Source organism: Chamaea fasciata, unplaced genomic scaffold, assembly GCF_029207755.1.
Source record: "Chamaea fasciata isolate MVZ Bird 193981 ecotype frontalis unplaced genomic scaffold, bChaFas1.0.hap1 SCAF_28, whole genome shotgun sequence".
Taxonomy (NCBI): Eukaryota; Metazoa; Chordata; class Aves; order Passeriformes; family Sylviidae; genus Chamaea; species Chamaea fasciata.
The window spans coordinates 1284062-1344367 of record NW_027094113.1 but is presented as its reverse complement, the minus strand read 5'-3'; the positions used below and the strand labels follow the sequence as shown (position 1 = coordinate 1344367).

The following is a 60306-nucleotide window of genomic DNA, read 5'->3' as shown; positions in this document are numbered from 1 at the left end:
GCCCGGCCCCCTGTGGCCTCTGCTCTCTGTCACCTCTGGCCCCTGCTCAGACCCTCATCCCCAAACGTGCTCGCTGTGCCCGGAGCTCTCCCCCGGGGCTGGGCGCCCCTCCGCAGCCCCTGAGCTTTATGTCAAACCTGGGTGGCCGTCACCAGCCCTGCGGGACAATGAACAACAGCTCGGCCCGTTGGCTCAGCACAGCACAAGCCCCCGGGGCAAAGCCTGGGAGAGGTTTCTCCTCTTTGGCGGGAGCTGAGGAGCGACCTCAGGGCGGGAATGTGCCCAAATCTGTCCCCGCGGCAGGGCAGACGCTGCCAGTGTCACCCGGAGTGGGAACGTGGGGACACACAGGGGAACATGGAGATGTGTACGGGGACATGGGGACGCATCTAGGGACATCGGGACATGTGTAGGGACATGGGGACACAGGGGTATGGGGACATGTATGGGAACAGGGGGATGTGAGGACATGTGTGGGGACACAGGCCCGTGAGGACACACATAGAGGGACAGGGGGGACACATGGCGATGTGGGGGTGTAGTGACATGTGTGGGGGCGTGGGTACACTAAGGAGAACACAAGGACACATATGTGGACATGGGAGCATGTATAGGGACATGGGGACACGTGTGGGGACACGTATGGGGACACGGGGACACAGCAGGCACCGTTCAGAGAGCTGGCAGGAGGCGCTCCCGGCTGTGCAGGAAATGCTTTATGGACTGTGCGGCTGGCGCTGGGTGATCGCCTCCGGGTCTCTGCGGTTAATTGCAGGCAGTAATTAACGTAATGACGGCGATCGCGGGACCACTGCGGGTGTGCAGGATGAGCGCGGGGTGGACACCAGGCTCTGGCCTCATTAGCTGCCGTCACTAACGAGGTGGCCTCTGTCCCCAGCTGGGCTGGCAGTCCCGGTGCTGGCACTGCCCGGAGCTGCTCGTTTGTGCCTTCGGCCTCCTCTTCCTCGCTGTCCCCTTTCCCGCCTTCCTCGGTCCCCAAGGCACGGCCCAACCCCCGCGAGCTGCTGCCACACCCCGGGGGGCTCGGGGGGGACCGGTGCTCCCCCGTGACCCCGGTCCAGCCCCGGGGCTGCCCCAACCCGCCCCGTGCCCACCCCGCCCCGGGATCCAGCCTGGGACCACCCGGCTCTCGGCCGGGATGGTGGCAGGGACACCCGGACCGTGTCCCCGTGTCCCGGAGCCCGCACAGGTCCCACGGGAACGGCTCCTGCAGCAGCAGCAGCAGCAGCTCGGCTGGGTTTGAACCGAGACAATAAACCCGGGCAGGGGCGGCGAGCGGGGCCGCCTGGCCGGGGGCCGGCACGGGCCGGAGGGGAGGCGGGCAGGTCCCCGCGGAGGTGTGGCATGGGCTGTCCCCGCGGCCCCGCGTGGGGCAGGGCGGGTGGCAGCAGTGCCCTCGCGGCGGAGGTGGCAGCAGCGCCGCGCTGCCCGGGGCTGTCGCCGGGCGTCGGTGCAGGTACGGGGACCCCGAGGGGAGCGAGGTGACAGCCACTCACCGCGGCTGGGACAGCGGGGGCGCGGGGGGGACACGGCTGGCAGGTCCTTGGGCGCTCCGGGGAGCTGCTTCTCTCCCCAGGAGGAGCGGGGCGCCAGGGCAGCCCCTCGGCCGGTGCTGCCCGGGGTGCCGGGCGCGGGGCGGAGTTTGGGGATGGCGGAGCCGCCTTGCACCTGAACCCACAGCCGAGCAGCTGGAAAATAGGGCGAGCAGAGGGAAACTCATGGCTCGGGCACGTCCCGGGAGCTGGGGGAATAACCTTCGAGAGGCTTTGATGATCCACCCGGCCGGAGCGCGGGGGTGTTTCCGGCGTGCCGGGGACGGGAGGTGACACCCATCCACCCGCTGAGCGCGTCCCGGGCCGCCGTCACTGTCGCCTGTCGTGATGGGTGACACGGGCTGGCCCGGGGGCGATGCCGGAGCGGGGTTGGCTCTGGCTGGGGTCCCACTGGGACCCACTGGGATCAGGGAAACAACAGCAGCAGCCACGGGACGGGTTACGGGACCGGGTGCCAGCCCCGGGAAGGGGACAAGGGTCCGGCCGGTCCTGTCCCTGCCGGTTTCTGCGTGGGAAGGAGCAGGCGGGCACAGAGGTGACCAGGAACCCCCAGCTGTGGGCACTGCCGGGCGCTCCCAGGGAGCCCAGCACGCTCACACCAATTCCGGCACGGAGGAGAGCTCGGCGCTGAGCCGGTGATTTCAGGAACAAAACCTCCACAGAATTCCCGTGGCAGCGGTCGGATCAGCCGGGACATAAATCAGGGACATAAATCTCTGCGTGTTTCACCACCCTGGGCCAAACCCTGGTGGCGCCGTGCCCGGCCCTCCTAAAACCTGACTTCTGTCCAGCCATGCAAACCTCCAACAACCCAGAACGGCATTTTTGGGGTGAGAAAGCTCTGCCTTGGGGCTGAGCATCCGGCAGCACCCGGGGACGCTTCACAGCTGTAGCCCTCCGGCACGGGACACTCCCTGGTGTTGATTTGGGGGGACATCCCGTGGGGTGAGAACTCTCTGCTGGGCTCGCTGAGGTGTGGGGCAGTGGTCGCAGGGTGTCCTGTGCCTTTGGCCGTCGCCAGCCCCCCCTGGCCTATGGGGAGCTCCGGGCTGGGGCCAGAGCAGGGTTTGGCTGTCCAGGCTGTCCCCCCGTGTGGTCGGGGCTGGCAGGGAGCCCTGGCACCAATTTCCAGCCTGTTCCCACCTCCCCCAAGTGCACTTTTTATCTCTAATTACTGAGGTGATGAGTGAGGTTTTGTCAAGAGCTTTCTTGGATCTGAGGTTTCTCGGATACCTCCTCGAAAATATTTTTCCAGTGCTTTGAATCACTTTTTTTTCCCCTTTCCCCCTGCTCCAGGCCTGGCAGGAGGCAGCATTCCCGGCTGCCTTTGCAGGGCACTCAGCCCCATGGAGTGTCCTGCCTGTGCCAGCTGCAGGTGCTCAGCCAGCCGTGCTTTTGTTTGGCACCCTTTGGGAACAGGGATGCTTTGGAGCTGCTGAGTGGGGCCTGGTTGGGGGTAATGGTGATCCTGACCGGGCACAATGGGGCTCAGAGATGCCAGGCACGGTGGGGACACGATGGATCAGCAGCTTCAGGCCTGATCCTGAGCACGAGGGGACCAGGACAAATAAAACCAGGAGTGTGTCTTGGTGAGACTCGGAAGGTCGCTGGTCTGGAAGCAGCAAGCCCAGGAAAACACCTTGGAATCTCTCACTGTCAGCCTCACCCCAAATATTGGTGTCCTGGAGCGAGGAGTGAGGGCAGAGGATGCTTTGGGCCACTGGTCAGAGCCCCGAGGGCACAGCCAGGGTCAGTGGCCCTGAGCAGCCCCCTGGGACCCCCACCCCTCGTCTCGGGAAGCTCAGCCAGGGCTCAGTTCTAGACCAAGCCCCCACGGTGGGTCTGGCTGCAGCTTGGCCACGCTCCTGGGCCTTGCTGTGGACCCTTGGAGCTGTCTTGTCCCAATGGATGGGCTGTGTCTCACCTTGCCCTTTGTCTCCTTCGCAGTCCTGACTCCAGACTTCCAAGCTCACATCTGGATTTCTTCATCAGGAGCTCGGCTGAGGCTCAGGGCTCATCCCCACTGCCACCCCTGGCCCTGCCCTGGTTGCCCGTGGTTAGGACCTTAGAATGGGCTGGGTTGGACCTTCGAGCTCATCCCATTCCACCCCTGCCACTATCCCAGGCTGCTCCAGGCCCTGTCCAGCCTGGTCTTGGACACTTGCAGGGATGGGATCAGGGTTTGTGAGCAGGTGACTCAGTTTTCTCTGTCCTGGATACCCTGAGGTTCATCTTGTCTCCTGCTGGATTTTCCCCGTGGAGCAGCTGCCTCCACTGGGCCTGTATCCCTTGGCCTGTTTCTGGTCTCTGAGGAGATCCCCCATATCCCTATCCCAGGGGAGCCCATCCCTCTGGTGGGAGGAAAGAGGGCAATGTGCTTGCCAGCAGCAGGAGATGGAGGGGTTTGGTGTCCCCCCTTTGTCCCTCTGCAATCAGAAAGGTGTCCCCAGCTGGCAGCACCCTGGGACAAGGACACACTGGGGTCACAGCAGGGAGGAAGGTGGGAAATTTGCATTTCTCTGTGTCAACACTGTTTTGCCTAAACTAAATGGTCACAGCCCGTCTGGGCACTTCTCTGGGTTTGCTGTGTGGGAGAGATCTCATCCCTCCAGGTCTCCACCTGCTCTTCCTGCTCCCCCTTCCCTGGGACAAATGGGAGCGGGAGCTTTGGGTTGTAGCAGGAGTGTCCCACCACCCCCAGCAGCTCCCTGAAACCCTTCCTTCCTCCTCAGCCACGCTGTGAAAACAAAGAAAGCAACATTTGGGGCCCCAATTTGCCCCCAGCAGCTGTGGCTGCCCCTGGATCCCTGCGAGTGTCCCAGGCTGGACGGGGCTTGGAGCAACCTGGGATAGTGGAAAGTGTCCCTGCCATGGCACGGGTAGAATGGGATGAGCTCTGAGGTTCCTCCCAGCCCAGACCATTCTGGGACTGTGTGTGCTGAGCTCAGGGGTGTCCTTCAGGATCCAAGGACAGGGGCAGCACCAAGTGCTGGGTGGTAAAGAGGGATTTTGTGGATCAAAGCTTTTTCTGGGCAAGCTCTTGGCTGCAGGGGCTGAGGTGCTGTTGGTGTTTGGGTCTCGGACCTGGAATGAGGAAGGATGCCCGGCCAGTGGCATCTGGGAGGTGTGTTGGGACAAACCAACACCCACGAGGAGTGGGAGAGAAGTTGGTACTTTGGGTTAAAGAATGGAAGAAGTGATCAAAGGAGCGAGATAAGAAATAACGGCAGGGACTGTCTTCTGGTGGGATTATTTAATAATAAGGTAATTAATGCTTTATCCCTCACTGCCTCCTTTCATGTGAGGATCACAAAGCGCTTCACAAATGTTAATTAATCTTCCCTACCATCCCTGCAGGAAGGTCACGGAGCCACCAGGCGTGAGGGAAATCTTGTCATTGATGGAGGTGGCTGCTGTCCCAGCACGATGGGAGCTTGGGTGGGGTGGCAGGACAGGGAGAGCTCCAATCCCTCACCAATGACTTCAAATGATTTCCAGTAACTTTCCCAGAGGGCAAAAACGTCTTTGAGTTGTCACAGGCAGCTGGGCTGAATGTCCCTCTCATAGGGTGTCCTGCCCTGGAGCCTTGGGAAGCTGGAGCATGCCAGTGGGATCAGGCTGTCGTTGCTCAGGGTTTCAGGTCTCTGTGGTTGTCCTTGTCCCCAGGTCCTGGCAGTGGTGGCAGCATGGCTGAGCAGGACCCAGCCCCAGGCTGCCCAGGTGGGAAGCGGCAGCTGCCAGGTCAGTGTGCAGTGGGTGTGCTTTGGGGATTTTCCCGGCTTTCAGACACTTTATGAGGAAGTAGGACACGGTTGTGAAATGGGGAGGGAGAAGATCTGGCGTGAGGAGGGACTGTCAGCTGGGGCAGGTGTTGGGAACAGGGCTGGGATGTTCCCTGCTTGGCAGGGTCTGCTCTGGGATGGCAAAAATGGAACTGGGAGAGGAATGACCCTGACTGGAACAGTAAAGACTGGGGGCTCCTCCTGCCCGTGGCCTGAGCACCAAACCTGAGCTGTCAACCAGACCCTGAGCCCACGAGGTGACCCTGAGGCTCGGGGCTCTTGCAGCTCTGGAATGTTCTGGTCTCCTGCTCTCTCCGTCCCCTGTCAGTGACCCTGAGACCCAGCCCCTCCCTCTGCCCGTGGGAAGCCACCCCAGCAGTGACCACCACTGCTCCTGGTGTCCTGGGGGCTGCAGGCTGGTGGCCTGGCTCCCACGGGGACTGCTGGATGTCCACGTGTCCACTTGCTTTTCCAGCTTTCACCTGGGAGGTGAGGGCCAACGACCGCAGCTACCACAGGCAATTCAAGAAGAAATCTGCCTTCTGCCTGAGCAAGAGGAAATACTCGGTGAGCCAGGATGGGCCTGGGCTTCCCCTCCCCAGCCCCTCATCCCTGAGCCGGTGGTGGCGGGGGGACAGGGCAGAGATGCTCCAGAGGGGAATCCAGCAGGGTGGAGGGTCACACACACAATCCCCAGGGAGATGAGGTGCTGCTCCCTCCCTGCCTGGTGCCCCCCCAGAGCTGTTGGAGAAGGGGCAGAGCTGTGTGAAGACTTTTCAGTCTGGTGGTCTAGTCAAGAGAAACATTTTTCAAAATCCGTTGAGTGAGCAAAACCAGATTTTTTATTTTATTTTTTAGCTAAAGAACATCGAGGTGAGTGAGCTGGGCTTTAGATCATGGTCAGGATCACAGAATGTTCTGAGTCGGAAGGGACCCACAAGAATCCAACTCCTGTTGAATGGCCCACGTGGGGAACAAACCCGCAAGCAAATGATTTTGTTCTCAATTTTACGCAGCCCTTGGATCTGAGAAATCCTTGTTTTCCCTTATGGCTTTGGTAATTTTTTTAAGGCATCTCTCGTGCTGCGAGAAATCCTAAGAACACCAGGATGTTTGGGCATTTGCAGAGCAGGTCCCTGATTTCCCAGGGCTGCCCTGGCAGTGGCTGTGACCCCCCTGTCCCCCACAGGGCAATGCCATCAGGACAGCCAAGTACAACCTGCTCACCTTCCTGCCCCTGAACCTCTACGAGCAGTTCCACCGCATGGCCAACGTCTACTTCGTCTTCGTCATCCTCCTCCAGGTGGGGTGAGCACTGCGGGAGCACCGAGTGTGTGCCAGGGCTCTGCCCAAGGAGGCTTCTCTGCAGTCCAGAGCAGGGAATCTGGGCTAAAAGGTTTCCCAGGATGAGGCTTTTCCGTGGTGTTCGGTGTCTTTTGGGAACTCTGAGGGGTTTCACCTGTGTCAAGTGTGGTTAATTTAAATGAAAGCCTCCCAACATCAGCAGGACGTGGAGCTGCTGGAGCCAGTGCAGAGGAGGCCACAGAGCTGCTCCAAGGGCTGGAGCCCCTCTGCTCTGGGGACAGCCTGGGACAGCTGGGGCTGTTCACCTGGAGAGGAGAAGGCTCCAGGGAGAGCTCAGAGCCCCTGGCAGGGCCTGAAGGGGCTCCAGGAGAGCTGGAGAGGGACAGGGGACAAGGGATGGAGGGACAGGACACAGGGAATGGTTTCCACTGCCAGAGGACAGGGATGGATGGGAGATTGGGAAGGAATTGTTGGCTGTGAGGGTGGGGAGGTCCTGGCACAGGGTGCCCAGAGCAGCTGTGGCTGCCCCTGGATCCCTGGCAGTGTCCCAGGCCTGGGGCTGGGAGCAGCCTGGGCTGGTGGAAGGTGTCCCTGCCCATGGCAGAGGGTGGAATGGGATGGGCTTTAAGGTCCTTTCCAACCCAAATCTTTCCTTGATTCTATAAAATGGGTTTGGTCCGCATGTAGGTGAAGCTCACACTGACCACACCAAAATAGAAATTCATCCCTCCAAAGTCAGAGACCCAGGAGCATTTCACGCCTCAAAAAGAGGTGGAAACCCACCAAAAGAGGTGTCTGTAACAGAGATATTGATTTGAGGGTGCTGACATGGGTTCCTGCCACCCTCGGGCGCTGTCTTGGGGGTGAGGGAGTCACTCAGCCACCCCAAGTGTCCCGAGGTGGGAGAGGAGTTGTGTCACTGGTGTAAAATTCTCCTTCTCCAGACTTTCCCTGAGATCTCCACGCTGCCCTGGTACACTCTGCTGTTCCCCCTGAGCTGCCTTCTCATCATCCGGGGGCTGCGGGACCTCATTGATGACATTGTGAGTGACGGGGGTGGCCCTGGGGACACGGGCAGGGAGGGGCCCTTTGCTGTGAGCTGAACTGAGGAGCTCAGGAGCTGCTGCCATCCATCACTCCTGAGGTGTCACCTACTCCACCACATCCACGTTTGTTTTCATTTTCCCTCGGGAAGGATGTGATGCCTTCGATGCTTTCCTTGGGGGTCAAGGTATTTAACACCTTGACCTCGGGCTGTAGTGCCAGGTTGGTCCCCAGAAATACCTGAGGGGAATTCAGCCTCTTTATTCATCAGAACACATCTCCCCGTGGCTCAGAACGCAGCTCTGCGGCTGAGGAGGGAGGTGGTGGCATCAAGGGGTTGTTTTTGTGGAGCAGGACAAGCTGGCATGGCTTTGGCCTCTGTGTCTCTCCTGTGTGCAGGGCCGTCACCGAAGTGACAGGAACATCAACAGCAGGCCGTGTGAAATCCTGGCTGGGAAGAGGTGAGGGGCTCTGGGAAGCTGTGCCTGTGTTTTCTACACCCTCGTGGAACAACAGAGCAGCTGAAGTGCTGACAGTCCTTGAGCAGCTGAGAAGGGGTTTGGTGGGACTGTCCCGGGCTCTGCAAGCTCCTTTCACCTCCCAAAATGTTCTACAGCTCCTTCTGTGGGATTGATCATGTTCCAGTCACGGGCAGCTGGTTTTAAAAAGCCCCAGTTTGCTGTGATGTGCTGGGGGAGGCTTTCCTTGGCCACAGAATTCCTCCAGGTCCTCAAATCCAACCCACAGACCCGTGTCCCTGCCCAGCACTGCTCCAGGGAAAGATGAGCTTTTCCCCCCTTGGTAAGGGTGCTGAAAGTCCCTGTCACCTGTAGGTACAGGGACATGGATGTGACACATGAGTCCTGTGCCACCCTCGGTGCTCAGCCCTCTGGAGGTGGCACAAGAGTCTGGAGGCCCAAATCCTCCAGGAATTTGGGACAAGCACAGGCTGAAACCCCCACAGCCCGCTGTCCCACTGCTCTGTAGGGCCAAAAAGTTGTCCCCTTGATGCCTTGGGAAGGCTGATCTGAAACGGAGGCTGGACAAGGCTAGAGAATAAAGCAGATGTTTATTGAAAGGCCTCCAGGATCCACCTTGGGCAGGACAAGAGTCTGGCCAGGGCTGCACCCAGGGTGGACCCAAAATGGTCACAAAATGGACGAGTGGTCACGAGGTCTCACACTTTTACAAGTTTTGGTTCATTTGCATGTTGGGGTTTAATTGTCCAATTCCAGCTCCAGGCTGTGAGGTCCCATCCTGCTTGTCCCTCCCTCCAGCCCACCCTTGTTTGTGCTTTTGGGGCTGAGAGTTGTCCTCGGTGTGCAGCAGGACAAGGATTTGTTTTGTGTCCCTGCTGTGTGCAGAGCTGAGTGACACCGACTGTGAGCTCAGAGCTGCACCCCTGGGCAGCACAGAACCTGAAATACACGAAAGATGAAACTTAAGGCACCACCCTGGATGCCCCCGCAGGTTCCGCTGGCAGAAGTGGTGTGACATCTGCGTCGGGGACATCGTGCGGCTGCGCAAGGACAGCGTCGTCCCGGTGAGGGGGGCCCGGAGCTGGCCGTCCCCTGGGGGGACTCGGTCACCAGGGGCTCATCCAGGTGCTCTCTCTCCTCCTTTTTTTGTTCCTCAAGGCTGACCTGCTCCTGCTGTGCAGCTCCGAGCCCAGCAGCCTGTGCTATGTGGAGACCGCTGACATTGATGGGTGAGGACAGGGATAGGGACCCCTCTGGCCATGGGGGGACAGGGACAGAGGCCGGAGACTCTGGTCTTGGGGACCCACCAGTGCTGGGAGGGTTCAGGGAAACCACAGGATGTTTTGGATCCTCCAAAACCCAAACCTGCAGACACCCCAGAAATGCGGATTTGACCCACAAATGTTGAAAATGGGAGTCCAGAGGCTCTGGTGAGGGTTCCACAGAGCACCTGGCAACCTCAGGCCAGTGTCCCCATCTCCCAGCTCCTTCCCAGCCCGTCCTGCCCCCTCCCTGCGCAGGATGATTTAACGGCAGGGTCCCTGGGCCAGGGCTCTCCCTGCACGAGTGCTCCGCGTGTGGCATCACAGGTCCCTCTCTGGCATTTCACTGCCACCACTTGTGTAATTACCTGGTAATTAATGGCTGTCTCTGTCCCGTGGGCCTGACAGGAGGCTGAACAGCTCTGTCACCCACAGGGTTGTTTTATTTTCCTTTCCCTGGCTCCTGCTCACAGGGAAACAAACCTGAAGTTCAGACAGGCCCTTCTGGTCACGCACCAGGAGCTGGGGAGCGAGGAGAGCATGGCTGCCTTTGATGGTGAGTCTGCTGGCTGGGATGGAGTCAGCCTTGGGATTTCTCTGATCCCCTGTCCCCCATCAGTCCGACAAGAGGCTGGCAGCCCAAGGCCTCGTGGGGAGGCTCTGCCCATCACTTCCGCGATGGATCCACCAGGGATGTGCACCCTCCCCCTGCCCTGGATCTTGATTTTCCCGCTGGTACCAAGCTCTTGGTTCCCAAACCTGAGCTCAGCCCCTGCTGCTCCTCCACAGGGTGCAGAGCTCCCCTCTGCAAGGCCTTGGGGACGAAGGGGGTTGTGTCGGTGCCTTCTCCAGTCCACAGCCCAGCAAGGTTCCTGCGCCAACCAACCTCCCAGCACCTCCATTGGCCTTAACCCGAGCCATCCAAATCCCCCCTAGAGACAAACCCCAAATCTCCCTGAGAGGCCCCGAGCCCCCCTCTTTGGGGGGGACACGTGGAGCTGCGAGGGGAGGGCGGTTCTCTGTGTCCCCCGACCTTCCCCGTGCAGGCCGAGTGACGTGCGAGGAGCCCAACAGCCGCATGCACACCTTCACGGGCACCCTGCGCTGGCGGGGCCGCGCCCACGCCCTGGACAGCGAGCGGATCCTGCTGCGGGGCTGCCGCGTTCGCAACACCGCGCTCTGCCATGGCTTGGTGCTCTACGCAGGCGAGTGTCCCTGCCCGCGCCGCGGAGGGCCGGAATCCTCCGGCATCGCGGGGATTTTAAGCTGCCCGAGCGCTTCCAGCAGCGGCGGGTGCCGTTCCCGGCCGGCACAAGGCGGAGGAGCTGCCACGGTGTGTGCCGGTGGTGTTGGGATCGCTGGTGGGAGGGGAGGTGGTACCAAACCTCTCCTCATCCCGGGTTATCTCCCAGCTGCACCTCATGCCGGATCCAGCCCACGCAGTGCAGCTCAGGGCCGGGCCGTGGGGAGCTGTGGGGAGCTGTGGGGTGAGAGCTGCTTGAGCATCACAGTTTGGAGCGTGCAGCCATGGCTCGATGGGCACTGACGGAGAGAGGGTCCCCTCTGGGCTCTGCAGGGGAGGGGAGGTGTCACTGTGGAGGGAAGCGGCCTCCCTGACCTGCGGGCGAACCTTCTGGGGACTCGCGTTTTTACTTGGGAAATGTTTCCTGCCCAGGGTTTGATTCCAAAATCATGAGGAACTGTGGGAAGATCAAGCGGAAGAAAACCAAGCTGGACCACCTGATGGATCGGCTGGTGATCGTGGTGGGTGTGGTGCAAACACCTCTGCCCTGCTCCTGGGGTGGCTCACAGGGCTCCTCGTGAGAGGCCTCTTGCTTGGCTGGTGCTGCTTTTCTTCATCTTGCAATATTTGGCCCAAAGTATCTTGGGTTAACATGTTCAGAGGATCAGAGAATCCGAGAGTGGTTTGGGTTGGAAGGGACCTCAAAGCCCATCCAGTGCCACCCCTGCCATGGGCAGGGACACCTCCCACTGTCCCAGGCTGCTCCAAGCCCCGTCCAGCCTGGCCTGGGACACTGCCAGGGATCCAGGGACAGCCACAGCTGCTCTGGGCACCCTGTGCCAGGGCTCCCCACCCTCACAGCCAACAATTCCTTCCCAATATCCCGTCCAGCCCTGCCCTCTGGCAGTGGGAAGCCATTCCCTGTGTCCAGTCCCTCCATCCCTTGTCCCCAGTCCCTCTCCATCTCTCCTGGAGCCCCTTTAGGCCCTGCCAGGGGCTCTGAGCTCTCCCTAGAACCTCCTAGAGAAGAGCCCGGTGGGCTCTGTGATCCTGGGACTTTCTCATCTTGGGACATTCTCATGCTGGCTTCCCACCCCAGATCTTCCTGGTGCTGTTGGTGACATCCCTGGGCCTCGCCGTCGCCTCTGGGTTCTGGGCCAGGACATTCCAGGAGAAGCACGGATACCTGGCTGCCCTCTACAGGCACACGAGCCCTGCCCAGCAGGCCTTCCTCAACTTCTGGGGTTTCACCATCCTGCTGAGCGTCATCATCCCCATGTCCATGTACATAACGTAAGGACCACGGAGCTTGGCAGGGTTCAGGGCTCAGCACCCACCCCCTGCCCTCGCCCCTCACCTGCAACTTGGGTCATGGCCCCAAAGTGAGGCTGCACTGAGGGCCGGCGTGTGGCCCAGGTCACTCCCGGGTGCTCCCTTAGCAGGGAGAGGGGAAGGGTGGATGGGGTGTGTATCCTACAAACACCGAGGATGTGCTTTGAGACCTTCCCAGGGGAAAAGCAGAACAGGGATCCAAGCCCTGGGCTGGTGTTGGGAATCGTGGGTGGGCTGAGGATGGCTCTGAGGAAGGTGCAGCTCCCTGGGAGCAGGATCTGAGATATTCCTGGAATTCCCATGGACAGCAGCAGGGTGGGGGAGGAGAAGGGCACAGCTGCTCTGTGCAGGCAACAATCAGAATTTACGTGGAAAAAGCTGTTTCCAAACTTTTGGGCCCTTCACTGGACCTCCAGATCTGTGAGTTTGACCACCAAGGGCCAGAATTCCAGAGGGGACTCGGTGGGTGATGAGCTTTTTGGAAGCCTGGCCACGAGCAATGAAAACCCTCTGGCGTCCCCCAAGCCCAGAGCAGGAGGATCGAGGTGGGGACCTCCCCCTGCCTTTCCTTCCTGTGTCAGGTCCCCAGCGCCCCTGGGTGGTGAGCAGCACCATCTCCTTCTCCCTGTTTTCTCCTCCTGGACTCCCTAGGTTGGAATTCATCTACCTGGTGAACAGCTGTTTTATTAACTGGGATCTGGAGATGTATTACGATGCCAAGGACATCCCAGCTGAGGCCAGGAGCACCAGCCTCAGTGACCAGCTGGGCCAGATCGAGTACATCTTCTCAGACAAGACGGGCACCCTGACACAGAACGTCATGAGCTTCAAGAAGTGCTGCGTCAACGGGACCATCTATGGTAACCCGGGCTGGGATGAGTTTGTAGGGGCTCAGATGAGCCTGGAGCTGGTTCTTTCCACCCCTCCTGAGGTGGGCTGGTGTTGGTGGTGCTGTAGGAACTCTCCTTGTCCTCGCCCCCCACGTTTCAGGGCCTTTTCAGGGCTGCCACGCCTGAGGTCCCACCGGTCTGGTGTTCCCAGCACACGGAGTCAGGGCACAGTCCTGGCCTCCAACACGGGAGAGGTTTCGTGGCCTAAACTCAGCTGAGATCAGCAAAGTTTTCCCTGATAAAAAAGGGAGCCTGGGGCAGCTACACCCAACACGGTGTGGGTGAGGTGGATCCTGCCTGGAATCGTGAGCTGATGCTGGCCCAGGCAGAGGAGAAACGGGAGAGGGCCCAGGAGAGCCCGTGGACTTTTGTTTTAAGGTCCTGTAGAGAAAAAGGAGCTGTGGCTTTTCCTCTTTTCATCATTTTCTAGGGAATCTCCAGCTTGGTTGCCAAATCTGGGCACTTTGAGGCTTTCAGGTGACCTATGGAGTAGGCGAGGAAATGATTATTGTCCTTGAGTTGTTTAATTAGAGTGAACATATGTAATTGCTCTCTCTCTTTTATTTTTCTTTTTGTCTTTTTGGGGGTTTGGGGTTTTTTAACCATTTTTACATTTAAAAATTTATTATTTTTAATGAGTCTGCTTGGTTTCCCCCATAAAACCTTGAAAATTGCTGAGTCCTTCCTCCTCTCATTGCTGTACTTACTCCAGCTCTTGGCTCACTTTGGGAGCCATCATGATGCTTAATTATTGAAATTTAATGAGCAGGGCAGACCCAAGCTTGAACGTGAGGCCATGTTTTCTTGAGATAAGTATCATGTGCTTGAGACAAATGTACAGCGATAAAAGCAAAAGGGAGGGCCAAAAAAAACCTAGCAAAGCTTTTAGGCAGGAATAAGCCAAATTTTCCCTGCCTGGTGTAGCACATTCCACCTCTGTGGAGCAGCATCTCCCTAATTCCAGTAGTCTTTGGCCAAACGCAGAATCTGCCAGGAAATTCAGCTGAAAGTAGGTCTGAATTTTTTCCCATTAAAATCATGGTGAAAATTTGAACAAAAAGCCAAAAAGGTGAGGCCTGGATGTCCCAGTGGAGTCTGACACTGAGCAGATGCTGAACTGGTGCCTTTTTGCTATTTTTTTGGCCAGCAGGAGCAGGAGTCACTCCAGAGAAGCTGCTCCAAGCCCCCTGCCAGCCCCCTATTGACTGGATTATTTCTATTTTGGCAGGTCCAGGCACAGGCCATGAGAACAAACAGCCACCGGTGCGTAAGTCCCCCCTCCCACGTGCCCTGGAGCCGTCACTGGTGACATTGGTGACAGCAGGCACAGCCAGCTCCCAACAGGGTCCAGGCTCTCAGAGTGGCCTGGCGAGTTTGCCCCTCCCTCAGCTGCCATTCGGGACAGGGGTTATAAAATTATTTCAGTTCGGATTTTTAGGGTTTTTTTCATCCCCAGACGTTTTACACTCACCCCCTTGACGTGGGCAGGGCAGGGCTGGGCTCAGCCTCTGTGCCAGCAGAGCGCCACTGCGTCACATCCCCGGTGTTCCTGGGGCCACGGAGCCCTGTGCTCAGCCCCTGCATCCTGCCTGTGCCTCCTGCAGGGCTCGCGGCTGACCCGGCAGCACCCCGGGGAGCAGAAGTCGGATGTTTGCGATGTGACGCTGCTGGAAGCCGCCCAGAGGGACAGTGACCCGGTGCTGAGGGAGTTCCTGAGGCTGCTGGCCCTCTGCCACACCGTCATGGTGGAGGACAGGGGCGGTGGGTCGAGCTGCCCCTCGGGGCTCTGGGGCCGTGCTGGGGTTCGGTGAGCCCAGCAAGGCTCAGCTGTGGGGAGCAGCGGGTGTGAGAGCCCGGGGACGGCTCGTGCCGCTGTCACTGTGTCATGGGTTGGTGTTTGGGGGTGTTTTAAGGCTCGTGGGTGGGAATTGAAGCGCAAGGGGGATAATCCTGCCCTGGGCAATGGAGCAGAAGGGATCACAGAATCCCAGAATGGCTGGGCTTGGGAGGGACCTCAAAACTCATCCAGTTCCATCCCCGCCATGGCAGGGACACTTCTGGGTTAAAGTGTCTTGACCAAGTGTCTTGGGTTGCTCCAAGCCCTGTCCAACCTGGCCTTGGACACTGCCAGGGATCCAGGGGCAGCCACAGCTCTCTGGGCACTCTGTGCCAGGGCCTGCCCACCCTCCCAGGGAACAATTCCTGCCCAATCTCCCATCCATCCCTGCCCTCTGGCAGTGGGAAGCCATTCCCTGTGTCCTGTCACCCCAGGCCCTTGCCCCAAGTCCCTCTCCAGATAAGACAAGGAGAACTGAGTTTCCCCAGCCTGGCAGCTCAGGCTGCAGGGTGTCACAGCTACTGCTGGGCAAGAACAGGGCATTGCAGCTGTCCCAGTGTGGTTTGGCTGGGAGTCTCCGTGTGTAATCCCTGCTCCTCTCCTGCAGACCAGCTGGTTTACCAGGCAGCCTCCCCGGATGAGGAAGCACTGGTGTTGGCAGCCAGGAACTTGGGCTACGTCTTCCTGGCCCGGACACAGGACAGCATCACCATCAGGGAGCTGGGCAGGACCAGGACGTACGAGGTGTTGGCCATGCTGGACTTCAACAGCGACCGCAAGAGGATGTCAGTCCTGGGTGAGTGGGCTGGGCTGCCCCTCCAGGGTCCCTTCTGTGCTCAGCCCTATGAGGGATGGCTCTGGAATGGCTGCAGGTGGCCACAGCTGGCACCAGGCTCCCAAGGGTCATCCTGGTCATCCCTGAGGGTTTGCTCACCTTGGTCAAGGCAGCCGAGAAGGGTTTGAGCAGCCAAGAGAGAGGAAGTAAATCCAGGGCTCGGAGGAGTTGTGTGAGGAACTGACAGACCCTGAGGCCTGATTCTGCCCCGTGGTGGTGCAGATCTGGGGACATCCCTGTGCTTCCCATGGCCACAGATGGAAAAGCACTGGCGAGCCCTGTGGTGCCTTCTGGGGGCCGGCACGGGCCAGCGTGGCCACTGTGCAGGGACAGCGATGGACAGGAGCCATCGCTGAGGGGACCTAAGGTGTCCTTCCCCTCCGTGCCAGTGCGAGACCCCCAGGGCACCATCCGGCTCTACACCAAGGGTGCCGACACCGTCATCCTGGAGCGGCTGCGGAGGCGAGGGCCCAAGGAGACCCTCACCGAGAGAGCGCTGGATGTGAGTCCCGCAGCAGCCAGGGGTGACAGGACCGCTCCCCCTCCCGCTGGCTTTGGGCTGGGTGTCCTGCAGTCTGTGCCCTGCTGCTCTTCCTCCCGTTGCCTTGGGGATTTTGGTTCTGCCTTCTCCTCTAGGAGCCTCACCTGCATGTGGGACAGGGGGTAAGAGGGCGTGGAATCCACCTTTGGTGTTCTGCACGGGCCAGCTGCGTCCAAGGGTGCTCGTGGGGATGCTGCAGGAGGGGGGAAGGGAGTCAGAGAGACGCCCGGGTCCTGGAGTGTCTGTGGCTCTGCCCGTGGCTGGCCTGGCGTGATGCCCTGGTGCTGTGACAGTGGTCCTGGGGAGGGAGGAGAGTCCTGATGTCTCCTCCCTGCAGCGCTTTGCAGAGGAGACGCTGAGGACGCTGTGCGTGGCCAGCAGGGAGGTGAGCGAGGCCGAGTTCCGCGCCTGGAGCCGGAGGCACCGCGAGGCCGCGGTGCTGCTGCAGGACCGTGCCCAGGAGCTGGACAGGCTCTACGAGGAGATGGAGCAGAACCTGCAGGTGGGCCGGGGCTGGGGTCAGGAAGAGCTGTCTGTGCCCCAGAGGGCAGACATGGGGCTTTGGCTCTCCGGAGTGAGAAGTGTCCAAGCCAAAACCCATTCCCGGGGTGGGAGGACAGGTGGGGTTTTCCCCGAGGGGTGACCTTGTGACATGCCAGTGGACACTGGGGTGTCCAGCTGTAGCTATCAGCTGTGTCTACCCCCATCAAGGGCTGCTGGTTGGATGCAGGGGTGATTCCCACCCCCGTGTCCTGCCCTGCCCCGTGCCATGACGCCCCATCACCCCCCACCAGCTGCTCGGGGCCACGGCCATCGAGGACAAGCTGCAAGAGGGAGTCCCCGAGACCATCCAGCTGCTGAAACTGGGCAACATCAAAGTGTGGGTGCTGACAGGAGACAAACAAGGTCAGTGGAGGCACCCCCAGACCCCCCAGCACATTTCAGCTTCTCCCCCAACCAGGACCAGAGGGGAGAAGGGCCAATGGCAGTGGGCAGGAACTGGTCCTGCTGCTCCCTTTCCTCTCCAACAGCAGCACATCCCACCTGCCAGGGGAAACTGAGGCAGGGGAAGGAGCTGCTGCCCACCAAGGGCTCTTGGAGCTGGGGGCTGGGGGCTGCCCTGGGCTGGGGGTCACTGACAGCTGGGTGTTGCAGAGACCGCAATGAACATCGGCTACGCCTGCAGGCTGCTGACGGATGACATGGAGATCCTGGAGGAGGAGGTGGTCAGGTGAGGAATCATCACCTCCTGGCTCAGGACATTGCTGTCCCTGCTGAGGACACTCTAGGGCAGAGGAACCGGGGTGGGGTGGGCAGAGCTCAGCTCAGAAGAAGTGCTTCTCCTTCCCTGTGCCAGCCTGGATGTCCATGGTCTTCACTGATGCTTTTCCAGGCCTCCCTGCCTGTTTCTTCTCCCACCCCACACTCTTCCTTGGCAGGCTTGGATCAGAAAGGGTTTAAGCTTCTCTCCAGCATCTAAACCAGGCTGATTTCTGATATCAGTGAATCTCTTCTTTGTTCCTACTGTTCCCACCAGGTCCCATCTCCCTAGCTTTGAGATGACCAAGGCCCACTGTGGGTCTCACCAGCATTCCCAGTGTCCCCAGCTCATGTCCAACCCCCCTTCCTCCCACAGTGAGATCCTCCAGGCTTACTGGGACAGCAACAACAACCTCAGTGGCAGTGGGGACGCCCCATGCAGCCGTCACCTCTCCCAGCAGCGCCCAGAGGCTCCGTGCCACAAGAGAGCCATCATCATCAGCGGGGACTTCCTGGTAAGGTGGCACCTGGGTGCTGTTCTCTGCTCCCTGCCTGATGGTTGTTCCCACCCTGGTGGTATCAGAGTGCTGGGTGGCACCAGCACGTGTAGGACATGGTGCTGCTCCTACCCAAAAGGTGGGAAAAGCCCATTTGGGGCTGGGGGATGAAGGGTGGACAGGAGAACAAGCTTGCACTGAGCATTTGGTGCTGGGGGGCTTTGACCAAAGCTGCCCGGCGTTCTGGGGTGACACAGGCTGGGTGGTGACCACCAGCTCTCGTGGTCATGCTGGGACATACTGGGCTCATGGTCACAGCACCTGCTCTGTGATGAGCTTGGAGAACACCAGAGTCACTCTTTTGGGGCATTTAAGAGCAATGCTGAGGAGCTGAGGGCTCTGAGGGCTACGGGTGAGGTCCCAGCCACCTGTGCTCTCCCCCCAAGGACAAAATCCTCCACACGGGAGAGGTGCTGAAGGAGAAGAAGGGGTGGCCGTGGCGGTGGCTGCGCTGTGATGGGGCCGAGGCCTCGCAGGACCAGGGAGGTCTGGTGGAGAAGGCCTTCGTGGACCTGGCCACCAGCTGCCAGGCCGTGATCTGCTGCAGGGTCACCCCCAAGCAGAAAGCCCTGATGGTGCAGCTGGTGAAGAAGCACAAGAAGGTCATCACCTTGGCCATTGGGGACGGGGCCAACGATGTCAACATGATCAAAAGTGAGGCTCAGGCACGGGGAGGTCACTGGTGTGTCCCACTGGTGATGGTGGTGCCCCATTTTTCATCTCCACCACCTCACCCGCCCCTTTGGGTTGAGGAACTGGGAGGGGAAGCCCCAAACCTGTTCCCCACATTGCTGTGCTGGGGGGGAGCGAGAGGCACAGGACAGGGAGCAGCCTGAGACAAGTGCAGGGTGAGCCACGTGCTTTTGGCATCTGGGATGAACCTCGATGAACCTTCCAACCCCAAGGTGGGCAGCCCCTGACACGGGGCTGTGCTCTGGAATATCCAGGACATGGGATAGAGGGGGCTTGTTCCCTTTGTCCGTCACTCCTGGATTCGCATTCCTGGGGACAACCCACGGGGAAGTCAAGCCCCCAGCTGCCCCCAACGCTCCCCGTGTGTGTTTGCCCCCCGCAGCCGCGGACATCGGGGTGGGCATCAGCGGGCTGGAGGGGCTGCAGGCTGTGCAGTGCAGTGACTACGCCCTGGCCCAGTTCTCCTTCCTGCAGCGCCTGCTGCTCGTCCACGGCCGCTGGAATTACCTGCGCATCTGCAAGTTCCTGCGGTACTTCTTCTACAAGACCTTCGCTGGCCTCCTGGCCCAGGTGTGGTTCGCTTTCCACAGCGGATTCACGGCCCAGGTGAGGGATGCTGGGGTCACATCCCTCCCTTGGAGGTCTCTACACCAGAGTTACAACTCACCCTGCTCAGGATCCCTCTGCTGGGATCGTGTCTGGAGGACATCATCTGGTGTCCACATCACCACCTTGGTCCCCTTTTCTCCCTCGCCCTGTCCAATTTCTTGTGTTTGCCTGACTGAGACGCAGCTGATTATCTGCACCAGTTATCTGCTTTTTACCTGGCTGGATTGGGAAAGCACCCTGGGGAAACTCGGGATCTCCCAGTGAGCTGCACTTCAGTCTTGGACAGATGCAGGACCCCGTGTGCATTAAGCTGGTTTCCTCCAAAATGGGAGTGTTGATCCCAAGGGCCATCATCAAGTGTGATTTGACTAGCAACGTGTGGACCTCCAGCCCCACCTCTATCTGCAGCATGACCCCACAGACGATGTGGGGCTGATGCAGGCGATGGGGCAAGTCCAGGGGGATTTCCATGTTTGGATCTGAGTGTCCTGGGGCCTGGACACCCTTTGTGAGTCTTAACAAAGCACCTCCAAGCTCACAGCTTCTCCCTGTTCCCTTTTAGCCTCTGTACGAGGGCTGGTTCATTGCACTCTACAATATTTTCTACACTGCCTACCCCGTGCTGTCCGTGGGCCTTTTGGAGCAGGTACGGCTTCCCTGGGCTCACCCAGCCCTGTGCCACCCTCGGCAGGCGGGAATCAGCCCAGCAGTCACTGCGCCCATCTCCACAGCCCCTGGTGCCAGGACATGGCATTGGCAGCTCGGTGGGCATTTGGAGCTCACCCTCAGTCCTGGGGTGCCTGTCCCCAGTCACCCCAGAGCCACTGGGCAGAGGGACCCACTGCAGCTCTGCCAGAGGGTGTGTGGGGTGGGGTGGCCCCATGCTGCTCCCCCCGTCCCTGCATTCCCTCTGGGATGCTCTCCCGGCAGGATGTGAGTGCCAAGAAGAGCCTGGAGTTCCCCGAGCTCTATGTGGTGGGGCAGCAGGACGAGCTCTTCAATTACCGTGTTTTTGGTGTCACCCTCCTGCACGGGGTGGGCACCTCTCTCATCAGCTTCTACATCGCGCTCTGGGCCTTTGAGGACCACGTTGGCACCAAGGCTGTGGGTGACTACGAGTCCTTCTCTGTCACAGTGGCCCTGTCAGCGCTGCTGTCGGTCCTCGTGGAGGTGAGCACTGATCTGCTCTTCCTCCTCCTGCCCCACAGCAGATCTTTAGGGTCCCTGGGCTTTAGCACTATCCCCAGTGGCTCTATGGCTGGGGGATGATCTCCCTGGGATGGAGGAGGAATTTGGCCAAAGCAGCTGAATGGAAGAGGGTCACCACGGCCCTCATGGGACTGTGTGCTCTGCCCACTCTGCCCTTGTCCCCACAGATTGTCCTGGACACTCAGTACTGGGCAGTGTTGTCCTTCCTGATGGTCACAGCCAGCCTGCTCCTCTTCTGCCTCTTCTCCTTCCTGACCCAAAGTGCTGGTGCCTTCAGGATAGCCCCTGCCATCTTCCGCTTCCCAGGTGAGGTGCCCTGGGGATCCCCATGGCCCTTCCCTGCCCTGGCCTCGGTGCTGGGAGCTGTTTCCTGCCCTGTAGATCATCTCCTCGTTGCCACTTCATGAACTGCTGTCTCGACTCTTAACTCCAGTTTAGATGCCATCTCCTCTTTAGAGCCCTCAGCACCTTCCTGGCTGGGGGCCTGTCCCCCAGCACTCGTTCCCTCTGCCCTCTGCACCTTCTCCACCAGAACATCACCTCTGTGTTGACAGATGCCAGCTGGAATGCCCTGACCGACCCCTACGTCCTGCTCGTGGTCCTGCTGTCCCTGGTGGTCAGCACGCTCCCCTCGCTCACGGTCCGTGCCTTCCGTGCCATCCTGGGCACAGCCACCACCCAGCAGGTGAGGGCTGGGGGGGCCTGGCAGGGGCAGGTCCTGCTTCCCACCAGTGTTGGTGTCTGGGATTGCTGACGGATGGCAAGGGGAGGCTCCCCAGGGAAGCCTGGACTGTAGTGCTGGGACATGTCACCTCTCCTTGGTGGTCCCGCTCATGGTGGTCCTTCATGACACTGGCACCAACTCTGGCTCCGGGGGCCTCTCCCAAAATTGTTCCGTGGGCCCGCAGGGGGGCCTGGGCCAACAGACCTGATCCAGCCCTTGGAGAGGGTCTGCTTTTGGTTGCAGGAAGGAATTGTCCTCCAGGACCCCCCAGGAGCATCTGGGCTCTGGTGCAGGTCCCGGTGCCACCACAGCCTTGGTGGAGCTCACCCCCACCTTCAAAAGAGTCCCAGGTGGAAACAAGGGTCGAGATTGTGCTCCAGAGCCCTGTGAGCTTTGCAGCCCCCGCGGGAGACTCCCCACATCCCTCATCCCATCATGGAAAAGGAGATCTTGGTGGAGCTGGGATCCAAACCCTGTCCTGGTGGAGGGTGTCCCTGTCTTACCGTGTGTCCCACCTTGGCCTGAGGGCTTGCCTGGGAGGTGTGCACAGCCCGTGGGGGAGCAGAGGTTGACGCTGTGCTCCAGAGCTCCATGAGCTTTGCAGATCGCCAGGAGAATCCCCACACTCCTCATCCCCATGGGAAATCAGGTCATCGTAGAGCCGGGAGCCAAACCGTGCCCTGGTGGAGGTGCCCCTACGCTCCCGTCATGTCCCTCCTTGGGGTGGGGGCTCTCCTGGGAGATGTCCCCAGCCCCGATCTCCGCATGTCCTTGCAGAAGATCCACCTGAAGGCCAAGCGGGACCCGGAGCCCCCGGTGGAGCTGCGATCCCACGTCCCCCGCGGCTCCTTCCGCCGCCGCTCCAGCTACGCCTTCTCCCACCAGGAGGGCTACGCCGGCCTCATCACCCGCGGGGCCAGTCTGCGTGCCAGGGCCACCCACGGCACCGCCCCGGGTCCCCTGCGCCCCCAGGGGCCCCCGGCCGCGTCCTGCCTGCGCTGCCCCTCGCTGTAGCTGTCCCGGCCGTCAGCCTCGCCCTGCGGGGACAGGGCGGGAGCAGCGGGGCGCACACCCGGCTGCTTCGCTCCTTTCCGGGGCCACCTTTCATCTCACCTGGTGCCTTTGCAGCCCCTGCGGTAGCAGAGGGGCTGGCCCGGCCCGGGGGGCTCCTGCTGTGGGTGCTGAGCCCCGGGCCGAGCCCTGCAGTGCTCCATGCCCCCCAGCTGGGGACACATGGCCTTTGCAGAGCTGTGGAGCTGTGACAGGCTCGGCCCCTCGCCTGTGACCCCCCGGCCGGCAGCACAGTCCCCTTCCCTCTGCCGAGCCCTCCGCGCCGGGGCTTCCTCGTGTGCGGGGCTCATCCCACCCAGGCACGACACACAAGAGCAGTGCTGCTGACCCAGACTCATTAACCCAGCTCTGGATTAATTCAAAGTCCCCATGGAGAGCAGCAGTGGGGCTGGGTGGGGGGTGAAGCACCTCACCCCTGCTCCTTCCCACCCACCGAGGACTGAGCTGCAGTGGCTGCACGAAGAGCCTTGTTTTGTGTTCTCCACCAAGGGCTGGTGTCAGTCCTGTGGCTTTTCTGTCACAGAGCAGCTCACAGAACCCTGCAGTGCTTTGGGTGGGACCTTAAAGCTCATCTCATCCCACCCTCTGCCATGGGCAGGGTCACCTCCAGCAGCCCAGGTGGCTCAGACTCGAGCAGTGCAGCTTCAAAATATCCCCTAATTTCTGGAGAGGCGGCCAGGTACAATTGATTGATTGGTTGATTGATTGATCACCTGCAGGTTTTTCTTCTCCAGCCAGACCAGCCTGGCTCCTGCAGGTCACTCCCCACCACTCCCAACTCCTGCCTTTGCTGTCCCTGCACAAGGGGCAGTGTCCTCTATGTGCCTTCCCCATCTCCACACCACTCCCCCAAGCCTGGTGTCCCCACCTTTGGGGACAACTTATGGCCACAGGCTCTGCAAAGTCCGGAAAAGCACTTCTGGGGGGGATGTGGGTAAGTTCTGCCTGGTGGGCACAGGGGACACGTCCCGCAGAGCCAGGGCCACCGGCAGTGGCTGCTGGAGAAGTTGTGTGTGAACAACTGACTGGTGACTGGGTCACCCTTTTTATGAGTTTTGGTTTTTAATTAAAAGGACTTTTTAGCTTCTCTCTCTTATCCTGGAAATCTCTGCAGTGCCATGAAGGGTGAAAGCAGCACTGAAAGATCCTGTGGTCCCTCAGTCTGTGCCAGCAGTGCTTGTGCCGTGGCAGAAGGCACAGTGGGAGGAGAAATTTGGGTAAAAAGATGGACAATTAAATCATCCACAGGGGCTTGGCCCTGCCTGCAGCACATGTGATTCGATGGGTTTGTTTTACAAGTGCTTTGGCCTTGTCTGCACTGGGTTAGTGAGAATTAAAGTGTTTCCCTTGGGCTGTGGCCAGAACGACCTGGATGGTGCCAAGAAATAAACGTCCTTCCTCTGGGAAAGCTCTCACTGCTGCAACTGCCAGGTGGAAAACGGGGAGAGAAACTTTCCCCAGTGTCCTGGGCACGATCCCTGAATGTCCCAGGCCAGGTTTGTGAGAGGAGTGAGGTGGTGAACGGGGGCATGGGGAGGAAAGGGGCCCCTTACCACCACAGGACACCACACACGCCGGGGTGAATGACTAGAAAATAATTTATTGAAGAAACAGAAAGCTGCAGAAATACAACACAGTCATGACGAGTAGAGGATGAACAAATAGAGATCAATTTTTTTCTCTCTTTTAAAACCTGTTGACAGGCTGGAGTTAAGTTTCCTGATAACTTCCCCTGCGTGAGTCATTGCAAAGAACAAGGAACAAACTCCAGAGCACACAGCACAGTTTGGATAAAGTGCCTGACACATAAGACTCTTTTTTTTTTTTTCTTTTTTAATGTTTGTAAATAGCTTAAACAAATATAGTTGCAAGACACAGAGGAGTAACAATTGCATTTCGCTGTAGAATAAAACTTATCCCATGAGAGTAACAGTGAAGCAGCAGCAGCAGAAAAAAAAAAAAAATAATTAGAAGGAAAAAGTAATTTAAAAACTCAGAGATGTGGCCCTCGGACTGCATGGGACAAGGACGAGTGTCACCTATTGCTATACAGAAAAATGAGCAATGTTTCCTGGAGGAGACTGGGCCGGCAGAGCCGAGGCTGTGGGTTCTCCCTGGCCAGGCTGGATTCTGTCTGGCTCCTTTGTTTCCCTTAGAAATCGAAGGGGAAAATTAAAAACAAACCAAAACAAATGCAAATGTTGTCCTTTGCATTTTTAATTTCCTCCCTTTAAAAACGCCAAACAAAGGTGTGAGAGGAAGTGGGTTCCTTGTGGCAGCTCCTGCAGGTCCAGCCCCATGGCTGGGTGTCCTCTGAGACAAGGGAAAGGAGCCAGCTCCATGCTGGGGACATGTGGTGGTAACAGGGACAGGCAGACAGGGCAGTGACAACCCAACAGTGCCCAGCGTGGCTTGGGGAGAGAGGTAAAGAGGAGTTGATCGTCTTCCCCACCCAGGCTTGGGATGTTCAGGGTGAATGGTGAAGTTTTGGCAAAGCCATTTCTCTCACTCTGTGCCAATGTCCTACCGGCACAGCTGGTGTTAGAGCAGGGAAAGCTCGGCTCTGGTTGTGCCAGAGTGGGGTAAAAATGTTTAAAACCCACCCCAAGAGGTTCCTGCTTTCCCGGTGGGATGGGGACAGCCTGCCCCTCTGCCAGTGGTGGGGTTTCAAAATATAAAAGCCATCGTTGGAGAACTTCCACTCCAGGAAGAACTGGGGTGGCTAGGGGCATATCAGGTCATGAAACGACCCAAATCCCTGAAAACTTCCACAAAAATTCAAGCAAGAGACAGTGGCCAGGATGAATCAGCAGGTTTTAGTGGGAGATCCCAGGTCTCTTCCTCTTCCTCACTGCCCTCCATCACCCTCAGAGGTGTTCCCAGGGCCCCTGGGAATTTTCACTCCTGCTCCCCACAGCACAAAAATGCCCTTTGGGTGCAACCCTGGTCAAGAGAATTGTCTTTAGGACAGAGCTCAGATTGTCATTACCTGCAGGGGAAAAAAAAAAATCTTTGGTATCATGGCAAGTTGCTCCTGAAGGCATTTTGGTTGGTGTGGGCAGCAGGCGCGGCCAGATCCAGAGTGGGCAGGGCTCAGCTGGGCCAAAGGACAGGGAAGAGCGCTCAGATCTTGGCTTCTCCAGGGTCTCCCAAGCCATCACTCCCCAGGATGGAATCCAGCTGGTCTTTGTAAGGTCCGGGGATTTGTGACTGGGGTTGTTTCCCAACCTTCTTGTAGCTGTAATTGCGGTCTTGGCCTTCAAGCTTCTCATGGTGGAAAAGGTCTTGGAGGAGGAAACGGGGCATGGTGGGGATGCTGAGCTCCCCAGAGGACAGAAGGGTTGGTCAGCAGATGAGTGGTGCTGCCGGAACCAACATCATCTCCTCCTAAAAGCCAGGTCCTTGATCAGTGGGTTTTCCACCACCACATGGTGCCGAGCATCCCAGTGCTGGCAGCAAAGGCTGCAGGGTCATGGCACCAGACAAAAGCTGCAGACTGAAAAACACCTTCCTTGGCTTTTGGGGGCCACTTTGGTGGGGCCTGAAGGAGCTGAGATCTTTTTCTTCATGGTTAGCTGGTCCACCTCGAGTGGTGAAGAGGTTGGGAAGGGCTGAGGAAACAGCAGTTTCAGGGAAATGCTCTGGGAATGGCACCACTGCCTCCTCCAGGTCCCCACCACCCTCCTGGCCTCCAGAGATGTGACTTCTCAACGCTCCTCTCCTCCTGTCTTTAAGCAGGGAGAGGAGGAGGAGCAGGGGGAGGAAGGAGCCACTCAGGGGGTGGACTCCGGGCATTTGCAGAAAGCTCCAAAGCCCTTCCAAGGTGCCCTGAGACCATCTGGTGGGTTGGGATCCTCCAGGGACTCTTCCCCTGCCTGGACTCTTCTTCTTCAGCCAGGGCAGGTGTCTTTGCACAGTGAGAGCCAGGCTGGCGGCACAGGAAAGTCTGACAGCTGCAGAGTGCTGGGTGTGCCTCTGACCCAAACCACATTCTTGAGGACAAGGACCCCAGAAATGGGTCACTCCAGCCCATCCCTGGGTCCAGCTGGGCCTTGATGCATCACCACCTTCAGCAGCTCTTTGTGTGCCGGGCAAGGACAGAGGCAAGCCGGACAGGTCATCCCAAGGACCGGGATTTGGGAGCATCAGCTGGAGAGGTCTCAGCCCTGAGGGGGGCTTTGGGGTGCCCAGGGCTGTTTCCCTTGTCTCAGAGCACACGAGGAGCCCCGTGGCTTTGCCAGCCCAGGTCGTGGTGGTGGCTGATTGTCTCTCCTCCTCTTGGCTGCACTTGGGATTTGACCCACAGAGCTGGATAAAGCAAAAAAAACAAACCCAAAAACCACGACCCACCCCCCCCCCAAAAAAAAAAAAAAACCACAAAACCCAGAAAACACAAAGCAGAGCGAGGAGCCAGACCTCCGGGGGAGGCAGGAGGGGTGGGCACTGCAGGGTCCCATGTCCCAGATTCCCTTACCCTGTTTGCTGGGCACGGGGCCAGGCTGTGCCCCCCACCCTGCCCGGGGCTTCCCCGAGCAGCCCCCGCCTCCCCCCGTGGCTGCCAAGGATTCTCAGGGTGAGGAAAGGAACAAAAGAGGTGAAGGAAGAAACTGAGGGGATAAATGATGACTTTCCCGTGGTTGTGAGTTGGAACAGAACCATGATCCATGCAGAGAAATCTTCATCAACCAAGAACTCGTGGACAAAAAAAGCACAGTTTGTCCCCTCCCGCTCCCACCCGACCACCCCTTCCCCAATAATTATTACATTACTTCAAGAAAGAGTATATTTTTTTCATGCATAAATCAAATTCTCATCTTGTCTTTTTTTTCTTTTTTTTTTTTTTTGTCTTCTTTAAATTACATTTGAACACAGAACACATATAATAAATACTCTTGTACGACATGACTCAGAGAAAAGTAACACATCTGAACGCAAAGGTATCGTCATCATTATTAGTTTTTCTTTTTTTTTTCTTTTTTTTTTTTAAAAGGACTTGTTTAAATATGAAATCTGTAAACTCCAAGGGTCCTTTTTTTTTTAATCTTTCTCTCTCTCTTTCTCTCTCTCTCTTTCTCTCTCTTTTTTTTTAAATCGTGAAACTATCCAGCTTTCATTTCCTTAACATTCAATATGTCTCCCATTGAACGCATCAAAGAAATAAGAACATGCCGTCTTCTGCAAAATTATAATTTAACAGTATAAAGCTTCAAGTCACAAATTCCAAAAACTAGCTAAGTAATTTTTTTTTTTTATCACATAAACTATACATTAAATATTTTGAGGTATTTCAGAGAACATTGTCAAAGGCTTGTAAGGTCTGTGCTGGGTGGCAATGAAGGCTTTCTCCTGCATAGAGAACGTCTTTGGTATCACAAGCCAGGTGGGGACTGGGGACAAGGGGGGTGGCGTGGCCAGGAGGGCGGGCAAGCCCTGGCCAAGGCAATAGTGTGGAGGGGGACGGGGAGGTGACAGGGAGGGGACAGGGAGGTGACAGGGTCTGACCGGCCCTCTCAGGCTGCCCAGCAGGATAGGGAACCCGGATGGGGTTGCTCTCGCCAGGGGCATTGGAATCCTGGAATCTCTTGGATTGGAAGAGACACCCCCCCCCCCCCCCCAAGGATCACCAAGTCCAGCTCCTGGTCCTGCACAGGACAACCCCAAGAAACACACCAGGGTTGGCCCTGGGCAAGTTTGGTCCAACTCAAGGGAGTCGCCTTAGCCGGAGCCTGAACCAGGCAGGTACAATGCAACCCAAGTTTTCCCTAAACTGGCTGCTCTGGAGATTGCTGGGGAAGAGCATCTCCGGCAGGTCCTCCTGCTGCCTTCTGCTGAAGCCGAGGGGCAGAATGGAGCAGACCTGGCTGCGCAGATCCTCCCCAGCGAGCCAAAAACGCCCCTCTGGGGACTTAGAAACAGCTCCTGCTGAAAGGATTCACAGCTCCAGCCCGTTCCCTGAAGGAAGAGTTCGGAGAAAGCTCAGAGTGAGGCTCCTGCCTTCGTCTGTCCAAACAGAAATGCCACAAACTGTGCTACCAAAAGTGGGAACCGAAGCTCAAATCTGAGCTGAGTGAAGCAAAAACAGCCTGCGAGGAAACTCACTTTGTCACCTTCTGCAGGGTCCAGCGCTGAGAGGCTGGAGAAGGATGTGGAGCAAAGCCTTTCCCCGGGAGCAGCATCCCTGGACACCAGGTCTGTGCTCCTGGGGTAAGAGGGGCTGCGTGAAGGGACCCTGGGGACCAGGTCAGGGGACACAGGGACATCTGAGAGGGGGGGACGTGCTGGGGAACCAGCACCTTCCCCTCAGCGAGGGGGATGTTTTCTCTTCAGTTAGGACAAGGGTTGGGTTTTCTTTCCTTCATCCCAGCACCCAGAGACTACGAGAGCCGTGGGAATCTGTCCCTGCGGAGAGCTGAGGTAACGCTGAGTCTTTAGGATCAAAGCAGAGGAGCAAAGAAATGGCCACACACCTTTGGTACAAGAAAAAGGCACTCATCTACCACGCTGCCATCCCGGAGTCGCTCGCTCGCCTCCTCCCTCGCTCTCTGGGGACTCGGCAGGGCTGGGGCTGGGGCTGGGGGTGGCCAGGAGCTCTGGGCTGGGGGCTCTGGGCCAGCCTGGCCATGGGGAGCAGGGAAAGTGGCGTTTCCAGCACAGACCAGACAAGGCAACAAAATCTTTGGTATCAGACGTGATTTTCAAATCACAAAAATTGAAAACTCAAGTGAGGTAGCCTTTAGTCTCGGGTTCTCACTAGAAATGTCTTTGCATCCTTGAGGGCCTGTGGCATTTACACATTTTTTTTTCTTTTCTTTTTTTTTTTTTTTTCCTTTTTCTTTCTTTTCCTTTTTTTCCCTTTTTTTTTTTTTTTTTTTAAATATTTTTCCTGTTGTGTTTTTCACTTCCCAAACCAAGGCCCCCTTCCTGGCTTTTCAGCCCTTGAATACTACTCGATGGGGTTCAGGAATCCACCACCATCGTCACCACGTCACGACAAGACAAAGAAACAACATCAGGGGAAAAAGTCAGTGGCGGGGAGCGGGGTCCTGGGGGGATGAGATTCCCATTAGGTTTTGGGTTCTGGTTGGCAAAACACGCTGCGGCACCTGCCCCTTCCCGCTCTTCCCTCTCTCCATCCCTCTCTCCCGCCCTCTCTCCAGCAATGCTTTGGTTCAGTTTGGTGTGACCGTGTCCAGTCTGACACCCCCCAGCCCCTCCACCGCCCACCTACCCCAGGAGCTCTTTGGTTCAAGACGTCCTCTGACCCTGCCCGGTCAGGGCTTCGTGTGCAGGGGTTTTTTTCTTTCTCTCTTCATTCTTTTGTCCTTTCTTTTCTCTTTATTTTGGGGTGCTTATTTTTTTTTTTTTTGGTTTTGGTTTTTTTTTTTGATCAACACATAACCTTTTATTCTCTTTTCTTTTCTTTTTTTTTTTCCTTCTTTTCAACAAGGTGCCTTCCTGTGACACAACTGATCACTCTCAAAGTAAAGTGAATCGAAGAAACCATAGCGCTAGAACACAGATGGTACTTTTTACCCGCATAAATTCAAGAGTGTCCCTTTTTTTTTTGGTTGATGGTTGGTTTTGGAGGATTTTTTTCCCCAAGTGGTGGGGGAAGAAGGGGACCTTGCCTCCCCTTTCATCCCCAAGCCTCTCCCAGCCTTTACCTGTCCCCAGCGGCACCTTCTGCTCCTCCTGAGGACACCCCGGGCTGGCAAGGAGCCCTTAGGGGGCTGGGAGAGGGCTGATTGTAAGGGTTTGGCCTCGTGATTGCTTTTTAATATGGCACAAGTCACCATCGAGAGCTCGGAGGAAACGATCCCTTTGAAGCTAAGTACCATTGCTCCAGAAATTCGCGTTTAAGGCAGGTTGTTAATTGGCACAAAAAAAAAAAAAAAATCTGGTGTCTTTTTGGTAAGTTGCCGGTCTTTGTTGAGCTTGTTTGGTTGTGGTTTCTGTTGTTATCCCTTTTTTTGGGGGGGGGAGGTTGGGGATTTTTTTTCCCTTTCAATCTCGTCGGGGAGTTTTCCCCCTTCTCGCACCCAGGGCTGGATTTCGCCACCAGATCCCTTGGATTTTTCTTTTCCCACCATGCACCGACGTTGCTTTCCAGGAGGGAATTCGTTTTGGTTGTTGTTGCGTTTTTGGTTTTGTAATTTCTTTGGTAACAGAGATGAAGAGGGGGGATGGGAGGGGGCAAGAGTGTGTGTCGAGGGGTGGATGGGGTGAGATGCAAAGCCAACAGATCTGCTTTGTCTGTGTCCATTCCTCAGCCGAAAAGTGAACCAGAAATCCAGAGGTGAAAGGTGGAGCCAGTCACCAGGAAAGATCAGATCCTTCGCTCCAAGTCTCTCCTCCCGTCTCCTTTCGAACAATTGTTATTTTTAAATACCCGATTTCTGTAGCTAAAATGTGCTTCTTTGACCTGCTGGGGCGCCGGGCGACGCGGAGCAGCTGGGGTCCCCTCGGGATGGGGGTGCTCGGGTCCGTGGAGGCAGGAGGGGACTCCTTTGCTGTGGAGCTTCTCTGGGAGGGATCTGGGGCCCGGGTGCTCTCGTGGGTCGGGGGCTGCGGGTGCATGAGGGGCCTGGCGGGTGGGTGCTCCTGGGAGCGCCCCGGGGGGGATCAGAGGAAGATGCCCATAGAGGAAATGGGGGGTACGGGAATGTTCTCAGCCGGGTTTCCAAACCCCTCAAGGGACAGAAATGCCGTGTGGTGCTGGCACGGAGGGTCTGGCCGCCTCGGGGAACCCACTGCACCTCAGCAGGGGAAAACCTCCAGCAACCAGAGACCTGGCAGGAGCCCGGGAGCCCTCCAGGCACACCAGGAGCTCTTTCCCTGCTCAGTCCCCTTTGAACCACGGCAGGTCTGGCCCTGGTCCAGTGGGGTTGTGCCAGAGTCCAGCCTGTGACACCACTTCTTGTGTCACCCCCACCTCTTCCCCTCCCCTGTGGGAGCTGTAAGGATGGCTGTGACAGAGGTCAAGGTTGGTGGAGAGGTCAGGATGGGCCCCTCTCCCCAAAAAACCTTCACGGACAGGGGAAGACAAGGCTCTGTAATCCCCAAGGACCTCCTTCCGAACAGAGCCTTGCTCCTCCCTCCATCCCAGGCCACCCCTTGCTCCCCACGGGTTTCCTCTGAGCCCTCCCGGGGACGGGGCTGACCTGGTCCCAAACCCTGTCCCTCCTCCACGAGCTGGCAGGACGCGGCAGCAGGAGGTGGCCCGAGGCCCATGTCCGTGGGTGACACCCAGCTGAGGGTTTGGGAGGCTAACGGACCCACCCCAAAAGCACCCATCCCCGCCAGGCCATGCGTGTGGGTCTGGGGTTGGCTTTGTCATGAGGGGGACATCCAGGAAGGGGCAGGGAGGGCTGGGGAACATCATGCTTTGGAGAAAGTGCTTGTAGACGTCGAGGGGACCCCGGGGTTGGCGCCCGGCTCCTCCTGCCAGCGGTTCATGCACCGCCGGCGGGCGTTCATGAAGAAGTTGCTGACGGTGTTGAGCTCCAGGCCCAGCTGCTGGGAGATGGTCATCTGCATCTCCTTGGACGGGCGCTTGTTCTCCTTGAAGATGGCGATCAGGGTGCGGCGCTGCAGGTCCGTGAAGACCAGGCGCTGCTTCTTGGGCTGCAGGCTCCGGTCCTTCTGCTGCTCCTGCTCCTTGCGTTTGCAAGCTGGAGACGTTCAAAAGAGAGAACAGGCCCGTTAATTGGGGCTCCCCAGCCTGGCCCGCTTGCAGGCTGCCCAGCTGCCTCCCGAAATCCAGGTCCTTCCCTCCAGGAAACTCGCTGGCTGGTGTCCCACCGCTCCCTCCTCTTCCTCCCTGAGCCTCCTGAGTGCCTGCTGAGAAGGGACAATGGCCTCTTGTGACACCAGTGTGACAAAAGCCTGGGGAAAGCCCAGGAAAAGTCTCAGCATCTCCAGCTGACCCTGGGACTAGAGACTTCACTGCTCTGCTCCCAGAGACTGGCTGTTGGGATTCATCCTGAAATTTCGGGGGTTATCCACTGGCCTCCCTCAGCATGGTCTCACTCATTTCCTCATCACCTCTGGGGACCTCCCTGGAGGACTCAGGGAAAGGGTGTCTCTTGGCCACCACATCCAGCTGCCAGCTCAGAAAGGCAGGGAAGAGCTGGGGACAGGGACATGATGGCAAGGTCACTCTGCAGCCTTAACCCCACAGCATCAGCTTGGAAGGACCGATCATGGATCCACCTGCTCTGGGAAGGGATTTTCCTGCCTGAGTCACTGGAGGCTCTGGGAAATTCTGTCTCCCCTGTGTGCCTTTGCTACCAGATCCTCTGGCACGTTTGTCAGCACTGAATGAAAAGCCTTCCCTACAGGTTTGGCTTGAGCCAAAGGTCAGCACAAGAGGGGCTGTCACGTGGGAAGCCAGGAAAGCCCCCCTGACCCCAGCACGCTGCATGAGGGCACAGGGGGAAGTGAGTATAATAAATAGATAGATGAATTTTAATTGTGGGGCTGTCAAGCACACTGTTGGTGGAAGAGGTGGGACAAGGGGACCTTTGCTGTGATATTTTCCTAAAGAACTATAAAATGGTGGAGGTGGCTGATGCAGTCCCTGCTCAAAGCAAGGCCAACCCTGATGCTGTCGAGGTTTGGTCTGGGTGCTCAGGGACTCAACCAGACACAGAACTGCAGGAACGGGAGATGCCATGGGCAAGGCAGGGCATGGATCTGACCCTACATGGCTGGGGACAAAGCATTTCCTCCTGGGAAGCTCAGGAAAGAGAGAGCAAACTGTGGGCTAAAGACTTCCCAAGGGAAGTCCAGCTCTTGCCTGGGGCAGCAGCAGTTTTCAGCCTTTGGGGTTTCTTGGTTCAGAACCTCTGAAGGATTTTGCAGGGAAGGCACAGGCCCGTGAGACATTTGCTGTCTGGGTGGCAGATTTCAACTTGCCTCTCTCAGGCACTTGCAGGAGCCTGTTTGGCCTGGAGGGATCAAAGCAAGTTCCAAGCTCCAAGCACAGAGCTCAGAGGGGCCAAAGGCCAAAATGCTGCAGGGATGGGGCAGCACAGGACAGGTATTCGTTCCCCTTGGGCTAAACCCCTTCCTGCTCTCCAAACACACCTCCACAGCCAAAGGGGAGGCAGTGCATAGCCCAGGATTAGTGGGAAGGCGTTTGGAGGAATTTCTTCCTCACTGGAAAACAAGAAATCTTCTCCTCCTGTAACTCCTCAGCTGCCTCTCCACTACAAGCCCTCTTCACATCACCTCGAGCTGAGAGAGAAGGATGAGATCCACCCCTTCCACCCAGAGCTGGGGAAATCTGGAGCTCACTGAAGCAGACAGTTTATCCAGCAGATTGAGCTCTGTGTCCCAGCTGCTGGGCTCGGTCCTGGCCCTGTCCCCACACAGTGCTGAGAGCCACCAGTTCTGGTTCCACTGGGCAGGGGATGGGAGGCACCGAGCTGGACACAACCAACCACTCTCAGTCCAGATCGGGCACCTCTGGTAAAGCCAGTGGAGAACCTTCCCCTCCCCTTCTCCCCCCCAGGCAGGTTTGGCTGCACACCACCATCCTTAGGGACAAAGGGACACTCGGAGTGATGCCAGGGGACCCTGTCCCAGGGGTACCTTACTCAAACAGCCAGCAGAGAATGTGGAAACCTACCCTATGACCATCAGATGCTTGCAAAAAGAACAAACAAAAAAAGCCTTTATAGAAAATTTGACTTTTTTCCCCAAACATGAACTTAAAAAAAGTTTCCCCCCCCCCAAAAACGTCCCCACAAGCCAAACAACAAACAGAAAAATTCCCCCCACACTTGCGCCCCTCGCCCACCCTCCCCACACCCTCCCAGCACCCCTGGCATGCTCAGCTCCTCCTGTGTCCAAGGTGGGCTCCTCACACTCCATCCACAGGGCTTTTGCCTGGCAGGATGGCACTTGGAAAGTCTCCTGTGTCCCCAGGGGACCTGTGGATGTGACCCAGCTGTCACCCTGGCAATCCAGCCTGTCCTCTTGCTCTCCTGCCTGCTGGCACCCATTCCCACCACAGTGCTGGACATCCAGCCCGAGACTCAGGTCTTCAGCTTTCCAAGCTGCCATTCCTTCATTAGGAGTGATTATTACAGCCCAGTCTCCCATTAATAACTCTGAGCTCTGAGGCAAACACAAACCATCAGGGCCTTGCAGGTACAACTGGGCTCCTGCAGCAAAGCCAGAGCCATTGCTCAGGCACAGGTGACATCCCACTCCTCACCCCTGAGCCCCCTGCTAATTTGGGTTATTTTTGGCCTGCGCTGCCACCGGCGGCCGCAGCCCACATTTCCTGTGCTCGTTTGTTTATTTATTAATTTCCCTTTCTGCTGACGCAGCCCAACACCCCTCTCCCCCAGCTCAATCTAATTACAGCTCCGCGCAGCAGCGATCGATGGGGACGCTGCTCAGATCTATTTACGGCAGCCATCAACCCCTCAACGGAGGATCTTTTTCCCATTCCCCATCCCCTGGGCGCTGCTTTCCCAGGCAGGCTGGCGGTGGCCCGTCCCCATGTCCCCACAGGCAGCCAGGGACAAGGGGCAGCCAGGGGCACGGCTCTGACTCCCACCCATACCAGCTGGGGGTCAGGTATTTCCTTTGTGCTTCAAAAATCCCTTTTTTCCCCCCAGTTTTAAGATCCAAACAACCCAACCTTGGTCTAATGTTGTTTCTCCATCATGTCCTTCCCGGCTCTCTGGGTCCGTGGGGATGGGGACATTTCCACCCCTGCCTCTGCATCGTGTCCCCAAGGGACAGGATTTATTCCTGGGCTTGTCCTGCTCCCCCTGGGGCACAGAGGACCCTGGCAGCACCAGGACCAACCGTGGGAGACACGGATTGAGATCTCCCATGAGTGGAGGACGCTCCGTTGGCTGATAAGGGGGTGGGCTCACCCACCGTGGGGGTTTTCTCCTCCCTCAACCCCTCCCCAGCTCATTTCACGCCCCCCAAACCCAACCGAGGAGCCCAGAAGCGACAAGGAGGGGACGCCAGACGCGGTGGGACGGGGTGACGGCACAGTCCCTCCACACAGCGGGCACACAATCCAAACAATCCCATCCCTAAGGCAGCTCTGACCCGGCTGCAGGAAAAAAAAAAACAAAACAAACCCACGAGGAGCAAAGACAAGGAGGAGCCTCGGGCAGGGAAAGCAGGAGGAAAGAGCTCCAAAAGCAGAGACATCCCACCCTCCTCCCCGGAGGATTCTGCCGAGGGTTTCTGCCTCCCGGGAGCCCCGTGTCAGAGGGAGCGCGTTTTCCTTGACTTAACCTTGACAGCTCCGAGCGAAACATCTCCCAAATCACTTCAGAGGGGACATAATAGAGACAATCAAATGGCTGCTGCTCAGGAACTGCGATTATGCCTCGCAGCGTGAACCCCACGAAGCGTTTAACTAATACCTGATGGCTTTGCAGGCTTCCGAAGCCTGCAAGTCCCTGCTTTCTCTATAATACGCGCAAACCTCTGTTTTTCGGGCCCAGCGTGCTCTCCCTCTCCATTCACTTGCAATACAACCTGTAATTTTCTGCCCACTTTGCTTAAGTGCTGGTGATTTGTTGAAATCACAAAAGACAGCCAGGGGCTTTCAGAGCCAGCACGCTGGCTGTAAGCAAGGTTGGGGGGGGGGGGGGGGGGAGAAATCTGCACAAAACCCACCAGTTTCTCTCTTTCTCCTGGTCAAATCATCTCCCAGGGGTGGAAGGGGACCGAGGAGCATTTATGGGCTCAGAGGGAGGTGGAGGAAGGGACGGAGAGGGGGAACCTGGATGTGGCTGGCCAGGTGGGGACAGGTTTCCCTGGTGCAAAGGTGGGATGGGCTGATCCCACTGGTGGGCACTGGGTGGGAAATGGCCCCGAGCAAAGCCGGCTTCTCTCCGTGCCTTCAAGATGGGCCCAGCCCCTGGACTGCCTCAGTTTCCCCCTCTCATTGAAGGGGCAGAGGGATCTGAAAGGAGGTTTTAGCCAGGTGGGGGTCAGTCTCTTCTCCCAAGTAAAAAATGACAGAAGGAAATGACCTCAAGTTGCACCAGGAGAGGTTTAGATTGGACATTAGGGGAAATTTCTTCATGGGAAAGGTTGCTCGGCCCTGGCACAGGGTGCCCAGGGAAATTGTGGAGTCACCATCCTTGGAAGTGTTCAAAAAGCGTGCGGATGTGGCTCCTGGGGACATGTTTTGGCGGGGAGCATGGGAGTGATGCTGTGTTGATCTAAGAGGTCTTTTCCAGCCTTAACAATTCCACGGCTCTGTGATCTCACTCCCTGTCCCAGAGAAGGGCGCTGGGTGTTACTGGTTCAGCCCCCACCCTACTGTTCTAGAAGGTTTGGGGAGCTTCAGCTCTGAGCTAGCAGGGATGAGCCCAGAGCCTCACATAGGGTCTGAACGAACCTCAGGGCATCTGCTCCCCCAGAGCTGGAGCAGAGTCTGGAGCAGAGATCAGGGAGCTTTATCTCCAAACCAGAAATCCTTTGGGGCGCAGTGGGGCTGGCCGGGTGCTGGGGCAACTGTGAGAGCTTGGTTTGACTTCTCTTTGCACTGCAGGAAAAGAGGCCAAAGAGATTTGCTCACAAATAGGGGTCTCCAGCAGAAATTCACATCTTCTCCAGCAGGAAGAACACAATGCTGACGGGACAGGCAGCAGTATAGAGCAAAGGAAAACTGCTCGAAAAACAAACCTCAACATCCTTTTTGCCTTTTTTCCCCCCCTGAAACCCCATTTGGTTCCAAACACAATGAGATGGGCACAGGGGATGTGGTGTCAACCATGGAATGACCGGAGCAGAGCCTGCCCTGCAGTGCCCATTCCTGGGATCCCCCAGACTTCAGCAGCACATGATTGAAAAAGCACCTTCTGAGCCCCAAAACTTGTGGGGGAATTTTGGGTGCCGTGGTCCCACAGCACCTGAGCCACTCTGTAGTGTAAAAAAAGACATCGGAGGCCATTCAGAGTCTGAGAGATGTGGTCAGGAGGTGCCATGTGTCTGCAGAGCCTCCCAGCCCTGCTGGGCAGGACAGACACGGCCCAGCCGGAGCTGCCAGCCCCACACGTGTCCCCGTGCCACGTGTCCCCGCCTCGGTGGGGCCAGGCTTCCCCGCTGGTGTCCCTGGCAGCTCAGGAGGACGAGGAGAGCCCCTGGTCATTGGTATGCAGCCAGCGCTGCAGGGGGAGCTGCTTCCCCGAGCCCAGCAAATTAAATCTTCCTGTGAACGCTGCAAATGAGGAGATGAGATGAGATGAGATGAGATGAGATGAGATGAGATGAGATGAGATGAGACAAAGCTCTGCCGCCTGCACTTCCCTTCCCAAGGCGAGGTTTCAGTGGCTCATCCCAGGAAGCAGCTCTGACCCAGCTGGATGGAGCTGCGAGGCTCCGTCACCCCAGACATCCCTCACGGCCCAGGGGCTCCCAGGGGTTGGCATCTGGAGGGAAGGGACTAGGAAAGGAAGCACAAGCCCTCCATCCTCTGCTCAGGTGACAAGGGTCCTTCCTGAGATCAGGGTCTCATCTCTTCCCGATTTGGGATCACCAGAGCTGCCCCAAGACGCAGAAGAGCCCCCAGGACACCTCATTTCCTCTCTTGCAGTTCTTAAGCTTGGCCTGTTCTTCCATGGGTGGCATTTTCAGCTTTCCCAGCACTGGAGCAGATGAGTTTGGTTGGAGGAAGGCTGAAGTGATACAAAGGAGCTGTGGCTGCTGCAGCTGTGCTTGGCTCCATCCCTCCACATTTACCCTGGTTTTATTCTTGTCCTTTCCAGGTGAGCTGTTCTGGCCCTGGTAGCAACCACCAAACCCCTCTCAGGGACACCAGAACAGCTTCTCATGCCTTAAAAAGGTGAGTTTGTTGTTAAAAGCTGTTCCTTTCCGCAGAGGTTTCGTTTTGCACTTGCTTTTCCAGACACCTTTGTGAAGGCAGACCCGGTGCCCTGCTCTGCTCTCCCCACCACCCAGGGGATCCGGGATCAGCTCACGGCTCTGCTGGGAAGTTGCTTCCCCCATTTGTCCTATTTCCTCCCTTTCTAGGCCTATTTTTGGACCAGGATCAGCTGCTTTTATTGTTCCGGTGGAGACCACGGCCACGGGGAGCTGCTGCCGGGGACTGGACCAGCTGCTGCTGTGAGGCAGGGCCGGGCAGGAGCCCTGGGAGCGCTGGCGGCTGCTCGGTTCTCCTCACTCTTCTCCCGAGTCAGCACCACTTAGCGTGACGAGAGCAAATTGGTGCTAATGAAGTGCCGGAGTCAGGCAGCAGCGGCAGCGCCCGGAGGGATGGCAGCGGGGAGGGGATGAGGTGGGGGTGCGGCTGGAAAACCTCCATCCCCTGAAATAAGTTTTCCTTGGAGTCAGCGGGATTGTTCGTGCTCAGCGTTGGTGCAAGAGCCCCAGCTACGGAATCTGGGGGGAAAAAGGGAGTTTGGGGTTTGATTCGTGTCACAGCTGCAAGGGGGGGCTGGTGTTGGGTCAGACATTAGGAAAGGTTCCTCCCCCCGAGGCTGCTGGGGCACTGCCCAGGCTCCCCAGGGAATGGTCCCAGCCCCGAGGCTGCCAGAGCTCCAGGAGCGTTTGGACAACGCTCTCAGGGATGCTCAGGGTGGGATTGTTGGGCTGTCTGTGCAGGGACAGGGGTTGGATCAATGATCGCTGAGGGTCCCTTCCAGCTCAGGATATTCCAGGATCCTGCCATTCTGTGAGAATGAGGTAATGCTGGACAAGGAGCCTGTGATGGGAATCCGGGGTGGCACCCCTGTGACGCTCATGGCTCAGGGTCCTGTGCATTCCACTCTGTCCTTGCCCCTTCATACAGGAGAGATGTAGCAGCAAGGATCTCCCTTTGGCATCGGGGATTCCCACCAGCCTGTTCCTGCCTCCAGCTGCTCCTGCCTGGAACTCTGAGCAGGGACAATGAGCAAGTTCAGTGTCCATGACACATCTTTCATCAGAGTGTGTGTTGGCCCTGAGCTGGTCTCAGCAGAGACAGTGTCCAGAGAGAGCCCAGAGTCATCATCAGCCACAGAACATGTGCTGGAGAAAGGGGAAAAGCAGTGAAAGGCAAAAAACCCTGAGAGTTTCCTGCATTTCCTGATAAAATCTGGTCCCGAGTGCTTTATCGGGTGTGAGATGGGAAGGTCCCTTGGGGCTTGGCCGAGTCAGTTCTCAGTGGGCTGCTGGATTTCTTCCTCTGTGGTGCAGGGAATACCAGGACAGTCTGTAATCCTCAGGGTTTGTGTCTCCAGGACCCTCTGAAGGTGGGCAGGATGATCTGCACAGGGACAACGGCTGCTCCGGGTTATCCCTGAGCTCCAGCAGCGCACGGCAGGAGGCAGATCCAGGCTGGGGCCCTTCCAAGGTGTGAGGCCCCACTCACTCCAGGAGGCCTCTGGGCTCTCCAGGGAGTTCACAGACCATGTCACAGCCCAGCTTCAATGTGACCCCAAATCCCAGGTGGTCTCACCCAGCACAGAGCCAGCACGGGTGGCAGGAGCCCAGCAGGGTCTGAGCAATCTCAACCATAGCACAGACTGGGAGATGAACTCACGGAGATCAGCCCTGGGGAGAAGGACTTGGGGGTGCTGGTGGGTGAGAGGCTCAGCCTGCCCCGGCCAGGGGCACTGACCCCAGAACCCCCCTGCGCTGGGCTGAGCCCCCAGCGTGGGCAGCAGGGCAGGGGGGATTCTGCCCCTCTGCCCCACTCAGGTGAGACCCCACCTGCAGAGCTGCCCCAGCCCTGGGGAACAACATCAGCAGGACGTGGAGCTGCTGGAGCCAGTGCAGAGGAGGCCACAGAGCTGCTCCAAGGGCTGGAGCCCCTCTGCTCTGGGGACAGCCTGGGACAGCTGGGGCTGTTCACCTGGAGAGGAGAAGGCTCCAGGGAGAGCTCAGAGCCCCTGGCAGGGCCTGAAGGGGCTCCAGGAGAGCTGGAGAGGGACTGGGGACAAGGGATGGAGGGACAGGACACAGGGAATGGCTTCCACTGAAAAAGTGAAATTTCGATGGGATATTGGGAAGGAATTGTTGGCTGTGAGGGCAGTCAGGCCCCGGCACAGGGTGCCCAGAGCAGCTGTGGCTGCCCCTGGATCCCTGGCAGTGTCCCAGGCCAGGCTGGACGGGGCTTGGAGCAGCCTGGGACAGTGGCAGGTGTCCCTGCCATGGCAGGGGTGGCACTGGATGGGCTTTGAGGTCCATTCCAACACAAACCGCTGTGGAATTCTGTGGCAGCGGCAGGGACAAAACCCCATTCTGCTGCTCGGCACGGCCCTCAGGCGCGTTGCCCTCACCCCTCTGGCCCAGGGCGACACCGGCCCCGCCCTGGCTGAGGGTGAGGAGGGGTCCCAGCCCCGAGGGGTCCAAGCCCCGCCCGCCGTCCCCCCCCCCGCCATTCCGGAGCGCTGGTCCCGCCCGGTCCCCCCGCAGCCGGGAATGGTTTGTTCCGCCCCGCCCCCCGCAGCTCCTCTGGGCCGTCCCCGCCGCGCTGGCGCCCCCCTGCGGATGGCCGGGCGCACTCCCCCCCGGGGCGGACGCGGTGGTACAGCCCGGCACGGCCCCCGCTGCACGATGGACCGGCCCTTGTCCCCCCTCTCGCTCGGCGCCATGGGCCGGTCCGGCCGCTCCGCGCGCACGGGATGGAGCGGTCCACCCGCCCCCCCGGGGGGGGACGGAACGGGCAGCCTCGGGAGCCGCGGGAATGGCGCTACCCTGCGCAGGTGTGGGGCGGCGAAGCTCCGTGTGCCCCATCATTGCTCCACCGCTGCCCCATCGCTGCCCCATCCTTGCCCCATCGCTGCCCCATCCTTGCCCCATCGCTGCCCCATCGCTGCCCATCGCTGCTCCATCGCTGCCCCATCCCTGCCCCATCGCCGCCCATCCCTGCCCCATCCCTGCCCATCGCTGCCCCATCCCTGCTCCATCCCTGCCCATCCTTGCCCCATCGCTGCCCCATCCCTGCCCCATCGCTGCCCCATCGCTGCCCCATCCCTGCCCCATCGCTGCCCATCCCTGCCCCATCGCTGCCGATCCCTGCTCCATCGCCGCCCATCCCTGCCGCATCCCTGCCCCATCCCTGCCCCACTACTCCTGCACACATATGGGGCAGAGGGCAGGAAAACTACCCCAAGCCCCCACCCAGCCGCACAGCCACCCCCCGGCCCCACCGGGCCCCCGCTGCCCCCCGGGTGTCCCCGGCCGTCCCCCCACGCGCGTGGGGCCGCCGTGGCACGGCCGGCGCTAAGCCAGTGACTCTTAATACACCGGGCCGGCGTTATTAGTTCTGCTCCCAAGGCATTTCCCGCAGTAATTGCACTGATCTGCCAGGGATTATGCGCTGCCACTGTAACGATGGATGATGTTTTAATTTGAGCTGGGCATCTCCGGGGAGGGCAGGGCAGGACCGAGACCCCCTGGGCGCTGGGGAGGAAGCTGAGCCCTTTCAAAGTCCCAGTGTGGGGTGAAGGTGTTGCTCAGGGATGTTTTAGTGTGAGGGGCAACCGGAACCTGGACCCCGGTGGTCCATCAAGCGATGCCCTGGCTGGGAGCTGACCCAGCTTTACAACAGGGTCCCAGCGCTGGAGCAGCAGCGATCCCAGCTGGATGGGGTTCAGCTTCCCCTGAAGCTGGGGAGGGCTCTTCCCAGCTCCCAAATCGTTGCTGGGAGAGGTGAACGATCACTGTCCCTGCCCACCGGCCGCTGCTCCTAGCCCCATCCTGCTGGGAGGGAAACCCACGGGAAAAGGGCTCCTGCCTCTTCCCCTCCAAAGACAGCAGAGAAACTCCCTCCTCAACGTTACCTTTAAAAATGACCCCCGCTCCGCGCTGTTCCTTCTGGTAAAGCAGCAATTAATCACGGCAAGGATGGGATAGATTTGTAATCAGCTCCCCCCTCCCACCGCCCCCATTTCGCAGCCCTGGGTGTTTTTCCTGCCCCCCCGCCCCCCCCCGAGCTCCCCCGCCTCATTCCGTGTGGGGATGGGGCCAGCGCAGCCCATTGATCCTGCCCGGTCGATTTTATTGAAACTCCCACGAGTGGCTTTAACTGCGTGTTGGATATTGCTGGCACATCACTTTGATGGCGACGTGACCGGCGGGAGCTCGCGGGCAGGTTTGCGGGGAGGGCTGCGGGAAGGGGGGATTCATCCCGAAAAAGCTGCCCCATTCCCTGCCCCATTCCCTGCCCCATTCCCTGCCTCATTCCCTGCCTCGTTCCCTGGGCGGGTGCTGCCCGTCTCCAGGGCTCCCCCCCGAAGATGGGACGGTGGAATGTGACAGCACAGCTCGGGGAAGGGGCTTGGGAGTGGTTACAGGGAATGGTTTCTTTTGGAAAGTGGCTGGGAAAAGGGTTGGGGGGTAAAATGTGTTGAGAAGGAAAGGAGAGAGTGAATGGGGGGAAAGGGGAAAAGAAAGCAGAGAGAAATGAGTCAGGAGGAGAGGGGAACAAAGCGATGGAAGAGAAAGAAAAGGAAGGAGAGGAAAAGGAGAAGGAGAGGCAGAAGAAGAAGGGAAAAGGGAATGAAAAATAAATAAGAAAAAAAAAAGGTGAAAGAAAATGAGAAGTATAAGGAAAAGAAAAAGAGAAATGAAGGAAAAGTGGAAAGAAAAGGGGAAAGAAAAAGGAAGAAGAAAAAGGGAAACAAATGAAAAGAGAAAAGGAAAGAAAGAGGGGGAGAAAGGGAGAAAAATAAAAGGTAAAGAAGAAAGAAAAAAGGGAAAAGAAAACGAGGAGGAGGAAGAGCAAAGGGAGGAGAGGAGGGAGCGAGGCGACCCGCCGGGTGTCACAGCCCTGTCCCAGCCCAGGCCCAGCAGCCCCTTTGTTTCCCACCTTCCATCCCCCTTTCTATCCCTGCCTCTGTTTCCCCGTTCTTGCACAACAGGAGACACTGCCAGGGGGCTCTGCCGGGCGACAGTGCCACTGCCAGGGGGCTCTGCCGGGCGACAGTGCCACTGCCAGGGGGCTCTGCCGGGTGACAGTGCCACTGCCAGGGGGCTCTGCCGGGTGACAGTGCCACTGCCAGGGGGCTCTGCCGGGTGACAGTGCCCCTGCCAGGGGGCTCTGCCGGGTGACAGTGACACTGCCAGGGGGCTGCCCCCTCCCACCAGCGGCACCCCGGGGGTACCTGGGCTGGGTGCGGCAGCCGGCTCCGGGAACACCGGAATGAATCCCTCATCCAGAGGAAGCACAAACCCTCCACAAACACCCCGAAAAAGTGCTGGGGTACGAGGCTGAGCCCCTCAACGCTCTAAATGTCCCCCCAGGGTCCCTCTTCCCAAGGATGAAGAACCTGGCTCACCCCCAGGTACCTACAGCGGGGCGACCACCTCGCCACAGTGACAAAAAACAGCAAATAAATAATCTTGGGTTTTTCTTGGAGGCATTGAAGGCAGAGGAATCACCAGTTTGGGATGGAAGAGGCTGTTACGGTTTTGGGGAGATGCTTTCAAAATTTTTCCAGGAAATGCGAGCTGGTTTGGAATCACCTTTCCTCGAATAAATGCCCTGATTTTGATGATTTGTTTTTCAATTTCTGTTTTCTGGCTGCCCGTGTGTGGGGAAGTTGGGCAGTCCAGCAGAAGTCCAGTAGAGGAGCTCCCCTGGAAATACTTCCCTGGATTCACTGCCTTCCACTTGAGAAACGTCACCAAAATCCCGCAGTTTGGCCCCAAAAAAGGAGGCTTAACGTCAGGCATTGATCCAGGCACCCATTTCCAGAGGCCTTGGGGTGATTCTGAAGCCTGGCAGGGCTGTGTCACCATCCCACCCTCCCCCTGCGGGTTGGGGGGCGGATGGGGAAGGGACCCCCCCCCCCCCATTCTGGGGAGGCTCTGGAAGCACAAACCCCCTCGGCATCGAGCATCACCTTCCAGCCAAACTGCGCCAGGTGCCGCTCCATCCACGCAGGAAAATGCCGTGCAGATCCATCCCGGGCTGGAATTTATCCGGGGGGTGCCAAGTCAGGGCAGACAAGGGACCCTTGGAAAATGGGGAAAAATACGGAGTAGGGCCAGGCCTATGGAAAACCTGCGGTGGTGGACTTCTGTCACTGCGTTCCCCGGCCCCGTGCCGGGGTCTGCGCTGCTCCGCACTGGGAGCAGCTCCCCCGGAGCCGCTGAGATCTCTGTCAGCCCCTGATGCTATCGCCCGTCAGCAGCTCCCGGTGCATTTGCAATTTTATCCCTAATGGAGAGACTTCGCTCATTACCTGCTCTTTATCGGCCGGGAGGAGCGTGACTCGCACAAAGGGACCTCATCTCTCGCCCGAAGGGCTCCGTGGCACGGCGGAGTTCCTCGGATTTAATAACGCGGCGCTGCCAGAGCCCTGCCCCGTGCTGCCAAAGCAGCCTCATGCCCACTGCTGCCCTGGGAAACTGAGGCCCGAGCGGGGCTGTGGATGCTCAGACACTCACTCCACGGCCACGTCACGGCTCCTGTCGCTTTCACGTGGTGGCACTTGGCGTGGGGAGGCTTTGGGACATTTCCCAGGGGCCAAAGCCAACCCTGCCATGGCCCTCGGCTTCCCCAGACGGTGGGGCACCCCTGTGGGGGCTCCTTGGGGACACCATCACCCTTGGAGATCACTGCGGCCCGAGGTGTTTCCCCTGCTGTTGGTCCATTTGGGGGTTTTATAGAGTCCCTGACAGCCAAACCTGACCGTTTGGGTTCCCAGCAGTGCCCTCAGAGCTCAGTGCCACACACCGAGACCCCTCAGCACACACAACCCTGCCGGCTCGAATATTTAGGGCTCCCTGGGTTCATTCCTACATCAGGAGAGCTCTGCTCCCCTCCAGCCTGCACGGGAGACCAGCAGCTCCCCTTGCTGCCTTGTCCTGCTGAGCCCCGAGCCCAGCAGAGTGGGATTGGTACCCCTGGCCACGGCAGCAGCAGCAGCAAATGCTGCAATTTGCTTTTTTTTTTTTTTTTTTTTTTTTTTGTCTTTTTTTTTTGTCTTTTTTTTTTGTCTAGATGTTGGGATTTTCCTCCCTCCTCTGCAAGCAAGGAGAACAAAGCCAGTCCCAGCTTTCCTGCAGCACCCCTGCTTTCCCCTCGTGCTCCATACGGAGATTTTCCATTTCCTCCTCCCAGGCTGGGCAGAGCTGAGCCACCCTCCGTCTGCCACGGGTGACGAGGTTTCCCAAATCCCAGAGTGAATCCGAGCAATACAAGGAACACGAGCAACCTGCAGCCCTGCCCATGTGAGCCCGGCATCCCTGCATCCCACCCATGTGGGCAAGGCATCGACTTCCCCACCTGTGAAACGTCTTGAACCCAACTTCTCCAGACACAAAACACCTCGAACCCCATGGAATGGCTTTTAAATCACTTCTGAACCTCCTCTCCTTGCACTGCAGAAACCACCAGTGCTTAGAGCATTCATGCAGATCCCTAATGGAATATACATATATGTGTATAAAAATCTGCTAAGTTATTAGGGTCATTCTTGAAATCTTACCCATGTCCATATAAACATCTCTCAATTTTAATATTAGGCCTTTTTTTTTTTTAAGTACCCTGATCCCTCCTTCCAGCATCAGAGAATCCACGTTGCCTTTTGGCTTTGCTATTTTTTAACACCACCAAATGTTTTAAAAATCCATTTCTCCTGTCCAAGCCCAACTTGGTTTTACATCTTGCTGGATACAGAGATCTCCCTGTATCATTCGAGGTATTAACGAGATTTTTGAATTTCCATTAAATCAGCAAATTTTGCCGCTCAGCGGCCTCAGTCCTGCACGGAGCCAGGATTAAACACACTCGGCTGCCAAAAGCTGCTGCTCGCCAGCACATTCCTGCATCACTCCCACCCGGCATCGCCTCTGCATGAGGATGGATGGGCTGGAGGGGAAAGTTTTGGACTCCAACTTCCCATTTGGGCCAGTTTTCAAAACCAGGGGCTGGCCCCAACCTCTCTGCGCTGCCCTTGGTGCTGTGCAGGAGTAGGGCCGTGGCCAAGTGCACATCCCAGGTGGATCAGACCATATCTGATGATGGGACACATCCTGGGTTAATGGGACTCATCCTGGGCCCCTTTGAGCCTCAGCTTCATGCTAAACTACAGGAATTTGGACATCTCAGCTCAAATGCAAAAAAGAAGCTGGGCCAGAGTCACTCACTGAACGTGGATATGGGGTGAGGGCAGATCAAAGCTGCCCAATGCCTCCATTCCTGCTCAGGGTGCTGGCCTCCCTCTGCCTGAGCCTTTCCAAAAACCTCAGGGGACCTCAGGAGACTCATCCTCTCCAGCCAGCGAGATGCTGGGGCAGGCAGGTGACTGCTCCTGTTCTGGCCGAGCCAGGGAGGCAGCAATTCCCTCCGGGAACACGGCCTATCCTAAGGCAGCAGCAGCATCCCAAATTGCACCCTAAGGTCTGGAGCAGTTGGATTTCCTCTCCCCCACCGAGCTGCCAAGCCTCAGTTCTTTCAAACCAGGCTCTGATGGAGTTTATTTAATTTTAAATATTGTTTTGTGTTCGTGTTTCAAGTCAGCCATTGCCACCCTGCTCCAAGTCCGCGACGGCCTCACACCAGGAGCTCCCTGTGCCAGGAGGTTTGTGCAGGGACTTCTGTTTCCTTTACACCCAGGGGATGCCCAGGGCAAGGTAGGACATTCCTAAGGCAGGAAAACAGGAGTCTGGGGCCTGCCTCTGGTCCTCTCCAGCCTTCACCATCCTTCTGCTTCCTCTGCTTTTTCAGGAAGCTGAGCAGAAAACACAGCAATGGGAGAACAGAGCTTCTTCCTCAGCTCTGAAGTGGGGCACAGCTGCCCGCACAGAGCCACAGGCTCCCCGGCCCTGCAGCTGCCTCTGAGCAGAATGAGAAAATATTGGATTTGTTTTGTGAAGGGGAAAAAAAAAAATTAAATAAATAAATAAATAAAAATCCAATATTCTGTCTGCGATCCCAGACTCCGTGCCTGGTTATGGCAGGAAAATGCTGTAAATCTCCCCTTTCCCCACCAGCTGGGAGAGAAAAACCCATTTTCTTTTAATATTCTTATTTTTCTCCTGGTCTAAGCCCCATCATTTTGCAGTCAGCTCTGCAATCTCTTTGTTGACCAGGGCTTAAACCTGCTCTCCCGGCTCCCCCGACCCCGGGAAGTCGCCTCGCACACCCTTCCCAGCAGCTCCCAGGCAGCGGCAATGAGATTTTAATAGATGTATTTTCAAATTAGTTCTGGGCCTTTCAAGACTTATCAGTTAAATGAGGTTTTTCAAATTGATTCAAAGGTCACTCCGAGAGTTTTCTCTTCTCTGTTATCTCTCCCTTATGGTTTCAGTGGCGATTGACAGGACAAGGAAAAAAATTATCGCCCCCGTGTTGTACACCCAGAAAAAGATAAACCCAACAAAACGCACCCAAAAATGAGAACCCAAAACAAAAGGAGGCAGCGAGAAAAGCCCCAGGTGTGGCCCCCGGGGCGGGGGCGATGTGCAGAGCCCGTGAGGGAATTGGGGAGCAGCGTTCGAGGGACCAGAACCCCACGGAGGCGGGTGGGTGGCAGCCGGCACCCCGAGGGAGAGGGGAGCATGTTTCCTGCGGGGTGGGGGGAAGGAACCCCATTTAATGTTTAACCTGCGGGAGGTTTATTGGCCCCTTCTGACGCGCAGATTAGGAGCAAACAGAAAAACAGCCGCGGGCGGAGCGAGGCGGCCCCGCCGCGCTGATAAGGCGGCGGCGCGGTGCGGGGCGCGGTGCGGGCGCGGAGCACGGAGGGTGCGGGGAGGTGCGGGACGCGGGGCTCAGGCAATGGGGGACGCGAGGAGCTGCGGGACACGGCGCAGGGAAGGGAACGGAGCGCGCAGCCGGGGACGCCGGCGGCGGCTGCTCCGTGCGGGCGGCTCGGCACAGGCGGAGAAAGTCGCCTTTAATTCACGGAATCCCAGAACGGGTTGGATCGGAAAGGACCTTAAAGCTCATCTCGTTCCAACTCTATTAACGAGCTAAAAAAAAAAAAAAAAAAAAAGGAAAATAAAGTAGCAAAATAAAATTGTAATTTAAGGGAAAAATTAAGTAATTCAAGTATTAAAAAAACCCCAAAACATAAAACAAAACAACAACAACAACAAAAAACCCCAAACAACCAAAACAAAAAAACCCCATACTTTTGGGGGGTTGGTGGTTTTTTTGGGGTTTTTTTTTTCCCCTCAACGGGGACAAAGCTTTTCTTCCTTTCCCGAATCTTTCCCCGACTCCGTGCGTGGGCAGCTCTCCCGGGCCGGGAGCAGCCGCTGGGAGCCGGGACCCCCAAACTCTCGTTTTCACCCATTTTACGGCTACAAAACCCATTCTATCCTGGGTCTTCCAAAGCTCCCCGCGGCTGCGGCGCCTCTTTCCCGTCGCCTGCGGCCACGCGCGGATCGAAAGCAGCGAGCCCTGCGTTTCGGTTTTCCGCGATTTTCCGCCGCTCTCCCGGGCCGGGGTTCGGGCCGGGGCCGGGATCGTCCGGAGCCGCCCCGGGGCCCGGTGGCCGCCGGCCGGGAGGAGCTGTCGTTGGGCCAAAGTCGTTTGAAAGAGGCTGAAATTAAAACAAAACTCGTGAAAAAAAATATATGTATGTATTTTCCGAGGTTTTATTCAGCGCCATCTTGTCCCTTTTTCTATCACGTCTGTGTATTAATTCGCGGTATTAATTAGTGACATTAATTATTAGTGTTGTCAAAGCTCTCGGACATTTGCCTCGGCCCAGCCCCGCGGTCGTGCTCGCAGTTTCAGGGTGGTTTTGGGGTTTCTGTTGAATAACGTCCCTTTGTGCTGCGGTGGAGACATGTTCGGGGAACGGATTCATAGGAAGAGAGGAAGAATTTAAAAAGAAAGGAAAAGAAAGGAAAAGAAAGGAAGAGATAGAAAAAAAAAGGAAGAAAAAGAAAGAGAGAGAAAGAGAGAGAGAGAGAGAAAGAGAGAAAGAGAGAGAGAGAGAGAGAGAGAGAGAGAAAGAAAGAAAGAAAGAAAGAAAGAAAGAAAGAAAGAAAACAAAACGAACAAAAGCAAGTTAAAACAAAAAATTATAATGGAGAACGAAAAAACGGGGGTAGGGTGTGAGGGGTGGAAGTGCGAATGGAAAAATAAAACGAAAGGTTGGAGAAGGAAAAGGGGAAGCGAGTGTAAACCAGGAGGAACTTCCCGGCTCCGAGGGCTGCCCAGGCCCCGGCCCCTCCGGGGCAGCCGCACCCCACCCGCGGGGCTGAATTCCATGCACAGCCCGGAAAACCCGGGAGGAGGGATCCCCCGAGACCCCCTTCGAGTGAGGGATGAAGGAAGACGGCGAGCGGGGAGCGCCGTGTAGCGAAAGGGACACGATGGTGGTGTCGCCCTCCCGAGAAATAATCACGAGCGAATTTCCTGGTGCTGAGTGTCGGAATAAATCCATGACGGGGAGGGGGTTCCCACTGGCGGCGGCGCTGGGACGGGAGCGCGCCCACAGCCACGCGAGGGACACGCAGGGTGGGACGGCACCCACTGCCCTCCGCGGACACGCGGGGATGGGAGCGCAGGAACGCACCCACCTCCCACATCATCCCTCGGGGAAGAAGCCGATTCCGCCCCCAGGGGCCGGGGATTAGCGGGTGGGGGTCAGACCCGTGCAGGGGACCCCAAAAAGTGCCACCGTGGGAGCTCTCCGTCACCCACGGGCCCCCGCAGGCCTCGTGGGGCGGTCGCGAAGTTTGTGAAGATGAATCTGGAGCGGGTCCGGGGGTCTGCGGCCGCGACTTGGGGTCGCAGAAATGAATGGCCCGAGGGGACGGGCTGGGCACCGCCAGCTGCTGCCCAGATGTTTCTCGGTGGGACCCCTCCTCTTTTCGGAGCCCCTTGGGGCGAGCGGGGCCGGAGGGAGCCCGGGGCGGCCGGAGCTGCAGCCCCCTCATCTCCCAGCTGAATAATTAATGGTTCATCTGCGGAGGGGGCGGCGGGACGGGAGGAACTGGGGTGGAAAGAGGAGAAAAGCGGCGGGTGCCATTTCTAGGGGCCCGGCGTGGTCATCGATCCGCGGCTCACTGACTCGGACTAATCCATCAGATGGACTCCTGCGGCCGGGCGGCCCCGGACCGGGACCAGGACCAGGACTAGGATCAAAAATAGGAACAAAAATAAAATAATGGGAATAAGAATAGGACCAGGACCGGAACCAGGACCAAGCCCAGGAACAGGACCAGAAACAGGAATAGGAATAGGAGTAGAACCAGGAGCAGAAAGAGGAATAGGGCCAGAAAGAGAAATAGGAATAGAACCAGGAGAGAAGCAGGAATAGGATCAGAACCTGTACCAGTCCTTGCCTCGGCCGTGCCACACGTCCAACACTTCTTTTTTTCTTTCTTTTTTTTTTTTTTTTTTTTTTTTCTTTTTTTTTTTTTTTCCCCTTTAATCGGGAAGGAAAAATTCCGCTCGCTGCCCAGGTCCCTTCCCCGCTTGCCGGGGGTGAAGGTTGCGAACACCCGGACCCCGCCAGGCCCCCAGCCCGGGGCAGCCGGAAAGAATGAGCGGACTCAGCCTGAGACCTCGAGCTGGGCCGGGCTGGGGATTCAGCGGCATCGATCGGGGAGCTCGGGCCCGGCCCCCCCCAGCGCGACCCCTTCCCCAGATGCCGCCGCTCGGGGCGGCCGGGCCGGGGCTGAGCCCGAGCGGCTGGGGCGGACCCCAGGGCCGGGCCCGGGAGGGCGAGAGGGTGTCAGGAGCAAAACGAAAGCGGGACCCAGCGGGGCTCGGGGCCGGAACAAAGCGGCAGGACCGGGGGGGGCAGCTCGGCCGAGCCCCTCCACGAGCCGCGTGGGGCGGCCCGGGCCCGCGTGGGGAGCGAGGAGCAACACGGGCGGATCCATGACGGGAGGTTGGGCTGGGGGCTGGTGGTTTATTTTCCTGTTTTCCCAGACAGCAAATGAACAAACCCCGTTCCCCGGAAATCTGGGGGGTTAATTCCTGTAAATAATGGGGACATGGCGGCCCTGGCGCCGGGGGAAGCGGCGCCGGGGAAGAAAAATCATTTTGGGGAGAATAAAGCCCCCACGGCGGCGCGAGGAGCAAAGAGGTGACAGCAGGGACAGGGACCCTCCGAGCCGGATCGGGGACGGGGATCCCTGACCCGGGCCGGGGACAAGGACCTCTCGAGGCGGGCCGAGAAGAGGGTTCCCCCTGAGCTTCCCCCTGCTGCGGCCACCTTTTTGTCATCACCATCACGGTTATTTTTAATTATTATTACTATTATTATTTTTGAATTATTCATTATTATTTCCAATTCTGGCGAGGCAGAAGCCCAAGCCCGCTGCTCAATTAGCCCCAACAACGGGGGCATTAAACGGCCGATCGCGGCAGTGTTTAAATCTTTATTTACCAGAACCTTGTAAAGCCAGGAACAATTTGCATTCTATTAACTGCTTTTCAATAGGGCATCGACTGGAACTAAAAGATGCCACTACCCTGCCCTAATTAAAGAGCAACTGAATTACACTAAATACATATGAACGCTGCTCTTCCCCATAAATAACGGCGGGTCCTCGTCGCTGGCTTTGCCCGTCCCCACGGGGAGCTCGGATTTCTTAAAAAATAAATTAAAAATCACTAACGTGTGTTTTGTCCGCCACGGCTCGGCCCCGCGTAGCCAAGAGCGCCGGTCGTTTCCGGGGGAGCGGCTCTGTGCCGGGGCTGGCGGGGAGCACCGGGCACGGCCCCGCTCGCCGCTGTCCCCTCTGTCCCACCCTCCGGCCCTTTCCACCGCGACCCCCGCCCGCCCTCGGCGCAGAAACCCCGCGTTTCTCCAGCAAAGCCTGGGCCCAGCGCCGGCCCGAGACCGCGGGGAAAGGCGCTGCGGGACCTCAACCCAACCGGGAACCGGAGACCCGGGGCAGGCGGGGCTCGTTCCTCCTGCCGAGGGCAGCCCGGAGGGAGCGGAGCGCGGCCCCGCCGGGGTGGCCCGGAGATTCCCCCGAGCACGGCCCCGGTACCGAGAGGCGGCGGCCGAACCGACCGCGGAGGAGTTCCAGGATACTGCCGGTGCCACGGGGCCGGCAAGGCAGCACCGAGAGGGAAATCCCCCGGGCAGGCGGACGGGCGGCGGCGAACGGGCACCTCTCGGCTCCCTCCACCCGCGGCCCCGAATCTCTCGCGGGCAGCAGCAGGCCCGGGGAGGCGGGAGGTCGCCTTGGGTATAACTCACCTTAAATATAAATCCCTTCCCTTTGAACTCAAGGTTACAAACCGGGTCGGTCACGCCGCCCGAGCCCGGCCGCTGTTCGCGATGACAACCCCGGAAACCCCACGGGTTCCCACGCGTGTTCGCAGCACCCCCTGACCCACCCGCGGGGCGGGCGGCCCGAGCCGTGCCGCTCCGTGTCCTACCTGCCAGTCTGAGCGCCGACATCCTCTGAAATTCCGGCTCCTGCAACCATTTCCACATCCTGCGGAAAGTCTCCCGGCCGGACTTGAGCTTACTCCAGGGCTTGGGGTTCCGCAGCAGGTCCGAGAGGGTCCCCTGGGAGCGGCACAAGATCCTCTGCGCGAAGATGGCCTGCGGGATGCTGTACCGCTTCAGCTCGGCCGTGATCCTCTGAGCCACCTCCTTGGTGTTGATCTCCTCCACCTGCCCGGAGCCGCCGGGCTGGGAGCCGGGGCCGGGCGCCGGGCGCTCCCGCTCGCCCAGCAGCGAGGCTCCGGGCTGGCCGTGCGGGTGGCCGTGCGGGTGCATCCCGTTGAGCGGCGGCATCATGGCCGAGCTGGGCGCCGCCAGCCCCCGCGCCAGGTGCTCCTCGCCCCGGGACAGCATCGCGGCGTGCGAGTCGAAGCCGTTGGGCGAGAGCATCTTCTCGTTGGGCAAGTGGCCGGCGGGGCCGTAGGGGGCCAGCGGCTGCTGGGCGTTGTGGAGGCTGCCCAGCCCGTTGGGCAGCGGCGATAGGGGCTGCCCCATGGCCGGCATGTCCTTGGGGTAGTGGCTGTAGAGGTTGCCCATGGAGGCCAAGCTCCGTTCGTCGCGCATGAGGGTGAAGCTACCGCTGACGTTGCCGGCCAGGCGCTGGTGCGGGTGGTGGTGGTGGTGGTGGTGGTGCGGGTGGTGGAACTTCTCCGAGACGGTGGAGATGGGTGGCAGGTGCTGCAGGGGAGTCAGCGTGGTGTAGGTGCTGCTCAGGCTCATGCCGGAGGGCGACTCGCAGGACATGCTCATGGCGGGGTGCAGCGGGGCTCCCAGGCTGTGCTCTCCGCGGTAGTCGCCCCCCTCCAGGATGGAGGCCATGCCCGAGACCATGGCGGGCCGGCCGTGCGGCACCAGGTTGCGGTGCGAGCTCTGCCGCCCGTGCGCGGGGCTCAGCAGCTCGGCGGGTTGCGAGTGCGGGACGCCGTGCAGGCTGCCCAGGTTCTCCATCGCCAGCTCCATGGTGGCCGCCGGGCTCTGCCGCTGCCTCGCCCGCTCGCTCGCTGCCTTCCTCCCCCACCCCCCCGCCGCCGCCGCCGCCGCCGCCGCCGCCTCCTCCTCCTCCTCCACCGTCGCCCCCCCTCCCCGCGCCGGCTGCCCGGATTAATTCAGACTCCGCGCCCGGGGATCGATGTCCGCGCCCCGCGGTCAGGCCGGCATGATGCGCCCGCCGCCCGCCCTGCTCGGCGCGGGGCTGGGGGCGCGGGGCTCGGGGCGCGGGGCTGTGCGCGGGGCGCGGGGCTCGGGGCGCGGGGCTGTGCGCGGGGCGCGGGGCTCGGTGCGGGGCGGCTGCGGAGCCTCGGCCGCCGGCTCCCGGCTCCCGGCAGCCTCGCTCTGGCCCGCGGCGTGACGTCAGCGCCGCCCCGCCCCGCCCCCCCGCCGGACCGAGCCGCCCCCCCCCCCGCACCTCTCCCGGTGCCGCCGGGGCCGGGGGCGGGACGGGCGCGGGGAGCGCGGGGCTGAGCCGCGCCCTCACCCGGACCCCCGCCGGGGTCACCTTCCCCCCGCGCCGGGGTGACGCCGCCGCCCCGGGGTGACCCCGGCCACCGGCGTGACCCTCCCCGTACCGGGTGTCACGCCCTCCCCGCCGCACCCGGTACCCAGCGCGCGTCCGGCGGCGCTGCAGGTGGCGAGCGCCCACCTGCGCCCCCGCACATCTGGCTGACCCCGGGCCACTCCCTGTGCACACATCTGGCTGTGCCAGCCGCCCCTGGATGTGCCTGTCCCCGGCGTCCCCCACAGCCCGCTGCCCCGCGCTGCCTGCCCCGTTCTCCACCCCGTGCCCCTCCCGAGGGCCTGGTTGTCCCTGTCTACCCCAAATATCCTGTCCCCGCGTTTCCCCACGCGTGTCCCCCCATCACCACCTTTCCCCTGCCCCTCGGCGGGCGCTGCCTCGGGAATGGGGAGGTCGCCTTGGCACGGGGAGGGGAGGTGACAGGGACACGCTTGGGGCGACACACGGTGCTGCAGGGCCCTGGCCAGCAGTGGTGGAGGAAGAAAAGAAAAAAAAAAAAAAAAAGAAGGAAAGAAGGAAAGGGAAAGAATCAATTCAAACGGAAAATGGAAAACGCAAAGGGAAAATGGAAAATGAAGGGGGAAATGGAGAATAGAAAGAGAAAATTGAAAGGGAAAAGGGAAATGAAAAGGTAAAGGAAAGGAGGGTGAGGGAGGACTGGATGAAGAGCCAGAGCGAGACGGTTTAAGGCTACTGGAGGGGCGGGTGCTCGGTGTCCTTCCAGACAATTTTTCAGCTGCCCCCTACCCCGTTATCCCGAGCTGGGCTCCCCGCGCAATTCTGGCCTTTCCCGGCCGTGTCCGCTCATCCAGGTCGGCACGTGCCGGTTTCCCAAGCTTTATTGGACAGATCGAAAAAATAAAAATAAAATCCATAGCTTCCCGCGCGTGGGTCCCGCCAGCCCCGCTTGGGCTGCTCAGTTCCCGGCCACTGCCGGGCTCCAGGCGGCTTCCACAGCCGAGGGACGTCCGGGAGGACCCGGGAGCTCCGGCGCGGGGTAGCAGCGGCGGGACAGCAGGGCCCGGCCCTTCCGGGGGTGTTCGTGGTGACCCACCCGGCACTCGCCTGCTCAGAGTGTAATTCTGCCAAATTTCACATCCCGTCCAAATTCAGTGCTTTTAACACAAGCCATCTCAAGCCACCCCACCTCACTCCATCCCCACCCATCCGTTACATCCATCGCAGCCCATCCATCCCATCCCATCCATCCCACAGTTTTCTATCCCATCTGACACCCTCTCCGGGAAGTCAATTAAGTGCCCAGTTCATTAAAATAAAGCCCCGCAAATTCCCGGGATGTGAGAGCAAGGGCAGATGACGAACGGAGAGGGGGCCTGCCCTCAGCCCCTTTTCTGCCCCTTACACCGAGATCCAGCGCCTGGAGCCGGGGCGGGCCCCGCCGAGCCGGGATGTGGAAGCACTCCGGCCCCTCCCTTGGCCTCCCCCTCGGTCTGTGCCTGCCGGGAGGGCCCGCGGGCCGTGAGCAGGACCCCCGAAACGGAAAGAAGGAAGGGCGTCCCGGGGGTCCGCCGGGGATGCGAAGTGCCCGATATCCAGCTGGGCAGGGGAGGCGTTGAGGCAGGTAACGGGACCGGAACCGGGCAGGGATGGGACAGGACGGTCTGGAGTCCAGCAGAGATGAGAGGGCGGCCGAAGCCGAGGTGCCAGGGGTGGGCAGGGAGCCCCAGAGCCGGGCAGGGATGGGCAGGGGAAGGCTCGGAGCTGGGCAGAGACGGGCAGGGGGCCTGGAGCAGGGCAGAGCCAGAGCGTGCTGAGGGGGGGGTGTCGAGGTGAGCGGCGAGGAGGAGGTGGGGAACAAACCAGGGATGAAGCAGCCGCGTCTGGAAGGGTTTCATTGAGTGTAATAATGGCGATAGCGCATCGACCGCCCATCGATAGATCTATCCCTGCAGCTGCCGGCCCGCACCGCGGCCCCGTGCCGGGCTCCCCACGCCCCCCCCCCGCGCCATCCCCAGCAGCGCCGGGTCCGCAGCACCGGGAGCCCCCCGGGACGGGTGCTGGACTCTGCCCTCCGCCGAGCTTCACACCGAGCAAACAGCAAAAAAGAGAGAGACTTTTTAGTAATTAGTGCGACATAATTGAGTAATGCGGTAGCCCCTCGCCCCCCTCCTGCCCCCCCCCCACCCGCCCCAGCCCTTCCCCGATCGATGCAATATCATTAGGGCGAGAGGCACCGAGACACGCGGGGCCGGGGCGCGGGGAGGCGGCGGGAGCTCCCCGGGCCGCCGTGCGGGGTCCGGCCCCGGGCCGAGCCGCTGCGGGCCGTGAGAGCCGCGGGGTTCGCCGCCTGCGCGGCGGCTCCGGCCCGGGGAAAGCCCCACGGAGCGCCCAGAGGCTCTGGCGATGGGCCGGGACGCAGCGCGGGGGAGAGGCCCCGGCTCCATTCGCCAGCTGGATGCTATTGATCCCTTCCCTCGCCACCTCTTTCTTCCTGAGCTCCCTCTTCCTATTTAATTCCCTTCCCTCTGCTCCTCCGCAGCCGCCCGGGCAGCGCTCCGAGCGGAGCCGGGCAGTGCGGGCACCCGGGGGCTCGGAGCGGTAAGTGCGGAGGGGGAGCGGGGCCCGGGGCAGCCCCCGCCCGGCCCCCACCCCCCACATCCGCGGAGCGGAGCGAGGAGCAGAGAGGCGCGGACCCAGTAGCCCCCCTCCCCAGTCTCCCCAGCTTCCCAGAGCTGCGCTCGGCATCCCCGCCCGTGCCCCGCTGCCCCCGGGCCGTGCGGGGCTCTGGGGCCGGCCCGCACCGGAGGGGCAGCGGAGGAGGTATCGAGCACTGCTGCCGGTACCGTGCCGGTACCCTGCCCGCCGGTGCTGCTGCGCGGCTCGAGGGCTGTTTTGAGCTCAAATCTGTTTGTTTTGTTTTGCTTTTTCCACCCCCCGCACTGCACTTAGGAACAGCGCGAAGGCACAAACGCCCCGGTCAGGACCAGCCTCACCGGAGGGGCCGCAGCGCGGGCGGTGCTGCCGCCGAGCAGGCACCGGGCACCGGCCAAACAAACCGCCGGGCTTTACCGGGCAATGGAAGAAAAGGAGCCGGAACGCGGCTCCACGCACCCCGCCGGGAGCCAAAAAGTTCCTTAAAGTTCTTTAAGGCTTCAAAATAACAGCACCATCGCCTGGCAGGTGAATTATTTAGTGCCTATAGATCCCTCGGAAGCCCTTTCATTTAGGTTCCAAACCTTCCCCAGCCCAGCCTTTGCCTATGGATGTCTCGATTTTCCAACAATCAAGCGGGAGGCAAAGAGCGTGGCAATTCCTGCTAATCGATTTTCCATACAATGGGCCCCAGATGATGTTTTAAAATGTGAGAAACTAAAATGTGTTGGTTTAAATAAGACTTTTGCAATCAATAGCTTTTTAAAAAAGAGTCTTTGATACCGGTTCTTGAAGGGGATTCAAACGCTTTCGCTTCCAAAACAAAACAAAGCAGGGGAAAAAAAAAACCAGCCACGCCGGAAAAGTTCCGCCTGGATTTGGGGTCATTAAAGCGGGATATGGAGAAAGCCGCTCGGGGGGCGCAGCGCCGGGACCGCGACCCCCCGGCCCCGCCGTCCCCACCGCGCCCTCTCCGCGGGGCTCCGCTGCCCCCGGGCCGGCCGCGGGCTGGGGCAGCCCCGCGCTTCTGCCCCTTTCCCTCCCTATCCCGCCGGCTCGGGTGCGGTTTTCCCTTCCCCACTCTCCCGGCGGCGCCCAGTCGCGTTGCACTGTGGTTTGTTGCGCCCCGGGAAGGAATCCAGCCGGGAAAAAACTCCGGCCCTTTCCCCACCGACCGCTTCCTCTCCTTAAAATTCCGGCCCCCTCGGCCGATGGCCGAGATCTGCGCCCTGGCAGGCTTCTTTTTTTTTTTTTTTTTTAAATTTTTTTTTTATTTTCCCCCGATTTTAAGACAGTTTTAGCTGCAAGATCAGGCCCTTTCCCCACGCCTCCCGAGTTCTTTTCCCTTTCCCTTTCCCTTTGGCGGGATAGAATATAATTTTTTTTATGCCCTAGCCGCGTGAAAATTTTCATTCTCTCTGCAGATTCGGGCCAGGAGGTGTTTAGGGACAGGACCAGAGCGCGGCTCCGGCCGGGACCTGCCCCCTCCCCCGCCCGGCTCCGCCGCCCGCCTTGCCCCGCTCCCGGTGGGTCGGGCCTGGGCCGCGCTGGGAGGGGGGAAAAGCGGCAGCAACGGGGGGAAGCGATGCGGGGGAGTCGGGAGGGAGGGCCAGGGGGTGAACCGACCCCTCCACGGCCTTTCCGGAGACTTTTCTCGTTTACCCGGAAACTTTGGGCGGCCCCGAAACTCAGCGGGAGGCAGCGGCGGGGAGGCAGCGGCGGGGTCGCGGCGGCGGCGGGGAGTGGGGACCGGGGGGGTTTCCATCCGATTTCACCCCGGGGGGGCAGTTCGAGGACGGGCCGCGTCTCTTTTCGATGTAACCCCCGCAGGTTTTCCCCGAACGAAGCGGCCCCGCGGAGCTGCGGCGCACCCCGGGCCGGGGCCGGGCGGTCCCGGGGATCCGCACCCACCTCGGCCGGGGCCCGGGGCCCCGGTTCCCCCCGCTGCCCCCGCCCCTCGGACACCACCGGGAATCTCCGGGAGCCTCTTTCAGCCGCAATTTGTTTTCAAAAGTTCCCCGCGGAGCAGCGCTGAACTTTACACCCTGGCAGCGGCACGGAGAGGGCTCGAGCCCGCCGGAGATTTCGGGGGGAAAGCGTGGAAAAATCTCTGGGATTTCGCTCAGTTGAGAGATATAAAAATTATACAATCGAATTTTATTTTTTTTTTCCTCCCTCCCGTTGTCTCTCTGCCTTTCCCCGGTCAGGCCCGGCCATCCCCGAGCCGGGTTGGGGTGCGGGTGTCCCCCGGTGGGACACACGCAACGAGCTCGCCCGTGCTCTACGGGACGGGACCGCGGGTGTCCCCCAGACCTCCGAAATGTCCTTATTCCCCCTGCTCTGCCTTCTGCCACTTTTTGCTCCGTCTGCATTTTTGAGACCTTCAAACCCGCGTCTCTGAGCACCCCAAAAGCTCTCCGAGTCTCGGGGGGCTGGAGACAGGAGCCGGGGCGGGGCCGGGGCCGGTAAAACACTGAGGGAACGGGAAGGAACGGGAGTTTTCTGCCGCGCCGCATCCCCTGTGCACCGACAGCACGCGAGCCACATGCAGTCACTTCATGCACAATATAGATAATCTATAGTATGTATATCTTATTCATAATATATATAGAAAATTAGAGGATTTATTTTACATAAATGCGATTTTTAAATTATATGCTACATATTTTTAATTTTCCCCTCTGTTTCTCTGTTTCCAGCAGATATTTTGCTGTCTCTTCAGGCTCCTTCACCTGGCTCGGGAGAAGCCGTCTCTGCTTTTTCGCTGAGATCCCGGCTTTGGACACTTTTCTCCCCGCTCCCGAGGGCACGGGGAAGGCAGGGCCTTGTGCGATCTGCAGAGCGGCTCGGGGAGGGGGAGCGGGCCCGGAACCCCCCGGTCCCCGCGGCTCAGCCCCGCAACAGGTACCGGGGTGCCCCTCCCGGGGCTGCGGGGACCGGCCCGGCCTGCGGGAAGAGCCGTGGGGGGCAGTGGTGGGGACAGGAAGGGCTGGGGTGAGGGAAAATGGGAAAAGAAGCTGGAATGGGGACAAGCAGGGACAGACAGGCACTGATGAGGGTGAGGGGAAACGGGAAAGGAGACAGGGAAGGGGACAAGGCAAGGATGGTGACAAGGCAGGGAGAGGGATGAGGAAAATGGGAAATGATGCAGGGATGACGACAAGGCAGCGATGGGGATGAGAAAGGGATGGGGATGAGGGAAAACAGAAATTGAAGCAATCAGCGGGGACGAAGCAGGGACAGGGCAGGGACCTGCCAACCCCCAGCCAGAGCAAGCAGCTGCCCTGGGGGACAGGCAGGCGGTCCCTGCAGGTTGGGATGCCCGGGCTTGCTTGGGACACGCAGCGCTGGTCTGCAAAATAATCCCGAGCGGCTCGGAGCCCGCCGGGGCTGTTCCCCACACTCGGAGCAGCCAGAGCCGACACCATCGCACGGAGCCGCCCGAGGGAAATGCGCATCCCATCCACTGCCCCCGAACCCCCCCCTCCTCCCAAACCCCGCCACCTCCCCGCGCACGACGCCACCCCCGTGGCAGGGCCCCCCCGGGGACAGATGC

At 59.0% G+C, this 60306-nt stretch overlaps 2 protein-coding genes across 2 annotated transcripts; one reads left to right on the top strand and one right to left on the bottom strand.

Moving 5' to 3' along the window:
- Positions 1–5260: 5260 nt before the first annotated feature.
- ATP8B3 (ATPase phospholipid transporting 8B3) lies at positions 5261–22215 on the top strand. Its single transcript, XM_066205617.1, has 27 exons — positions 5261–5315; positions 5832–5923; positions 6546–6659; positions 7606–7704; positions 8105–8166; positions 9176–9248; positions 9343–9413; positions 9920–10002; positions 10493–10651; positions 11122–11210; positions 11789–11982; positions 12673–12881; positions 14140–14174; positions 14516–14672; positions 15356–15544; positions 15973–16085; positions 16462–16626; positions 16919–17030; positions 17280–17355; positions 17761–17899; positions 18328–18595; positions 19017–19240; positions 19806–19889; positions 20174–20413; positions 20620–20758; positions 21007–21137; positions 21954–22215. The coding sequence occupies exons 1-27, from the start codon at positions 5261–5263 to the stop codon at positions 22188–22190; spliced, it is 3609 nt and encodes a 1202-aa protein (XP_066061714.1). The 3' UTR covers positions 22191–22215.
- Positions 22216–31625: 9410 nt separating this feature from the next.
- ONECUT3 (one cut homeobox 3) lies at positions 31626–53584 on the bottom strand. The gene is made up of 2 exons (XM_066205601.1): positions 52555–53584; positions 31626–31918 (listed from the first exon to the last, which is right to left on the bottom strand). Exons 1-2 carry the CDS (start codon positions 53582–53584, stop codon positions 31626–31628), a joined length of 1323 nt encoding a protein of 440 aa, XP_066061698.1.
- Between the last annotated feature and the right edge of the window lie 6722 nt (positions 53585–60306).

What these genes read in the sequence shown, in the direction of transcription:
- ATP8B3 (XM_066205617.1), top strand. Translation starts at nt 5,261, where the DNA reads ATGGCTGAGCAGGACCCAGCCCCAGGCTGCCCAGGTGGGAAGCGGCAG. An exon ending in GAGACCGCTGACATTGATGG is followed by an intron (nt 9,414 to 9,919) that starts GTGAGGACAGGG and finishes TCCTGCTCACAG; the next exon opens with GGAAACAAACCTGAAGTTCA. An exon ending in ACAGCGGATTCACGGCCCAG is followed by an intron (nt 19,241 to 19,805) that starts GTGAGGGATGCT and finishes GTTCCCTTTTAG; the next exon opens with CCTCTGTACGAGGGCTGGTT.
- ONECUT3 (XM_066205601.1), bottom strand. Translation starts at nt 53,584, where the DNA reads ATGGAGCTGGCGATGGAGAACCTGGGCAGCCTGCACGGCGTCCCGCAC. An exon ending in GTCGGCGCTCAGACTGGCAG is followed by an intron (nt 31,919 to 52,554) that starts GTAGGACACGGA and finishes GAACGTCTCCAG; the next exon opens with CTTGCAAACGCAAGGAGCAG.